Source organism: Coffea arabica, chromosome 3c, assembly GCF_036785885.1.
Source record: "Coffea arabica cultivar ET-39 chromosome 3c, Coffea Arabica ET-39 HiFi, whole genome shotgun sequence".
Classification (NCBI taxonomy): Eukaryota; Viridiplantae; Streptophyta; class Magnoliopsida; order Gentianales; family Rubiaceae; genus Coffea; species Coffea arabica.
The window spans coordinates 26,134,787-26,206,875 of record NC_092314.1 but is presented as its reverse complement, the minus strand read 5'-3'; the positions used below and the strand labels follow the sequence as shown (position 1 = coordinate 26,206,875).

At 37.1% G+C, this 72,089-nt stretch overlaps 3 protein-coding genes and 2 long non-coding RNA genes across 6 annotated transcripts; 3 read left to right on the top strand and 2 right to left on the bottom strand.

The window, feature by feature from the left end:
• Nucleotides 1-29,100: 29,100 nt before the first annotated feature.
• Nucleotides 29,101-31,431, top strand: LOC113734996 (uncharacterized). Of its 2 annotated transcripts, none has more exons than XM_072082526.1 (5): nucleotides 29,101-29,351; nucleotides 29,456-29,538; nucleotides 29,627-29,669; nucleotides 30,130-30,536; nucleotides 30,624-31,431. In XM_072082526.1, the coding sequence occupies exons 4-5, from the start codon at nucleotides 30,231-30,233 to the stop codon at nucleotides 31,317-31,319; spliced, it is 1,002 nt and encodes a 333-aa protein (XP_071938627.1). In that variant the 5' UTR covers nucleotides 29,101-29,351; nucleotides 29,456-29,538; nucleotides 29,627-29,669; nucleotides 30,130-30,230; the 3' UTR covers nucleotides 31,320-31,431. The 2 variants fall into 2 exon arrangements, with proteins under 2 accessions (XP_071938627.1, XP_071938626.1); XM_072082525.1 differs by having other exon boundaries at nucleotides 30,096-30,536.
• Nucleotides 31,432-32,586: 1,155 nt separating this feature from the next.
• On the bottom strand, nucleotides 32,587-34,532 carry LOC140038095 (uncharacterized). The gene is made up of 3 exons (XR_011841904.1): nucleotides 34,174-34,532; nucleotides 33,446-33,502; nucleotides 32,587-32,808 (listed from the first exon to the last, which is right to left on the bottom strand). It is a non-coding gene; the product is annotated as an uncharacterized lncRNA (long non-coding RNA).
• Nucleotides 34,533-35,792: 1,260 nt separating this feature from the next.
• Nucleotides 35,793-47,066, top strand: LOC113705486 (endonuclease III homolog 1, chloroplastic-like). The gene is made up of 10 exons (XM_027227348.2): nucleotides 35,793-36,088; nucleotides 36,209-36,336; nucleotides 38,429-38,492; nucleotides 40,638-40,756; nucleotides 43,493-43,559; nucleotides 43,911-44,002; nucleotides 44,231-44,368; nucleotides 44,566-44,670; nucleotides 45,742-45,825; nucleotides 46,660-47,066. Exons 1-10 carry the CDS (start codon nucleotides 35,941-35,943, stop codon nucleotides 46,792-46,794), a joined length of 1,080 nt encoding a protein of 359 aa, XP_027083149.2. The 5' UTR covers nucleotides 35,793-35,940; the 3' UTR covers nucleotides 46,795-47,066.
• A 2,873-nt stretch (nucleotides 47,067-49,939) lies between these two features.
• Nucleotides 49,940-51,325, bottom strand: LOC113705447 (uncharacterized). Its single transcript, XM_027227298.2, has 2 exons — nucleotides 50,998-51,325; nucleotides 49,940-50,880 (listed from the first exon to the last, which is right to left on the bottom strand). Exons 1-2 carry the CDS (start codon nucleotides 51,323-51,325, stop codon nucleotides 49,940-49,942), a joined length of 1,269 nt encoding a protein of 422 aa, XP_027083099.2.
• Nucleotides 51,326-52,545: 1,220 nt separating this feature from the next.
• Nucleotides 52,546-56,441, top strand: LOC140038094 (uncharacterized). The gene is made up of 2 exons (XR_011841903.1): nucleotides 52,546-52,992; nucleotides 56,156-56,441. It is a non-coding gene; the product is annotated as an uncharacterized lncRNA (long non-coding RNA).
• The last annotated feature ends 15,648 nt before the right edge of the window (nucleotides 56,442-72,089 follow it).

The following is a 72,089-nucleotide window of genomic DNA, read 5'->3' as shown; positions in this document are numbered from 1 at the left end:
GAAGTTGGAATTGAAACATTGGAGTTAAGAGAGTCATTGAAGTTGGACTTAGTTAATAAAGTTAGAATAAAAATTGACGAGTCACGAGAGGGATCTATAAGCTATAGGTCATCTGGTGCATAAGTGTGAGAACCCGTAAATCCCTAATAATTTTCTTAGGGTTTTTCCTATTTAAAGGCATAATTTTTGCATTTTCTGACTTAGGAAAATTCTCCTGGTAAATTTTATGAGTAATTATAGTTTTTAGATGATTTTTCAAGTATTGAAGAGTTTTTGAGAAATTAAGAGTATATAATGGACGTGGGACCCACTAGTGCGAAAAGTTCGGAAAAATTCGGCCAATTAGGTTAAATTCCGGATACTGTGTGAAATTTATCGGGTGTTAAGAGATAAGAAGATGAGGTGATTTGATTGATGTGAGAAGGAACCAAGTGATAAAGATGCATTTATGAAGTGCCAAGTGTCACTATATCCTTGGTTGGACACTATTCACCCTTTTTGACTTTTTACCATTGAGTTAAATATCTCCAAAAAAATCACTAAAATTCACTCTTTTCTTCTCCTCCATGGCCGGTTCTCTCTTGAGCAAAGAAGAAAGAAACTCTTCAACATTTTAGCTTCCATTTAGCTCAATCTTCCAAAACCAATCACATAAACTAGTTTCTACTCCATAAAATCCCTCCCTTTGGTGCTAGTAAGTGTTTTTGTGGAAGTGTTCAAGGAAGCTAAGGTGTTCTACAACTCCTTTTCTCTTGTTTACTAGGTAAGTGGTGCTTGAACTTCCTCCTACACCTAATGATGCTTAATTTGTGCCTAGTGGTGGCTAAAGTGCCGAAATTTGTGGTTTATTTCTTGGTTTGAGATGAATTGGTGAAGTTTTTATTTTATTGATGAATTTTCTGGTTTAATGTGATCATGATGTTGTGGTTATTTATGATGGTTGGTAATGAGGGGTAATGACTCTAGTGACCCCACCTGCCCCTAAGGCGTACCAGAGGGTTCGGCGGGCCTCCTGCCCAGCTCTCGCCGGGACTCAGTCATTCGCTACAGTCCTCAATTAAAAATTGAAATCAATCACAAGAATAAATAGGGCATTGATCCAAACTTAAAGCGGAACTTATATACATTGCCAACCCAAAAGAGAATATAAACATCAAATATACAAGGGTTCTCAATCCTTCATACGTCCAGCCCGTGCCAAGCACTAGGCGAGAACCACTACAAAAGAAACAAAAGAAACAAAACTAGATTGGCTAGTCTATCTCAAGCTCACGTCCTCGCTCGCCTTCCCCTGTAAGGAAAACAAAACTAAAGGAATGAGCTAAAAGCCCAGTGAGGTTCCGAACACATAATCAGATAATCAATCCAATACATTAAACATGGAGTATCAATAATTCAAGAAACATTTACAATGGAAAGCGATAGTAACACATTCATTAAAAGGATACGGCTCACAAGGAGCAATTCGTTATTTCGTTCATTCGTTCTCCTGACATTTCCCCTTGTTCCTCCAATCATTTGAAAATGCATTTTTCGTTTATCAATAAACCCTCGTTCGTTCGTTCGTTCATTCATTCATTCATTCACCCCCGTCCTGGCCGTTGGCCAGTCTCCACCAACCTACAGGGTAATACTCGAGTATACCAAACGTTCACCCAAGTCCCTAATCGCCCGACCGAGTCCGCTTCTGGCTCGAGACGACCGGTAACAAGGGGCAATGGCCAGTTCAGCCCAAAAGGCTTACATTCATGCGCAAGTAACATTTCAATCATTAAATCCTTGAAAATTGCACAGTTATTTAGGTCGAGTGCGATAAAGTACACACTCGCCTAGAAAGCTCGTTTTGGAAATCATTAAAAGCACTTAACACATTAGCAAATGATAACAACAAGCCATAGAATCAAATAAGGAACACTCACCTAGAAATGCAAAATATCGTGCAAAATATCCTTCCGGATATTACCCTTAATCACCAATGAAACCTAAGGTTGAACAAGAGAACATTATTATAGTTTATCGAGCAAAACATTTAAGGGAAACAAAGAAACCCGACTAATTAGGAGTAAAACGTGTAAAGATGACTTTCAAGTAAGAAGAGGGTTGTTTGAACCCAAGGATGAAAAATCATGTTTTAAAATGGAAAACCGGTCATGGTATTGGCCAAACAAAAGTATACAAGTTCAAATAGAAACCTAGCCCTCGGGCGAAAATTTGGGCAGCACGCCCTTTGTGTTTACCTAATTTTCCAGCCATTTTGGCTTCATTATTTTTCCTCAACCACAACCCAACATCACACATAAGCAATTCAAGTCAAGAGCCATTCCATAGGCTCACAATATCATAAGAATAAGAAATACAGTAATAACAAGTGCAGAATTTCAATTTAGCAAAAGACAGATTTGACGTATGAAAGAGGAAATAACTTATCCGAGGCTACGCTTATCGGATTAAGACGCAACCTATGCCGTTTCGAAGCTAAGACTCAGGGCTACAATGTTCATGAAGGTCACTTAGTCCAGTTCCTAATGTAACTTAGTCAAATTCTCAAATTACTAAACCAGAAACCAATTCGTCGGCTGTTTAAATGCAGAACACTGTAATGGACATATCTCAGAGTACACAAGTCCGAATCAGGTGTTCTTAGAGGCATTTGAAAGCTAATTCAGAATACTACAACTTTCATGTTTTGGAAAAAAGCTAAATCAGAATGGATCCTAGTCGAAAAACGTGATAAACTGAACTTAACTGATCTCACGGACTGCTTAGGAAATACTTAAAACAGTAAGGGTATTTTGGACTTTTCACGTCCTACGTTGCTCCGATTGAGCTGAAATTTTGTAGGCACCTATAAAATACCATTCTCTACAACTTTCCTTCTTTGACCTAAGGCCAATTCGGCCTCTAACATAGGGATTCAAATTCGGACAGAATGGAAGCAAGAATTTCCAGAAATCTGGAATTTTTGGTATTTAATGGAACCTTCTCACTTTTCTTGTTCTAATCACTACCAAAGTCCCTTTTATAACCTTATTCACAACATATATGCATCATACATCAAATTTAGGCAGAATACTATGAAACCCTTACTTGCTTATTCATCCCAAATTCATCACACCCACTTGCAAAATCATGAAATTAAGCCACAACTTAAGCAAAAGAAACATCTTAAAGCAAGATTTGAAGCAACCAAGATCATGATTAGATGTTTATACCTCAAAAGCTAGGCTTGGAGGAGTGATAGAGCACTCCCTTTGAAATTTCTTGGTTTCCTCAAGCTTCCCAACTCACAAGCTACCCTTTAATCGGTTTGGATTTGGAACTTCTTACTTAATTGAAGCAAATCAAGAAGATGGAATTGTTTTCCTTTGGTGTTTTTCTCTCTTGTTTCTCTCGGCCAGTACCGAAAATTCATCCGGCGGAAAAATCGAAAAACCCTAATTTTGCTCAAGTCATGAAACCGAAGCGGAAAACCCTATTTTCTAGGTTCATCTGCACTTATAGTTGAACAATTAGATAGTAGAGCTTTAATAAATAATAATTTTCAAATAAAAGGCATTTTTGAGGAAAAAATGTAGAAAATTTGCGGGTCCTCACACCCTCTCCCCCTTAAAAGAATTTCGACCTCGAAATTCCAACTCGCACTAATCATATCAAAAATAGTTCTCAAAAGTTGATCACGTACTAAGAATCATTTCAATCTCACCACAAGGATCTTTTGGGTTACAATATTTTCCAGACTCAGCTAAGATGACCCCGTCCGGTCTCTCACGTCACTTCCTAGTCACTAGATGTCCGTAGATTTCTTATATTCATTTTAGTCGGACAAAGCCTGTTCATGTTCCAAAATACAAGTCTCAAGTACCTAGTAGCTAGCATCGCCTCAACTCTGAAGTACTCGGGCACGAGAATCCAAAGTAGGATAATTCACAACTCGAGCCGGCCGGTCCCAAGAGTAAATCACCACATTCGAGATTCCTACCCAACATACATATCAAATTTCCTCCAATTATTAAGATAAAGGTTATACAACTTATAACATTCATGATTCACAACTTACATTTCTAGAAGGGCACTTAAGTCTTTACTCAATCACATAGTAAGGACCATAACACCACTTGGCCCTATCTTGCTCCTTTGTAGAGACCACGTGAAGTGACTCTAAATTACATCGCTATAAGCAATCATTTAACTTTCAAGCCGGTCCCACAGTTCGGTATCCTAAACATCAGCCTAGGATAAACTACAAAGATCTGAAGCCTAAGCTCTGATACCACCTGTGACGACCCCACCTCCCCCTAAGGCGTACCAGAGGGTTCGGCGGGCCGCCTGCCCAGCTCTCGCCGGGACTCAGTCATTCGCTACAGTCCTCAATTAAAAATTGAAATCAATCACAAGAATAAATAGGGCATTGATCCAAACTTAAAGCGGAACTTATATACATTGCCAACCCAAAAGAGAATATAAACATCAAATATATAAGGGTTCTCAATCCTTCATACGTCCAGCCCGTGCCAAGCACTAGGCGAGAACCACTACAAAAGAAACAAAAGAAACAAAACTAGATTGGCTAGTCTATCTCAAGCTCACGTCCTCGCTCGCCTTCCCCTGTAAGGAAAACAAAACTAAAGGAATGAGCTAAAAGCCCAGTGAGGTTCCGAACACATAATCAGATAATCAATCCAATACATTAAACATGGAGTATCAATAATTCAAGAAACATTTACAATGGAAAGCGATAGTAACACATTCATTAAAAGGATACGGCTCACAAGGAGCAATTCGTTATTTCGTTCATTCGTTCTCCTGACATTTCCCCTTGTTCCTCCAATCATTTGAAAATGCATTTTTCGTTTATCAATAAACCCTCGTTCGTTCGTTCGTTCATTCATTCATTCATTCACCCCCGTCCTGGCCGTTGGCCAGTCTCCACCAACCTACAGGGTAATACTCGAGTATACCAAACGTTCACCCAAGTCCCTAATCGCCCGACCGAGTCCGCTTCTGGCTCGAGACGACCGGTAACAAGGGGCAATGGCCAGTTCAGCCCAAAAGGCTTACATTCATGCGCAAGTAACATTTCAATCATTAAATCCTTGAAAATTGCACAGTTATTTAGGTCGAGTGCGATAAAGTACACACTCGCCTAGAAAGCTCGTTTTGGAAATCATTAAAAGCACTTAACACATTAGCAAATGATAACAACAAGCCATAGAATCAAATAAGGAACACTCACCTAGAAATGCAAAATATCGTGCAAAATATCCTTCCGGATATTACCCTTAATCACCAATGAAACCTAAGGTTGAACAAGAGAACATTATTATAGTTTATCGAGCAAAACATTTAAGGGAAACAAAGAAACCCGACTAATTAGGAGTAAAACGTGTAAAGATGACTTTCAAGTAAGAAGAGGGTTGTTTGAACCCAAGGATGAAAAATCATGTTTTAAAATGGAAAACCGGTCATGGTATTGGCCAAACAAAAGTATACAAGTTCAAATAGAAACCTAGCCCTCGGGCGAAAATTTGGGCAGCACGCCCTTTGTGTTTACCTAATTTTCCAGCCATTTTGGCTTCATTATTTTTCCTCAACCACAACCCAACATCACACATAAGCAATTCAAGTCAAGAGCCATTCCATAGGCTCACAATATCATAAGAATAAGAAATACAGTAATAACAAGTGCAGAATTTCAATTTAGCAAAAGACAGATTTGACGTATGAAAGAGGAAATAACTTATCCGAGGCTACGCTTATCGGATTAAGACGCAACCTATGCCGTTTCGAAGCTAAGACTCAGGGCTACAATGTTCATGAAGGTCACTTAGTCCAGTTCCTAATGTAACTTAGTCAAATTCTCAAATTACTAAACCAGAAACCAATTCGTCGGCTGTTTAAATGCAGAACACTGTAATGGACATATCTCAGAGTACACAAGTCCGAATCAGGTGTTCTTAGAGGCATTTGAAAGCTAATTCAGAATACTACAACTTTCATGTTTTGGAAAAAAGCTAAATCAGAATGGATCCTAGTCGAAAAACGTGATAAACTGAACTTAACTGATCTCACGGACTGCTTAGGAAATACTTAAAACAGTAAGGGTATTTTGGACTTTTCACGTCCTACGTTGCTCCGATTGAGCTGAAATTTTGTAGGCACCTATAAAATACCATTCTCTACAACTTTCCTTCTTTGACCTAAGGCCAATTCGGCCTCTAACATAGGGATTCAAATTCGGACAGAATGGAAGCAAGAATTTCCAGAAATCTGGAATTTTTGGTATTTAATGGAACCTTCTCACTTTTCTTGTTCTAATCACTACCAAAGTCCCTTTTATAACCTTATTCACAACATATATGCATCATACATCAAATTTAGGCAGAATACTATGAAACCCTTACTTGCTTATTCATCCCAAATTCATCACACCCACTTGCAAAATCATGAAATTAAGCCACAACTTAAGCAAAAGAAACATCTTAAAGCAAGATTTGAAGCAACCAAGATCATGATTAGATGTTTATACCTCAAAAGCTAGGCTTGGAGGAGTGATAGAGCACTCCCTTTGAAATTTCTTGGTTTCCTCAAGCTTCCCAACTCACAAGCTACCCTTTAATCGGTTTGGATTTGGAACTTCTTACTTAATTGAAGCAAATCAAGAAGATGGAATTGTTTTCCTTTGGTGTTTTTCTCTCTTGTTTCTCTCGGCCAGTACCGAAAATTCATCCGGCGGAAAAATCGAAAAACCCTAATTTTGCTCAAGTCATGAAACCGAAGCGGAAAACCCTATTTTCTAGGTTCATCTGCACTTATAGTTGAACAATTAGATAGTAGAGCTTTAATAAATAATAATTTTCAAATAAAAGGCATTTTTGAGGAAAAAATGTAGAAAATTTGCGGGTCCTCACACCCTCTCCCCCTTAAAAGAATTTCGACCTCGAAATTCCAACTCGCACTAATCATATCAAAAATAGTTCTCAAAAGTTGATCACGTACTAAGAATCATTTCAATCTCACCACAAGGATCTTTTGGGTTACAATATTTTCCAGACTCAGCTAAGATGACCCCGTCCGGTCTCTCACGTCACTTCCTAGTCACTAGATGTCCGTAGATTTCTTATATTCATTTTAGTCGGACAAAGCCTGTTCATGTTCCAAAATACAAGTCTCAAGTACCTAGTAGCTAGCATCGCCTCAACTCTGAAGTACTCGGGCACGAGAATCCAAAGTAGGATAATTCACAACTCGAGCCGGCCGGTCCCAAGAGTAAATCACCACATTCGAGATTCCTACCCAACATACATATCAAATTTCCTCCAATTATTAAGATAAAGGTTATACAACTTATAACATTCATGATTCACAACTTACATTTCTAGAAGGGCACTTAAGTCTTTACTCAATCACATAGTAAGGACCATAACACCACTTGGCCCTATCTTGCTCCTTTGTAGAGACCACGTGAAGTGACTCTAAATTACATCGCTATAAGCAATCATTTAACTTTCAAGCCGGTCCCACAGTTCGGTATCCTAAACATCAGCCTAGGATAAACTACAAAGATCTGAAGCCTAAGCTCTGATACCACCTGTGACGACCCCACCTCCCCCTAAGGCGTACCAGAGGGTTCGGCGGGCCGCCTGCCCAGCTCTCGCCGGGACTCAGTCATTCGCTACAGTCCTCAATTAAAAATTGAAATCAATCACAAGAATAAATAGGGCATTGATCCAAACTTAAAGCGGAACTTATATACATTGCCAACCCAAAAGAGAATATAAACATCAAATATATAAGGGTTCTCAATCCTTCATACGTCCAGCCCGTGCCAAGCACTAGGCGAGAACCACTACAAAAGAAACAAAAGAAACAAAACTAGATTGGCTAGTCTATCTCAAGCTCACGTCCTCGCTCGCCTTCCCCTGTAAGGAAAACAAAACTAAAGGAATGAGCTAAAAGCCCAGTGAGGTTCCGAACACATAATCAGATAATCAATCCAATACATTAAACATGGAGTATCAATAATTCAAGAAACATTTACAATGGAAAGCGATAGTAACACATTCATTAAAAGGATACGGCTCACAAGGAGCAATTCGTTATTTCGTTCATTCGTTCTCCTGACATTTCCCCTTGTTCCTCCAATCATTTGAAAATGCATTTTTCGTTTATCAATAAACCCTCGTTCGTTCGTTCGTTCATTCATTCATTCATTCACCCCCGTCCTGGCCGTTGGCCAGTCTCCACCAACCTACAGGGTAATACTCGAGTATACCAAACGTTCACCCAAGTCCCTAATCGCCCGACCGAGTCCGCTTCTGGCTCGAGACGACCGGTAACAAGGGGCAATGGCCAGTTCAGCCCAAAAGGCTTACATTCATGCGCAAGTAACATTTCAATCATTAAATCCTTGAAAATTGCACAGTTATTTAGGTCGAGTGCGATAAAGTACACACTCGCCTAGAAAGCTCGTTTTGGAAATCATTAAAAGCACTTAACACATTAGCAAATGATAACAACAAGCCATAGAATCAAATAAGGAACACTCACCTAGAAATGCAAAATATCGTGCAAAATATCCTTCCGGATATTACCCTTAATCACCAATGAAACCTAAGGTTGAACAAGAGAACATTATTATAGTTTATCGAGCAAAACATTTAAGGGAAACAAAGAAACCCGACTAATTAGGAGTAAAACGTGTAAAGATGACTTTCAAGTAAGAAGAGGGTTGTTTGAACCCAAGGATGAAAAATCATGTTTTAAAATGGAAAACCGGTCATGGTATTGGCCAAACAAAAGTATACAAGTTCAAATAGAAACCTAGCCCTCGGGCGAAAATTTGGGCAGCACGCCCTTTGTGTTTACCTAATTTTCCAGCCATTTTGGCTTCATTATTTTTCCTCAACCACAACCCAACATCACACATAAGCAATTCAAGTCAAGAGCCATTCCATAGGCTCACAATATCATAAGAATAAGAAATACAGTAATAACAAGTGCAGAATTTCAATTTAGCAAAAGACAGATTTGACGTATGAAAGAGGAAATAACTTATCCGAGGCTACGCTTATCGGATTAAGACGCAACCTATGCCGTTTCGAAGCTAAGACTCAGGGCTACAATGTTCATGAAGGTCACTTAGTCCAGTTCCTAATGTAACTTAGTCAAATTCTCAAATTACTAAACCAGAAACCAATTCGTCGGCTGTTTAAATGCAGAACACTGTAATGGACATATCTCAGAGTACACAAGTCCGAATCAGGTGTTCTTAGAGGCATTTGAAAGCTAATTCAGAATACTACAACTTTCATGTTTTGGAAAAAAGCTAAATCAGAATGGATCCTAGTCGAAAAACGTGATAAACTGAACTTAACTGATCTCACGGACTGCTTAGGAAATACTTAAAACAGTAAGGGTATTTTGGACTTTTCACGTCCTACGTTGCTCCGATTGAGCTGAAATTTTGTAGGCACCTATAAAATACCATTCTCTACAACTTTCCTTCTTTGACCTAAGGCCAATTCGGCCTCTAACATAGGGATTCAAATTCGGACAGAATGGAAGCAAGAATTTCCAGAAATCTGGAATTTTTGGTATTTAATGGAACCTTCTCACTTTTCTTGTTCTAATCACTACCAAAGTCCCTTTTATAACCTTATTCACAACATATATGCATCATACATCAAATTTAGGCAGAATACTATGAAACCCTTACTTGCTTATTCATCCCAAATTCATCACACCCACTTGCAAAATCATGAAATTAAGCCACAACTTAAGCAAAAGAAACATCTTAAAGCAAGATTTGAAGCAACCAAGATCATGATTAGATGTTTATACCTCAAAAGCTAGGCTTGGAGGAGTGATAGAGCACTCCCTTTGAAATTTCTTGGTTTCCTCAAGCTTCCCAACTCACAAGCTACCCTTTAATCGGTTTGGATTTGGAACTTCTTACTTAATTGAAGCAAATCAAGAAGATGGAATTGTTTTCCTTTGGTGTTTTTCTCTCTTGTTTCTCTCGGCCAGTACCGAAAATTCATCCGGCGGAAAAATCGAAAAACCCTAATTTTGCTCAAGTCATGAAACCGAAGCGGAAAACCCTATTTTCTAGGTTCATCTGCACTTATAGTTGAACAATTAGATAGTAGAGCTTTAATAAATAATAATTTTCAAATAAAAGGCATTTTTGAGGAAAAAATGTAGAAAATTTGCGGGTCCTCACACCCTCTCCCCCTTAAAAGAATTTCGACCTCGAAATTCCAACTCGCACTAATCATATCAAAAATAGTTCTCAAAAGTTGATCACGTACTAAGAATCATTTCAATCTCACCACAAGGATCTTTTGGGTTACAATATTTTCCAGACTCAGCTAAGATGACCCCGTCCGGTCTCTCACGTCACTTCCTAGTCACTAGATGTCCGTAGATTTCTTATATTCATTTTAGTCGGACAAAGCCTGTTCATGTTCCAAAATACAAGTCTCAAGTACCTAGTAGCTAGCATCGCCTCAACTCTGAAGTACTCGGGCACGAGAATCCAAAGTAGGATAATTCACAACTCGAGCCGGCCGGTCCCAAGAGTAAATCACCACATTCGAGATTCCTACCCAACATACATATCAAATTTCCTCCAATTATTAAGATAAAGGTTATACAACTTATAACATTCATGATTCACAACTTACATTTCTAGAAGGGCACTTAAGTCTTTACTCAATCACATAGTAAGGACCATAACACCACTTGGCCCTATCTTGCTCCTTTGTAGAGACCACGTGAAGTGACTCTAAATTACATCGCTATAAGCAATCATTTAACTTTCAAGCCGGTCCCACAGTTCGGTATCCTAAACATCAGCCTAGGATAAACTACAAAGATCTGAAGCCTAAGCTCTGATACCACCTGTGACGACCCCACCTCCCCCTAAGGCGTACCAGAGGGTTCGGCGGGCCGCCTGCCCAGCTCTCGCCGGGACTCAGTCATTCGCTACAGTCCTCAATTAAAAATTGAAATCAATCACAAGAATAAATAGGGCATTGATCCAAACTTAAAGCGGAACTTATATACATTGCCAACCCAAAAGAGAATATAAACATCAAATATATAAGGGTTCTCAATCCTTCATACGTCCAGCCCGTGCCAAGCACTAGGCGAGAACCACTACAAAAGAAACAAAAGAAACAAAACTAGATTGGCTAGTCTATCTCAAGCTCACGTCCTCGCTCGCCTTCCCCTGTAAGGAAAACAAAACTAAAGGAATGAGCTAAAAGCCCAGTGAGGTTCCGAACACATAATCAGATAATCAATCCAATACATTAAACATGGAGTATCAATAATTCAAGAAACATTTACAATGGAAAGCGATAGTAACACATTCATTAAAAGGATACGGCTCACAAGGAGCAATTCGTTATTTCGTTCATTCGTTCTCCTGACATTTCCCCTTGTTCCTCCAATCATTTGAAAATGCATTTTTCGTTTATCAATAAACCCTCGTTCGTTCGTTCGTTCATTCATTCATTCATTCACCCCCGTCCTGGCCGTTGGCCAGTCTCCACCAACCTACAGGGTAATACTCGAGTATACCAAACGTTCACCCAAGTCCCTAATCGCCCGACCGAGTCCGCTTCTGGCTCGAGACGACCGGTAACAAGGGGCAATGGCCAGTTCAGCCCAAAAGGCTTACATTCATGCGCAAGTAACATTTCAATCATTAAATCCTTGAAAATTGCACAGTTATTTAGGTCGAGTGCGATAAAGTACACACTCGCCTAGAAAGCTCGTTTTGGAAATCATTAAAAGCACTTAACACATTAGCAAATGATAACAACAAGCCATAGAATCAAATAAGGAACACTCACCTAGAAATGCAAAATATCGTGCAAAATATCCTTCCGGATATTACCCTTAATCACCAATGAAACCTAAGGTTGAACAAGAGAACATTATTATAGTTTATCGAGCAAAACATTTAAGGGAAACAAAGAAACCCGACTAATTAGGAGTAAAACGTGTAAAGATGACTTTCAAGTAAGAAGAGGGTTGTTTGAACCCAAGGATGAAAAATCATGTTTTAAAATGGAAAACCGGTCATGGTATTGGCCAAACAAAAGTATACAAGTTCAAATAGAAACCTAGCCCTCGGGCGAAAATTTGGGCAGCACGCCCTTTGTGTTTACCTAATTTTCCAGCCATTTTGGCTTCATTATTTTTCCTCAACCACAACCCAACATCACACATAAGCAATTCAAGTCAAGAGCCATTCCATAGGCTCACAATATCATAAGAATAAGAAATACAGTAATAACAAGTGCAGAATTTCAATTTAGCAAAAGACAGATTTGACGTATGAAAGAGGAAATAACTTATCCGAGGCTACGCTTATCGGATTAAGACGCAACCTATGCCGTTTCGAAGCTAAGACTCAGGGCTACAATGTTCATGAAGGTCACTTAGTCCAGTTCCTAATGTAACTTAGTCAAATTCTCAAATTACTAAACCAGAAACCAATTCGTCGGCTGTTTAAATGCAGAACACTGTAATGGACATATCTCAGAGTACACAAGTCCGAATCAGGTGTTCTTAGAGGCATTTGAAAGCTAATTCAGAATACTACAACTTTCATGTTTTGGAAAAAAGCTAAATCAGAATGGATCCTAGTCGAAAAACGTGATAAACTGAACTTAACTGATCTCACGGACTGCTTAGGAAATACTTAAAACAGTAAGGGTATTTTGGACTTTTCACGTCCTACGTTGCTCCGATTGAGCTGAAATTTTGTAGGCACCTATAAAATACCATTCTCTACAACTTTCCTTCTTTGACCTAAGGCCAATTCGGCCTCTAACATAGGGATTCAAATTCGGACAGAATGGAAGCAAGAATTTCCAGAAATCTGGAATTTTTGGTATTTAATGGAACCTTCTCACTTTTCTTGTTCTAATCACTACCAAAGTCCCTTTTATAACCTTATTCACAACATATATGCATCATACATCAAATTTAGGCAGAATACTATGAAACCCTTACTTGCTTATTCATCCCAAATTCATCACACCCACTTGCAAAATCATGAAATTAAGCCACAACTTAAGCAAAAGAAACATCTTAAAGCAAGATTTGAAGCAACCAAGATCATGATTAGATGTTTATACCTCAAAAGCTAGGCTTGGAGGAGTGATAGAGCACTCCCTTTGAAATTTCTTGGTTTCCTCAAGCTTCCCAACTCACAAGCTACCCTTTAATCGGTTTGGATTTGGAACTTCTTACTTAATTGAAGCAAATCAAGAAGATGGAATTGTTTTCCTTTGGTGTTTTTCTCTCTTGTTTCTCTCGGCCAGTACCGAAAATTCATCCGGCGGAAAAATCGAAAAACCCTAATTTTGCTCAAGTCATGAAACCGAAGCGGAAAACCCTATTTTCTAGGTTCATCTGCACTTATAGTTGAACAATTAGATAGTAGAGCTTTAATAAATAATAATTTTCAAATAAAAGGCATTTTTGAGGAAAAAATGTAGAAAATTTGCGGGTCCTCACACCCTCTCCCCCTTAAAAGAATTTCGACCTCGAAATTCCAACTCGCACTAATCATATCAAAAATAGTTCTCAAAAGTTGATCACGTACTAAGAATCATTTCAATCTCACCACAAGGATCTTTTGGGTTACAATATTTTCCAGACTCAGCTAAGATGACCCCGTCCGGTCTCTCACGTCACTTCCTAGTCACTAGATGTCCGTAGATTTCTTATATTCATTTTAGTCGGACAAAGCCTGTTCATGTTCCAAAATACAAGTCTCAAGTACCTAGTAGCTAGCATCGCCTCAACTCTGAAGTACTCGGGCACGAGAATCCAAAGTAGGATAATTCACAACTCGAGCCGGCCGGTCCCAAGAGTAAATCACCACATTCGAGATTCCTACCCAACATACATATCAAATTTCCTCCAATTATTAAGATAAAGGTTATACAACTTATAACATTCATGATTCACAACTTACATTTCTAGAAGGGCACTTAAGTCTTTACTCAATCACATAGTAAGGACCATAACACCACTTGGCCCTATCTTGCTCCTTTGTAGAGACCACGTGAAGTGACTCTAAATTACATCGCTATAAGCAATCATTTAACTTTCAAGCCGGTCCCACAGTTCGGTATCCTAAACATCAGCCTAGGATAAACTACAAAGATCTGAAGCCTAAGCTCTGATACCACCTGTGACGACCCCACCTCCCCCTAAGGCGTACCAGAGGGTTCGGCGGGCCGCCTGCCCAGCTCTCGCCGGGACTCAGTCATTCGCTACAGTCCTCAATTAAAAATTGAAATCAATCACAAGAATAAATAGGGCATTGATCCAAACTTAAAGCGGAACTTATATACATTGCCAACCCAAAAGAGAATATAAACATCAAATATATAAGGGTTCTCAATCCTTCATACGTCCAGCCCGTGCCAAGCACTAGGCGAGAACCACTACAAAAGAAACAAAAGAAACAAAACTAGATTGGCTAGTCTATCTCAAGCTCACGTCCTCGCTCGCCTTCCCCTGTAAGGAAAACAAAACTAAAGGAATGAGCTAAAAGCCCAGTGAGGTTCCGAACACATAATCAGATAATCAATCCAATACATTAAACATGGAGTATCAATAATTCAAGAAACATTTACAATGGAAAGCGATAGTAACACATTCATTAAAAGGATACGGCTCACAAGGAGCAATTCGTTATTTCGTTCATTCGTTCTCCTGACATTTCCCCTTGTTCCTCCAATCATTTGAAAATGCATTTTTCGTTTATCAATAAACCCTCGTTCGTTCGTTCGTTCATTCATTCATTCATTCACCCCCGTCCTGGCCGTTGGCCAGTCTCCACCAACCTACAGGGTAATACTCGAGTATACCAAACGTTCACCCAAGTCCCTAATCGCCCGACCGAGTCCGCTTCTGGCTCGAGACGACCGGTAACAAGGGGCAATGGCCAGTTCAGCCCAAAAGGCTTACATTCATGCGCAAGTAACATTTCAATCATTAAATCCTTGAAAATTGCACAGTTATTTAGGTCGAGTGCGATAAAGTACACACTCGCCTAGAAAGCTCGTTTTGGAAATCATTAAAAGCACTTAACACATTAGCAAATGATAACAACAAGCCATAGAATCAAATAAGGAACACTCACCTAGAAATGCAAAATATCGTGCAAAATATCCTTCCGGATATTACCCTTAATCACCAATGAAACCTAAGGTTGAACAAGAGAACATTATTATAGTTTATCGAGCAAAACATTTAAGGGAAACAAAGAAACCCGACTAATTAGGAGTAAAACGTGTAAAGATGACTTTCAAGTAAGAAGAGGGTTGTTTGAACCCAAGGATGAAAAATCATGTTTTAAAATGGAAAACCGGTCATGGTATTGGCCAAACAAAAGTATACAAGTTCAAATAGAAACCTAGCCCTCGGGCGAAAATTTGGGCAGCACGCCCTTTGTGTTTACCTAATTTTCCAGCCATTTTGGCTTCATTATTTTTCCTCAACCACAACCCAACATCACACATAAGCAATTCAAGTCAAGAGCCATTCCATAGGCTCACAATATCATAAGAATAAGAAATACAGTAATAACAAGTGCAGAATTTCAATTTAGCAAAAGACAGATTTGACGTATGAAAGAGGAAATAACTTATCCGAGGCTACGCTTATCGGATTAAGACGCAACCTATGCCGTTTCGAAGCTAAGACTCAGGGCTACAATGTTCATGAAGGTCACTTAGTCCAGTTCCTAATGTAACTTAGTCAAATTCTCAAATTACTAAACCAGAAACCAATTCGTCGGCTGTTTAAATGCAGAACACTGTAATGGACATATCTCAGAGTACACAAGTCCGAATCAGGTGTTCTTAGAGGCATTTGAAAGCTAATTCAGAATACTACAACTTTCATGTTTTGGAAAAAAGCTAAATCAGAATGGATCCTAGTCGAAAAACGTGATAAACTGAACTTAACTGATCTCACGGACTGCTTAGGAAATACTTAAAACAGTAAGGGTATTTTGGACTTTTCACGTCCTACGTTGCTCCGATTGAGCTGAAATTTTGTAGGCACCTATAAAATACCATTCTCTACAACTTTCCTTCTTTGACCTAAGGCCAATTCGGCCTCTAACATAGGGATTCAAATTCGGACAGAATGGAAGCAAGAATTTCCAGAAATCTGGAATTTTTGGTATTTAATGGAACCTTCTCACTTTTCTTGTTCTAATCACTACCAAAGTCCCTTTTATAACCTTATTCACAACATATATGCATCATACATCAAATTTAGGCAGAATACTATGAAACCCTTACTTGCTTATTCATCCCAAATTCATCACACCCACTTGCAAAATCATGAAATTAAGCCACAACTTAAGCAAAAGAAACATCTTAAAGCAAGATTTGAAGCAACCAAGATCATGATTAGATGTTTATACCTCAAAAGCTAGGCTTGGAGGAGTGATAGAGCACTCCCTTTGAAATTTCTTGGTTTCCTCAAGCTTCCCAACTCACAAGCTACCCTTTAATCGGTTTGGATTTGGAACTTCTTACTTAATTGAAGCAAATCAAGAAGATGGAATTGTTTTCCTTTGGTGTTTTTCTCTCTTGTTTCTCTCGGCCAGTACCGAAAATTCATCCGGCGGAAAAATCGAAAAACCCTAATTTTGCTCAAGTCATGAAACCGAAGCGGAAAACCCTATTTTCTAGGTTCATCTGCACTTATAGTTGAACAATTAGATAGTAGAGCTTTAATAAATAATAATTTTCAAATAAAAGGCATTTTTGAGGAAAAAATGTAGAAAATTTGCGGGTCCTCACACCCTCTCCCCCTTAAAAGAATTTCGACCTCGAAATTCCAACTCGCACTAATCATATCAAAAATAGTTCTCAAAAGTTGATCACGTACTAAGAATCATTTCAATCTCACCACAAGGATCTTTTGGGTTACAATATTTTCCAGACTCAGCTAAGATGACCCCGTCCGGTCTCTCACGTCACTTCCTAGTCACTAGATGTCCGTAGATTTCTTATATTCATTTTAGTCGGACAAAGCCTGTTCATGTTCCAAAATACAAGTCTCAAGTACCTAGTAGCTAGCATCGCCTCAACTCTGAAGTACTCGGGCACGAGAATCCAAAGTAGGATAATTCACAACTCGAGCCGGCCGGTCCCAAGAGTAAATCACCACATTCGAGATTCCTACCCAACATACATATCAAATTTCCTCCAATTATTAAGATAAAGGTTATACAACTTATAACATTCATGATTCACAACTTACATTTCTAGAAGGGCACTTAAGTCTTTACTCAATCACATAGTAAGGACCATAACACCACTTGGCCCTATCTTGCTCCTTTGTAGAGACCACGTGAAGTGACTCTAAATTACATCGCTATAAGCAATCATTTAACTTTCAAGCCGGTCCCACAGTTCGGTATCCTAAACATCAGCCTAGGATAAACTACAAAGATCTGAAGCCTAAGCTCTGATACCACCTGTGACGACCCCACCTCCCCCTAAGGCGTACCAGAGGGTTCGGCGGGCCGCCTGCCCAGCTCTCGCCGGGACTCAGTCATTCGCTACAGTCCTCAATTAAAAATTGAAATCAATCACAAGAATAAATAGGGCATTGATCCAAACTTAAAGCGGAACTTATATACATTGCCAACCCAAAAGAGAATATAAACATCAAATATATAAGGGTTCTCAATCCTTCATACGTCCAGCCCGTGCCAAGCACTAGGCGAGAACCACTACAAAAGAAACAAAAGAAACAAAACTAGATTGGCTAGTCTATCTCAAGCTCACGTCCTCGCTCGCCTTCCCCTGTAAGGAAAACAAAACTAAAGGAATGAGCTAAAAGCCCAGTGAGGTTCCGAACACATAATCAGATAATCAATCCAATACATTAAACATGGAGTATCAATAATTCAAGAAACATTTACAATGGAAAGCGATAGTAACACATTCATTAAAAGGATACGGCTCACAAGGAGCAATTCGTTATTTCGTTCATTCGTTCTCCTGACATTTCCCCTTGTTCCTCCAATCATTTGAAAATGCATTTTTCGTTTATCAATAAACCCTCGTTCGTTCGTTCGTTCATTCATTCATTCATTCACCCCCGTCCTGGCCGTTGGCCAGTCTCCACCAACCTACAGGGTAATACTCGAGTATACCAAACGTTCACCCAAGTCCCTAATCGCCCGACCGAGTCCGCTTCTGGCTCGAGACGACCGGTAACAAGGGGCAATGGCCAGTTCAGCCCAAAAGGCTTACATTCATGCGCAAGTAACATTTCAATCATTAAATCCTTGAAAATTGCACAGTTATTTAGGTCGAGTGCGATAAAGTACACACTCGCCTAGAAAGCTCGTTTTGGAAATCATTAAAAGCACTTAACACATTAGCAAATGATAACAACAAGCCATAGAATCAAATAAGGAACACTCACCTAGAAATGCAAAATATCGTGCAAAATATCCTTCCGGATATTACCCTTAATTACCAATGAAACCTAAGGTTGAACAAGAGAACATTATTATAGTTTATCGAGCAAAACATTTAAGGGAAACAAAGAAACCCGACTAATTAGGAGTAAAACGTGTAAAGATGACTTTCAAGTAAGAAGAGGGTTGTTTGAACCCAAGGATGAAAAATCATGTTTTAAAATGGAAAACCGGTCATGGTATTGGCCAAACAAAAGTATACAAGTTCAAATAGAAACCTAGCCCTCGGGCGAAAATTTGGGCAGCACGCCCTTTGTGTTTACCTAATTTTCCAGCCATTTTGGCTTCATTATTTTTCCTCAACCACAACCCAACATCACACATAAGCAATTCAAGTCAAGAGCCATTCCATAGGCTCACAATATCATAAGAATAAGAAATACAGTAATAACAAGTGCAGAATTTCAATTTAGCAAAAGACAGATTTGACGTATGAAAGAGGAAATAACTTATCCGAGGCTACGCTTATCGGATTAAGACGCAACCTATGCCGTTTCGAAGCTAAGACTCAGGGCTACAATGTTCATGAAGGTCACTTAGTCCAGTTCCTAATGTAACTTAGTCAAATTCTCAAATTACTAAACCAGAAACCAATTCGTCGGCTGTTTAAATGCAGAACACTGTAATGGACATATCTCAGAGTACACAAGTCCGAATCAGGTGTTCTTAGAGGCATTTGAAAGCTAATTCAGAATACTACAACTTTCATGTTTTGGAAAAAAGCTAAATCAGAATGGATCCTAGTCGAAAAACGTGATAAACTGAACTTAACTGATCTCACGGACTGCTTAGGAAATACTTAAAACAGTAAGGGTATTTTGGACTTTTCACGTCCTACGTTGCTCCGATTGAGCTGAAATTTTGTAGGCACCTATAAAATACCATTCTCTACAACTTTCCTTCTTTGACCTAAGGCCAATTCGGCCTCTAACATAGGGATTCAAATTCGGACAGAATGGAAGCAAGAATTTCCAGAAATCTGGAATTTTTGGTATTTAATGGAACCTTCTCACTTTTCTTGTTCTAATCACTACCAAAGTCCCTTTTATAACCTTATTCACAACATATATGCATCATACATCAAATTTAGGCAGAATACTATGAAACCCTTACTTGCTTATTCATCCCAAATTCATCACACCCACTTGCAAAATCATGAAATTAAGCCACAACTTAAGCAAAAGAAACATCTTAAAGCAAGATTTGAAGCAACCAAGATCATGATTAGATGTTTATACCTCAAAAGCTAGGCTTGGAGGAGTGATAGAGCACTCCCTTTGAAATTTCTTGGTTTCCTCAAGCTTCCCAACTCACAAGCTACCCTTTAATCGGTTTGGATTTGGAACTTCTTACTTAATTGAAGCAAATCAAGAAGATGGAATTGTTTTCCTTTGGTGTTTTTCTCTCTTGTTTCTCTCGGCCAGTACCGAAAATTCATCCGGCGGAAAAATCGAAAAACCCTAATTTTGCTCAAGTCATGAAACCGAAGCGGAAAACCCTATTTTCTAGGTTCATCTGCACTTATAGTTGAACAATTAGATAGTAGAGCTTTAATAAATAATAATTTTCAAATAAAAGGCATTTTTGAGGAAAAAATGTAGAAAATTTGCGGGTCCTCACAGAATTGGCCTTTTCTTAAAACATGAAAGTTGTAGGTATTGATATGTTTGAGGTGCCTGTAAAATTTCAGGTCATTTGGAGTAGTGTAGAGTGAGATATGTCGATTTTACTGTTGCTGTTCTGGGTTGATAAGAATGTGCGAACTGCGCTTGTAATCGTCTGTTTTGACTGGAATTGCTTTGGATTTGGATGTTGGTGTCTTCTGATGAAATGTAGCTGGATGTCTTGGGTACCGCATGCCTTTGGAATCAATGCATTTGGACCTGTATAGACTGAGTTGGACTAATTACAACATAGTGTGATTTGTAAACCTGCAATTATGGTTCTGGTTTGGTATTCTGCATTTTTGACCTAGTTGTGCTAGGATTTGGACTGAGTGGCCTTCTACATTGTTGTAGCCCTGTCTTTTAGCTTCGAGATGGTGGGTCTTACACCCTCATCCGATAAGTGTAGCGCATTTTGTGCCTTTACCGCATAAGGAGGCCAAAACTGTTTTGTTGTTAGGGCTAATATAGTTACATTTCCTGATTTTCTGGTTTGCTATCATGCTTATATATGCATATGAAACCCTATTGGGGTTGTGATTGGCATGGCTTTATGACTCATTGTCGAGTCTCATGGTATTTGTTTACGTGTTCTAGGGCGTGACGTTAGTGCACGACGTACTTCGGACGGCGGTGCATGAAACCTCACCTACGTGAGTGGTGAGTATACTACTCACTTGGATGTTTATAATGTGGCTTTACTATATGTGATTGTGATGCCTTGAAGGCTTGTTTGGCTATTGGAAATGATTAGGGTGAGGGTGTACTTGACCGCCCTCATTCCTTTTATTCCTGTGAATGACTGTTTACCGTTTCACTGTATTACTGTACTTGCTATATGAGTTATTGGATTCCATTCATGGGATATTGTTTGGGTGTCGGTTGGACGAGTATCCAACGGCCCTACTGTATTACTGAGCTCGACCCCGTTGGTAGTCACTTGAATCGAGCCAGCGAGGGCTTGGTCGTGAAAATTGACTAGCCACGGGGACTGAAATGGGAATCTTGTGGTAATGAGACCCTTGGTTCCGGTGTACTCGAGTATCACCTAAAGTTACTGCTTGGAGTGCGGGCCCGGTTGGGGTATGTTGGGTGGAAGGAATGGAAGTAAAGTGAGGTCTACGGTTTGGTACTTTTAACATTGACGGAGGGTCAATGAGGTTGGATCAAGAATATAAGCGAGGAAATGGGCTCTTGAGAGCCGTCCGTATCCTTTTACCGTTTTGTTTCATTCCTTAATTGTGTACTTTAATTGAAAGGACATGCTATATGCTCTTTGTTGCTTATGTGGTAGTAACTCACTGGGCTTAAACTCATTCCGTTCCATTTGTTTTCCTTACAGGAAAATGATCACTTTTGGAAAGGTTGTACTAGCAAGTTGAGCTCATGTAAATGTATCTTTTGAATAGCTCTTTGAATGAAACCCTAATGTGTATTGGGTTCGTTTTCTTTTGATTGGCAAACCAAACATGTATATTCATGATGAATGGTTTTTGTGGCATGCCATTTGGTTGTAAATGTTGAATTTCAATGTATGTATATGTTGGATTGATGTATGGTTGAACTCCGGATTCTGACATGTCCGGCATTATTCATCATCGGCGCGTTTTCATTTTTTTTCTATTTTATTTTATTTTGTGATTTTGACTTGTTTGCGCGCGTGGGTATGTTCCGGAACGTATTAGATCGACGTAAACTGACCCGTTAGTCCTGGCGAGAGTTGGGTAGGCAGTCCGCTAACCCCTTTGGTTCGCCTTAAGGGAAGGTGGGGCTGTCACAATAAGACTCAGGAATTGATTAAGGAGCTTCATTTTTGTAAAGTGTCTCATGTTTGTAGGTGTGACAGCCCCACTTCACCCTGAGGCGAACCAAAGGGTTCGGCGGACCGCCTGCCCAGTTCTCGCTGGGACTCAGTCATACCTCTATCAAAACTGGAATAAAACTACAAGAATCAAAACGAAATGGAAGGGTTGCCGCCATGCAGGATCCAACCAAATACAAGTAAACTTTGTTTGCCATGAAAGAATGTACATTCCCGAATACATATGTTACATAAACATGAGAAAACACTTTAAAATATACATATTAGTAAGTTTACAAATCCAAAAGGAAACATTGTATTAAGATACATTTAAGGTTTCCAAATTGTCGAGGAGCTATACCAAACGAACAAAAGAATTTCTAACTAGCTCAACTCATTCCTCAAAACATTGAAGTTCCAAAAGATGGTTCCCTGTAAGGAAAACAAGGATAACGGAACGGGGTGAGCTAAAAACTCAATGAGGTACCAACAGTATAAATAGTAGAATCAGTAGAATTTATGAGAAAGTACTTTGGAGGCACATATTCACATCAAATACGAGAAATGAATGAACATCACAATGTAAAAGATACAGGTGGCTCTCAGGAGCCAAATCCCCGTTGCTATACTTGATCCAGCCTTGTTGACCCTCTGTCAACATTCAAATAAAGGAATCAGTCCAGTAGAATATCACTTTAACGCCAAAGTCCCGTTCACCAAACATACCCCCTTATCGGGCCCGAACGCCAAATAGGAACAGGAATGGTAATACTCGAGTATACCGGAATCAAGAGTCTCAATACCTAAAGATTTCCCAGGAACAGGTACCCATGGATTGTCAATTATCTCGACCAAGCCCTTGCTGGATCGATTTAATTAACTCCCCATGAAGTTGAGCTCAAGTTTAACAGGAAGATCGTTGGACACACTTCCAAATGATCTCATAACAAGTGCAAGTAACAAGTTCAAGTACATAACAAGTACAAGTAATAGATTCCAGTTCGTTTAGTACAGGCAAGAGAACGAGTGTGATAAAGTACACTCTCGTCTCATACAAGATAAACAGTCAGGAAAGACATTCTAAATTATCAATTTGCAAGTACAGAAAACCAGTTTAACGATAATTCAGGGGAGTGGTACACTCACCAGTTAAAGCAATGATACGTCAAAAGTTTCAACCAAGGTAGGGCTCTAATCGCCAAGAAACCCTAGAATAACCAAGGTAAACAATTATGGTTCCCACAGTCACAAATCCAGTAAATGGAATGCATAAATGAGGCTCGACTACATGTCGTACGCCTTTCCAGATTAAGTACTAGTACAAAAGAATAAAATATGACTTTTGAGCAAAAAGGATAACAGTTGGTCCTAGGGTTACAAACAACTTCCAAAACCCATCATTTTTACCAAGAGCAACTCAATTTGAAAGAATCGCGTAGCCCTAAAATTTTGGGCAGCATGCCCTCTGTATTTACCTATTGTCCAGCCATTTATGGCTTCATTGTTTTTCTCAATCAATCCCAAAATCACACACAAAATAATTTCATTTCAATAGCCGTTCAATAGGCTCAAAGTGGTACAAGTACAAATTCAAGTTAGGACAATGTCCGGAAATGAAGTTTAGGTTGGAAAACAAAGACAGATTTGACGTTGTTTAGCGAAACGAACACAACTGAAGCTACACTTATCGGATTGAGGTGCAACTTATACCGTTTCGAAGCTAAGATAGAGAGCTATAACTTTGATGAAAACTACTTAGTCCAGTTCTCACCCTAACCAAATTTATCAAAACAACTCCAGATTTTCCAGTTCGAAGCTCACTATGGAATTCAACTAGCAGTCCTGATTCATTCACTCATATCTCAGCACACACAACTCCAATTCAGGTAATTCCAAAGCCATTTGAAAGCTAAGATACAAGGCTATAATTCTTAAGAAAACATAAACAACCAATTCGGTAATATTCCTGGTCAAACTAACCACTTACAGAGGCTGATTTTCATTTTTGATAGAAACAGGACAGCAGGGGCAATTTTGTCATTTCACAAGATACCCTGCTCCGATTGAGCTGAAATTTTGCAGGAAATTATAAAACATCATTATCTACAATTTTTATGTTTTAGCCTAAGGCTGATTTGGCCTCCATCCTATCCAAACAGTACCGGGCAGAACAGGAACAATTGAAACCCTAATCTGAAATTTTCTGCGCAAGCTGAAATTTTCCGCAAATAACCGCAATTGATGCACAAGGGATCCATTTAACACACTTTAGAGCCATCAATCCAAGGCCAACCATAATCATCATATGAAAACAGAAAAATCCCAAAAAAAATCAGAAATTTAACTAACTTCACTTTAATCCATGAAATCTTCCATAAAATCACCTAGTTAGCTACCATAAGTCACCAATTGACCATTATTAGGAACAAAGAGTGAGTTCCAAGCAAAATACCTTAACCCCTCAAGAAAGGTAGTAGTTTAGGGGCTTTTCTTCTAAAACAACTCCACCAAGACCTTTGTTCTTCCTTAGATAACACTCTTATGAAAGGGTTTGCGATTCTATTGGTTGAAACTCCAAATTTTAGCAAGAAATGGAAGGACAAATTGAAGGCTCTCTCTTGGTTTTTCTCCTTACAAGGGCCGGCCACCAAGCATAAGAAATGAAGATGATTTTGGTCAATTTTGAGGTTTAGTAAAGGTGATGAAAATTAGTCAAAGTCCAACTTGCAATAGGGTCATGACACTTGGCACCTTCTTAAGTTATTCTTATCCCTTTGTCTACCAAACTTAACCTAGATAACTATCCTCTAATTATCTCCTCACACCTTGTAAAATAATCCCGGTATACAAAACATAACCTAATTGGTCGAATTTATCGCACTTAACGCCACTAGCGGGTCCCACGTCCAATATACACTCTTTATTTTTTAGGAACTAATTTATACTAGAAAAAATGATTGGAAAAACTATATTCACTTATAAAAGTCTCTGGAAAATTTTTATAATCAAATAAAGTAAGAAAAATGCATGCGAAAAAATAAATAAATAAAGAAAATTTCCTTTTTCTTTTCCTTCAGGCGTCACAGTATGACTGAAAATCTTCTGGCCTATTTACTTGCTAAAAATACTTTTGGAGTTGATTGTAAGATGATATGATGGAACAGTTTTGCTTCCCATATTGTTAAAGCTACTGTAAATGATTTGATGAAGGAATAAACATTTGGTTTTTCTCAAAGAAAAAAAAAAGACTTTACACATGCAATAACACAGAGAGCTTTTCCCTATTAAGGAACCAATAAAAGAGACACAAAATTATATTTACAAAATTCTTGTTTTACAATAACTACAATACAAAGAAAGCCATAAACAATAGATTTGCTAGGAATTGATGTCAAAGAAGTAAGAGTTACTAGCTCAACAAAACAATGATCATATATGTCGAGTAAGTAAACCCAATCCATTCAAGGGCCCCAAGGCTTTGCCCCACTTAGAAATGCACATTTGACATCTTCAAACACTTCAGAAGGATCTATTCTTTATATTGACTTTCGTCAATAGAGAATACAAGGAGTCCTCAAGTTCCATGGCACCTCCTGAATGGTTAATGTATCAAAAATTAATTCAGCTATGATCCACTAGACATCTCTTGGTTAGGAGAAATAAAAAACTCATCTAATTTCCTCATATACTACATCTGGTTGAAGTTGTATTTGATGGCTAACAAAATTTTTGGAATGAACATCATTGATCTTCCTAAAAATTATATAAAACTCACAAGTTTCTATAGCTTCTAATGACCATTCAAACACCATAACTTTGATGCAATAGGTAGATATCAACCTATTTAGTCAAATAATCATAACTAAACTGACTAGGGCAAAATTAACACATGCTAGCTTGAATTGCAACGGGAATAAGAACACCAACACATAGGTATCACTTTAACCTTAATTTAATGTCATTAATCTTTATCTTTGCCTAACTTGAATTTGGAGGCCCCTTGGAAGCCCCAATCATAGCTTGAATTGCTCTCTTTGTGCTGCACTTGCGCCACAAGAGTCTAAAATTTTCCTGAATTTTGCACCACAATTTGAGTCATGCCTTTTCTTTACGACACTTTAGCCTTGTGCAGCATGAATAATGTTGTGAAAAGGCCATTTTATTGTAGTCATCTCCTTCCTTTCATTTCGGCACCGTTTGGATTGAAGGAAAGAAAAGGAAGGAGAGGAATCTAGTGGAAAGAAAAAGAGAGTAGAAAAAATCTAAATCTATCCATCTTGTTTGGATTACGGAAGGAAAGAAAAAGAAATTATCACGTGTTAATTATTTTTTTATCCATAAGTTAGAAGTTCAATTTATAAATACATGATGGGTGTCTTAGGAAATTTTAAAATTTTCATTAATCTTTAAGTTATTTTTCCCTCGTTTCTTGCTCACTTTTGGAAGGAAAGCAGGTTGACAAAAGATAACTAAATCTTATCCCTCCCTTTCCCTCCCAATCTTTTCCTTTCCCTTTCTCAAAAACCAATTCAAATATCAAAAACCTTATCCCTCCATTTCCTTTTCTTTCCTTTCTTTTCCATTCCCTCAAAACAAACAATGCCTTAAAGTTCTAGGCTTACATCTCTTCTATTGTTTAGAAATGATCAAATCATTTAAATCACATCAATTAGGTAAAAGTTAAATTTATTTAAATGCCTATAAGATAATCTCTGAATCTTTGATATTACATCACTTTTATCAGAAATTCGGTGATTTAGAACGAAATTAGGACATCCAGACTAATTACTTTCAGTGTTTCCTTAATTTGGATACTTCTTTATTATAATAATGTAAATATCTAAAGTCCTACTACACTAATTCTTTTCCAATCATTGGCAAATCAAACAATGTTTTCCATTGTTAAACAATAAGACCAAGGGTCAATTGTGTTTCATTCCCAAATTAACTATGTTTCTATCTATTCTACACACACTACTGCTTGGCTATTACATAACCACACATTACTCTTTGGCTATTAGATCATAACATTAAAAAATTGCACCAACATAATTTGTAATACTTTTTTTTCCAACACTGATTTAAACTTGAGGAGAATTTTTTAGCGATCGAACAATAAGGAAACTTAATCCTAAAATGAGCTTTAACTAATACAAATTTGGGTTTCATGACTAACTCTATTACCTCTCTCATCCTTCATAATCCATCCAAGATTGACAGTTGTATGCAAAAATGTGAAAAATAACATGCATTTTTTTATGCCATTATGCTTAAAATCAACAAAAATAGAGTACACTTCAACCTTCTCTATACCCAAAAGCATACCTTTTTTGTGAGAAAAAAAAGTATTCTCCATTCACAACTTCAAGCATCACCGACGGCTCAATTGGCAAGCTAGATTTGGTGCAAAATTTCACTCCCTTCAACTTCACTGGCTTCGTACCTTTTCTTATTGCCCTCGCTCTAAAGAATTTTTTCAAAACTTGAATTTTGCTTGACGATTAAGGGTTTCTTTTTATCTATTATGGTGGCTTTTAATTTCCTTTCGAAATACTTGATGGAACAGCATTTGGCCATTTCCCTAATTTTTAGTTTCCTTTTTTCCGCACAAAAGGTGTTGTCCTTTTAAAGCCCTTTGTGGCTTAATTTGAACCATCCAATATTTAGATTTAATCGAGGCCATTAAAATGGTCTAAAATGCCTAAAATATCCTCTAAATATCCATTCTAATCCATTTTTTTTAAAATACCCCAATAGGGAGGAGGGGGCCACCCCTCATATTTATTATCATAAAAGTAAAACCTTCAAAGAACTCTGTGACAAAACACTAAGCTAGAGATGAAAAGAAATAAGGAGTACTTACTCCCTTACATGAATCCAACGCATATAGGGAAATGTCTGACAATCTAAACTAATAATTGACCTAACGAGATGTGGCAACTGTCGAAACTCTATCCAGAGGTTGTCTTGCCCTAACAGCAAAGAAACCAAAGCATCAGCTGCTACATTCCTTTCCCGATATACATGTTGTAGCTGGCCAGATAACTGACCAAGGATCCACCTTACCTCCCGCACCACATTACACAATGGCGACTTTGCAAGTGCATTGGTTGTGACCGGTTCTACTAGAGTAGCTAAATCCACCTCTACCCTCAACCGATGAACCTCCCTTTGAAAACAAAGCCGCAACCCATGCAGAAGCGATAGACCCTCTACCATAAGCACATCACACTCCCCAAATTCCTTATAGTACGCAAAGATCATTTTCCCTTCAGCATCTCGCACTAGACCCCCACCAAAAGCTTGTCTACTGCTTACACACGTATATGAATTCAATTTATATTATCTTACCGACGGAGCCTCCCAGGCCAACAAAACATGCTGAATCCTAGATGTCCTTCTACCCCCAAATCGAGCCCAAGCGCAATCCTGATCTCCCCTAAAATGTTCTTTCATAAATAACCTCACAGCCACCATTAAATCTAGATGGGCATTAATTTGGAAGATAACCCTGAAATTTAGTCTCGTTTCTTGATCTCCAAATATACCAGCATATAAGAGACGGAACTACCATTCTAATATGTTATCTCACTCCTTTAGAGATAAACGAAACCCATACAAATAACATCGACAATAGCAAAAGCTCTCTCTCAATTGCACACCCAAACGTGCATGCGTAGGAATTGGACATTGTGCAAGGGGATGATCCATTGATTCCTAGCTCACCCCCACATCCTACGTGTGACAGCCCCACCTTCCCCGGTAGACTTCCAATCTAGCTCGCGCCAGAACTCATTTATACGATCGAATAAAATACGAGTAAATTCCCAAAAAGTGTGACTTTTTAAACTAACTTCCCAAAGGGTGGTGATTTTTTAGTATCTTCCCAAAGGATGAAAAACGCATCCAGGAAATGCGTTTTTATAAATAAAATCGCAATTGTCAAATGCGTTATTTCAATTTTCATCAATTTATTTTAATATAAAAAAATTGGTTAAATAACGCATTATTAGAATGCCTTATTTTAAAAAGTCTCATAGGATGAATGCGTTTTTGGTCCTTAAAACCCATTTCTGAAATACGTTTATTAATAAAAAAACGCATTTGCTAAATGAGTTGTTTAGCATATCTAAGAAGCCTGTTCTACTCCCCGGTACTTCATAAGGGGTCTAAAAACTAATTTCCCCTCAATCCCTCTCTTTTTCTACCCTAACTTCTTCAGGCGCCAAACAAAACGCACCACCCATTCAATTTTTTCTTACATCTTATCCCACATTCGCAGCCAACGTAAGAGCAAGGGTGGTGATTGGGAGACTGCTGAGCTAATTAGGCATATTATCAGGTAATACTTAAAATCCCAAATTTAGGGTTTATGTAATGGATGCATTTAATTATTTTAAAGAGCAAAAAGCAAACCTGAGATGATTCTTTGGGGTTTATTGACAGAGGAAGATACCCTACAAAGGGCGAGAGTATTAGACAAAGAGATTCTGGAATTTTCTCAAATTCTACAGATCATCTACTCTCAGGTTTCTTTCTTTCTTTCTTTTTCCCTCTCAAGTAAGTGCTGAAATTTTTTTTTTCCCTCAAACTTAAAGTAAGTTTATTTTTTTGCAGATTCAAAGGATAAATTGTTGCCAGAGTATTCATTCTCTTCAAAGTGAGTGCTGAATTTCTTTTTCTTTTTTTTTCATACACTATTTTTGGTTGAAATGGACATGGGAACGATTTCCTACCTTATGTCCAGATAGGCCAGTGCCTAAAATGGAGTTGCCAGCTGAGAGTCCTTATGGTGCAAGGTTAGTTTGTATCTGCCTATTAGTGTTAGGATATATTAGGTATATAATTTAGATACATTACCGTAACAATGACGGTGTATTGTTGATTATTCTGTAGGTGGAATGTCGATTTTAACCTTTCTAGAGTAGCAATGCATGTATTAGTTGTATATCGAGATCAACTAGATAGCTTGAGAGATGATCATGTAAGTATTTATTTCATGCATATTTCATGTATCATGGTAAATTGCAAGTTACAACCAAATTTTTTTAGTTTATTTTGTAATTTTCCATTTTGTTATTCATAGTTTGTATGGCAACCATATCCTCAACACATTTTAGAGACATTGCCTCAGTGTTGTTTGGCTAGTTCTGAATTGTGGCGTAGTCGAACTGCACTTATTTGTTGGGATATAGTAGAGCTACACCTACCAGATAGGTGTATGCGACAATTTGGATTTGTTCAGCATATTCCGGCACCATGTGACACGGATTGGAGTTTGCATCAAGTGGATCGTCGAGGTAGACGAAATACAGATTGGACCCTTAAACACTACCGCCACATCCAAATGTGGATGGATCGAGCTTCAAGTATACAAGAAGGTGAACTCGAGGAGGTTCCTGGTGAGGCTAGCTTAGAGTATATGACTTGGTATAAGCAGCGTACAAGATTGCTTATTGGCAACCCATCATTGAGACCACTATTACCAGCTGGTTATCAGGGTATTGCACCAGCTAATGAGATGATGGTAACCATTATTTAGATATTTTTAATTGACTACTTTGTTTAAAGTTTTGTATTGGCAGCATTAGAATTTATTTTGATAACATTTCAGGTAGATACATTGCATCGTGTCTATTATAGATCACTTGAAGCATTACCACATGCTGAGGCCATCTCTGTTCCTGCTCTCACTGATATTCGGGATATGTGCCAATCAACTATGCGTGCCATTGGATGTGAGATGAGATTGAAACTCCTACCATTGAATCCAATAATGCCGCTCTCAATGGATGAAGAGTTGCAACATGTAGTTCCACGGGCACGTGTTCGAAGAGCCACACAAGAAGGTTCACAAAGAATCCATAGAGGGGGACGAAGGCGAAAACACGTCCAAACTGATCAAAACAGTGTACAAAATCAGATTTTAAGTCAGGATGAGTTTGTAGGAGATCATATGTTGAATCAAGAGACTAGAGACGTGGGAAATGAGGAAACAGCTAATGAGTTCAATCAGACATGTGATCGGACTTCTGAAATCAATCTCGATCAAGGTCAAGGGGATGAACATACAGAAGCTGATACAACACATGCACAAGCTGGTGAACATGATCTGACGCATGTGCAAAGTGATAAGCATGATCAGACACATCTGGAGTTTGATTTGCAACATCAAACACAAGAACATGTTGATCGAAATAAGCGTGACACTTGTAAAGGTCGTGGTAAAAATCAGCATCTACCCTTGCGGCCACCATCTAAAAGAGTCAGAAGGCAAAAGTTGTGTTACTCTGGAGGCATTCTCAAATGATTTATTGTACTTGTCTTGTTATAAGAATTCTTATTGTATAAGAGAATTTGGATTGAAAACCAAGTAAATTTAGTATATGAAATTAGATGTGATATTATATCATCTTATGACATATTTGAATATGCAAGTGTTTGCTTAACAGGTGATATAAATTAAGCACTGCCCTCCCTTAGAAGGAAATTGGAGCTCATTGCTAACAAAAGATTGTGAAAATTTACCTTTATACCCTAATTATTTGGAGAAACCTAATGGCCAAATTTTGCAAAAGAAACTTGTTTCTTGTCAACAAATTAAGTAACTGATTAAACTAATTAAATTACCTACGAGTGTTACTTTCGCGCAATTAATTTACGTTAAATATAAAACCTACAAGTTTTTCATAAAGAACTGGTATGTCATGGGCAATTTAATTTTGTTTTAACTTTCAAATATTTAATTTATGTTAAATACAAAACATACTAGTTTTCCTTTCATAAAAATATTAGTATAACACTTTTTAAATTTTACTTACAAACATTTATATATTTAACATAAATTATATGATTCAGAGTAAAATGCCTGCCCCCATAGCTAGTACTTTATTCAACTAATCGAAGAAACCCATAAAGAGTTGGTAAAAAGTGGGTAATTTCTTTTTTTTACTTTCACGTATTTAATTTATATTAAATACAAAACCTACTAGTTTTCCTTTCGTAATAATATTATTATAATACTTTTTGAATTTTACTACCAACATTTGAGATACAAAATTAGTGTATACATATGTAAAATCCAAAGTTCAAAACCTTTAAGCCTTTTGCAAACCTGAAATGAAATCTCTACCAACTAAATTAATAACAACTATGAAATAACAATTTTTTTGGATCTTGACTTCCATTAGTGAGCTAAATTAATAATAACTTCGATAATATTTAAAACAAAAACCTTACATAATCGAAGTCCAGAATGAAGAAATGAAAAAAAGTGGTACATATTGTAAACAAACAACGCATTCATCTAATGCGTTTTATTATAAAATAACGCATTTCCGAAATGCGTTTTATGGTGAGATCAAAAAACGCATTCTAATAATGCGTTATTTGACCAATTTTTTCATATTAAAATAAATTGATGAAAAATAAAATAACGCATTTGACAATTGCATTTTTATTTATAAAAACGCATTCCCTGGATGCGTTTTTCATCCTTTGGGAAGATACTAAAAAAACACCACCCTTTGGGAAGTTAGTTTAAAAAGTCACACTTTTTGGGAATTTACTCAATAAAATACTTCCAAAGTATTTAAATAACAATTCCACAGCTTATAACGTAACTAAGTTCAACTTACAACCCGACTAATAAAAATACGATCCAATGTATTTAAGATACAATCAAAGTTCATCTTACAAGCTTCCAAAATATCGAATTCAAATTTAACAACCCAAAACAAGATACAAAAGAAATAGGGTCACACCCTAATTGATAGCGGCTTCACTCGGGTTCTCAATTCCTGTTAAGGAAAACAAATTTGAAGAAATGAGCTAAAGCCCAGTGAGTTCCAAAAGACATACAGTCACATCGAGCAGTTCAAATTACACTTCAAGTTCACAATTCAAAGCGAGTAAATAAAGCGATTAACAATATCAAGGGGGTAGGATGCGGTTGACTTTCAGGAGCCAATTTCCACAAATCTTGATCTTATTTCACGTAGTCGACACTCCGTTGACTTTCAAGTTTTATCACGATGTAGAACTCCACTTACTTCATTCTCCTTCCAACAACTCCCTTATCGGGCCCGAAATCCAAAACATTTAAAATGGGTATTGCTCGAGCATACCATAGTTTTCACTTCAAAAGGGACAAATCTAAACTCCAAGTCTAGTGAATGTAAAATACTCTCCTATGGCTCATCAAATCTCCTCAACCAAGTCTCATGACTGGCTCGAATCAATAGACTTACCTATAGGATTCATGAATTCCCAAGAATTAACATGCACACTCAATCACTGATCGTCGATGGGATAACAACCCAGGCGATATCACAACATTTCAACAATTCAAAACATTATTCATCTCAGTCACAACATCAAATTCACATCTATGTCACATTTGCAAATTCAAGATAGATAACATGCATGGAAACTCACCAATATATCAAAACTTCGAATCCAAGTTGGGATCGGTATCACAGTCTTCAATCACTCCTATAATCACGTAAAGAAAGATAATAAGTTATACCTCAACAATTCGCAAAACTAAACCAAATTCACTTGAACTCGAATGAAGTTCGAATTATAAAAATAATATGTATCTAGAATAGTTTTATAAAAAAAAAAAAATTCGACGCATGAAAACACAAAATCAAGGGCAAAATAGTCTAGAGTTCACCATTGCTGCCCGAATAGTTTTTAGCCCAAAAATAGTGAAATAAAATGACTTTTAACCGTAAAATTCCTAGATTTCAACTCCAATTCAACATATGATCATAGTTTAACATAATACCAAGTCACTTGACTGAAATTTAGTCAAAAAGAACACAAAATGTTGAAAATGAAGGTTGAAAATTAACCCTCTTCATTCGGCTAGCTTATCCTAATTTCTCAAGAATTTCGCCAATAAAACAACCATTTAACCAACAAAAACTCACTCAAATCCTAAGGGATTCATCAATCATTAGCCCTTGGTTATCAATGAAAAATTTCCAAGTAAATCCAATCAACAAATCAAGAGCTATGCTAGTATTTTAACCACTAGAACATCTAGTGGTATATATTCAAGAAATTTACTAGATCTACCATAGATCTTACTTAAATTAAGTGAATCTAACATTTTCATGGCTAGAAATTAAAGATTAAGGGTGATTTTCGGTTCTTACCTCAAGATCTAATTAGATCTAGTGTGATTCAATCTCAAAATTTCCTTCCAAGTTTCAACCCTTCAAGTTTCCTCAAGAAAGGCCAAAGATCTTCTAGGTTGCTTGGTGATTTCTTCCACAAATTTACAAGAAGCAAGATGGATGGTGTCCTTTCTCTCTTGGCTGCTCTCTCTCTCTCCCGAACTTTCTCTCTCTCTCTCTCTCTCGGCTCAACAAAAAGAAGAGAAGAAGATGAAGAAAAAAAAATTTGTTGGTTGATAGTTTTTCAAGTGATTTTCAAGAGCAAGATGGAGGAGGGAATGGAGAGCTCTCAAGTCTCTCTCTCTCTCTCTCTCTCTCTCTCTCTCTCTCTATTTTTGGATAGCTCAAGGAGGAAGAAAGAAAATGAATTCTCAAGTCTAGTTTCTTCCTTTAAAGTGTAGTAGGTGAACCACCTCACCTACTCGCTTATTTGTCGAGTTCTCGTGCGACATTTTATCTTACCACCTCACCTAGTCACTTATTTGTCACGTTCTCATGTGACATTTTATCCTTAACTTGATTTCCCTCAACCAACATTATCCTATCGTTTTTTTTATTTTTTTAAAGTCTCTACATGCTCTAGACTTCATCTTAAGACTAATTTCCATGTCACCACTCCAAAGTTTCACACTTAATGTTGGCCAAACGATAACTGGGTCATTAACAATAAAAAAAATTCAACTAAGTTGTAAAATGACATTTTAATAGATTATCTTATCATTTTTTTTTATTTTTTAAAAGTCTCTACATGCTCTAGACTTCATCTTAAGACTAATTTCCACGTCACCACTCCAAAGTTTCACACTTAATGCTGGCCAAACGATAACTGGGTCATTAATAATAAAAATAAAATTCAACTAAGTTGTAAAATGACATTTTAATAGATGAGAATACCAAAATTTGACAAAATCACATAATATAAATATTTCATTATTATTATTTACCTTTTAAAAATAGTAAGAATTTTAGAGCCCTCACACTACACATTTTGAAGGCAACAATACTCCTTTCCATTGTAATTCACTATCAGTGGACATGAAACCTCTTTTCACCCTCTAAATAAAGAACGACACCTTTACCGGCGTGAGGGAGCTCCAAGTCAAGGAGTCAATCATGGACACATTGCATCTTTGCTGCATCATCCCCCATGTAGAGGAGATGGAGAAATCTCCTGAGGTAATGGATCTGTTCTAGTCCATTAAAAAATCGTTTAAATACAAATATTGACAAAAGTTTAGATTTGGCGAGAAAAGAAACGAAAGTTTAATGTGATCCTTAAAATGGTGTGAAATACCTAAAACATCCTCTAAATATTTGTTCTAGTCCATTAAAATAACCTCTAAATACAACTATTGGCTGAATTGCTACTAATGTTTGGGAGCTTAGATTTGGTGGGAAAAGAAAAATAAAGTGAGAGAAAATAACTCAAATGTGGACGAAAAATGAAAGAAAGTTGTAACAAGCTTTATAAAATTTTATTAAAATGCCACTTTTATTCCTAAATATCTATTAAACAAAATATTATTCATATGTATCCAATATTATTTCATTTCTTTTCTAAACTTCGGAACAATATCATCAAAATTAAATCTCTTCCTTCCTCTTTTCTTTTCTCTTGTAACTTAAACTCTCTTTTTTTCTTTTCCATCCTAAACTCCCAAACCAGCTGTAGAGGATGCCAGTTAAACCCCAGACAAATTAATGGAACATAAACAAGTAAATAATTGTTAGATTTTATCCTACTAAATGTCATTCCTCTTCTCCCAAAACGCAATATTGCTTTCCCTTACCGCGCGAATCGTCTCCTTCAGCAACAGAACAATCCGAAAGATGTCCCAAACCCGATTTTCATCCAAAACCCAGATTCCAACTTCAAACCATAAGAAAAACCCAGGTCACTATGACCCATTTTCGTTTAGTTCTTGTTTTCTCTTTGTATTTCTTATTTGGCTATTTTTTTTTTAAAAAATTTGTTTGTGCTGTCGGATGCATCTTTTATATTCATGACTGTCAGGTGATGAAAGCTGCAATGGAGGTTCTGCTGCAAATATTCGAGTCTTTGTTAGGAAAAAGAGAGCAAAAAAGAGTCTAGAAATTAGTCCAAAGGAGGAGGTTAAGGCTGAAGAACCTCGGCAGCAGCAGGTAAGACTGAGTTTTATTTTTATTTTTGATGCTTTTTTTTAATTACTGTCTTTGTATTTTTTTAACATTTTCATATATATAAAAAATTTTTATTCTATTCTTTAATATTCACAGCTCATTGTTGTGTATCTTACAGCATTTCATAGTTATAGTCGTATAGGATTCTTTGAATGTTTTTTTTTTTTTGGCTGTGATAGCAGCTTGTCTGGACATCAATAACAAATGTAATAATGAAAAACAATTCTCTTGTTTTGTAGTGAAAATTAAGTTGATGGTTGTTCATTACTCTTTTGAAATGGAATAAGAATCCCTGAATCCCCAAGTTGATTGCATGTGAGAGGATTTGTGAAAATTGCACAGCTCCATCGCCTAAGTGATACACAGCATTCAAAATATGGTTATATTAATTGCCACTGCACTGATTTCAGTGTGAAATATAAATTTCTTTGGGTATATTGAGCTGTACATGTGTTACACAAATCAGTGGAGGTGCCCTTTACAATAAGAATCTAAAATTGCTGACTTATTTGCAGTAATTTTATTTTGTCAAAACGGCATTGTATTATATCATTAACTTGATAATATGAGTGTTAGTTACAAAAAGGAACAACTGTCCTATAGTCTTTCTGTGCAAGATCTTTGATCCACATTGGGAAACTAGTGTCCCACTTTACATCATTAACTACCTTAGATGCAAATTTTGCTAGCCTATGACAAACTTCATTTCCTGATCTATGAACAAAAGAGAAATTGCATTGGTCAGACAGCTCTCTCAATTCCTGTATAACTTCCGGTGTCATCTCAATATTGCTGTCTTTGTTGTTGCCTGATCGGATTCTCTCTATTAGGCCTTTGCAGTCAGATTGGACTTCAAGTTTACTCCAGCCTGCTTCCTTTCCCATCAGCAATGCACTACGTATTGCTAAAGCTTCTACATTGAGGGGTTCTCCGTTTTTTTGTTCCTGTAGTGCCCAGGCCTTCACTAGGTCTCCTCTGCAGTCTCTAGTCACTATTCCTTTTCCTGTTCTGTTCATTTGAAAACAAATAGCAGCATCAGCATTGATTTTGATGATCCCTTGCTCAGGAGGATTCCAGTTCCTGCTCGGATGATGTTGAGTTGTTTCAGCAATGCATTCTCGTCTTCCTTCTTCCTCAGCTTCCTTGAACTCCTACCATTCCTGTTGAGCCTTTTGTACACAAATCAGTTCTTCCCTTGCTTGTTGCCCATGTGTTACTCTATTTCTATCTTTCCATATCTGCCAAAGGGTGTTAATTGTCAGGTCAACATGATCTTTTCCATCAGGTCTTTCCTTAGCCTGCAGTAATCCTTCCCACCATCTCCAAAAGTTGAATTGGAGATCATTTAGTCCTTCCCAGTTTATTGGAGCTAGCTTCCAGATTCTTTTTGCATATTCACATTCAAAGAACATGTGCTCCAACGTTTCTACGCCTTCTCCACATCTGTAGCAGTACTTTTCCCTTTTCCCAGTCCTCCTGTTAAGCACTTTGTTAACAGGTAGACAGTTCTTCAAGCACTTCCACATGAAATGCTTCAGTTTATGTTTCACTCTAGAGCTCCATAGCTGTTTCCTCATACTTTCGTTTCTTCCTTGGCGGCTAGTTTGCAGTAATTTGTGCAATGTAATTTTTTTAAGAATTTTCTTCTAGCAGGGGAGTTGTGGGAATTAAGAAGCTGAGTGGAGGAGCAGGGGGGGTTTGCTGGACCTCTAAGTCCTGAGGCCTCAACCTTTCTACAATGTAAATTTGTTTATTAGTGTTGTAAATAGCAATTTTGTTCTAAAGGAGCCAAAGTTGTGGGCGAGTTTTGGTTGTGTTTTGAAAAAATAATGGTTTTAGATTTTGTGAATTATGTAACATGCAGCCATCTCTATAAGGAACAAAAATTTTGTGCTTGTTTCCTAAAAAATGATTTAAAAGTTGCCTTCTAAGGAAATATGTGGAATCATGCTTGTTGAGTTGTCTTGTACGTTTTGAATATTTCTGCATTTAAAGGATCCTAAAGTGGTTAACTACACTTCATTGATGCAATATCTTGTTAAAGTCCAATTGTAACTTAGTAGGATTGTTGCAGCTTTGCAGTCTACCTGACATTGAAGATTTTGCATATGGAAAGAAATGTGGCTATTCCTACTCAAGTTAGTTCTTTCTTTAGCTCTTTAACATTGCATTTATCGACAGAACTGATGTTTCTATACATTTAGAGGAAAGAGCTATTATTGGTGAAGTCTTCAGCATATGCAGTTTCATAAATTCAAATTACAATAAGTTGAGTACTTTTGTTATCACATATGCAAGACAAACAGTACACTGACATCTTTATGGTTTTGTATATAGCTGTCAAACAAACCCATTAAACTAAATTTACCCATACCCGCTGTTGGAACGTGGGCCGCTGTACTCTATTGCCACGTGGCCGAAGGCCACTGGCTGCCCGGGGGAGCCGGGCCCCGCACTGGCGCACTTTAAAATTGTTTTTCCCCAAACCTCCTCTCTTCCCCAACCCATTTTTTTTTTTCAAAATTTTCATTTTGTCATGATGATAACTACTTTTGTTTCATTATTATTATTATTTGTTGGTTTTATCTTATCATTTTATTTTCTCTTAGTTTGTTAACTTGCTCATTTTTCACCATTACCAATTTATGATAAGTTTTAGCCTCTTTTCTTATTTTTCAAAATGAAATTTTAAATTTACACATGAAAAAATGCTAGAAGTTTAAAATTTTTGGATTAAGTTTTTATGTTAACTTTTATAGTACTTAGTTCAAATTTTTATATTCTTATTGTTTAATTATTAAATAGTATGTAATTTTGTGACATAGATTATATATGGGAAAAAATTGATAATTAGTTTATTGAGCATTATAAATAAATATTTAAAACTAATGATGGGTGCAAAGGATGGTATAAATTGATAATTTAGTTTGCAAAAATAAATTTAAATGAATTTACAACAAGTTAAAATAAATGGGTTATAAATGGGTTGACTCGCTTATACCCATTATTCATTTTACCCAACCCAAACCCGTCCAAATCACGCATTTTGACACCTCTAGTTTTGTACGTTGAACATCTCTTATATTTCATAAATTGCTAAATTTCCATGTGTTTTTTTTATAGCTTTCACACACCAGAATCATTTATAACATGTCATGTATTCCTTCCCAGTTGTGTGCATTACAGGCTTGTAATGTATGTAGAGCAGCTTTTAGTTCTAGCGATGAACCAGAAGATTGGAAATACACACACGTACATGGAAATACACATGCACAGATATCATTGAGCTTTTGTTATTGTTGGTTAAGAGCTGGGGGGAGGGGGTGGTGGTCAGTGGGGGAGCGGGAGGGAGGGAGAGAGTCAAGTTTCCTGGTTATTTCAAAATTAATGCCATGTTCCTAGAGTTGGTTTATCTTTTCAATATTTTCCCTATTTATGTCTAAGGTTAATATCAGGTTTATTGAGTAGCTATATTTATTCAATATTTGAGGTTAAGTTGATCAATTGAGTCATGATCATGGTGCATATTGTTTTCTTTCTTTTTTTCACTATGAACATAATTGGTTCTCTAATTGATGATTGTGGAGACCTTTGATGCTGTTTAACATAAAATGCTCTATTTGCATTTTCTCAGCTTAGCATAAAAAAGATTTGGCTAGCTATATAATGGTAGGTAATATTACATTTATTCCCATGAGATTCATCATAATTAGTTATGTGTCCTCTGTAGTTCCGAAAATTATTTGGACATCTCTTGGCAGGTTTTCTACTGGAAACAAAATTACGAACATGGATTTTCACCTTATATTATATGGCTTATTGTAATAATAGGATTTCATGTAAAATTGTCGTTGACAATGTAGACTTGTGTACATGATATAAAAGCTTAGGGTCAGTAGGATACAAACTTGTGGGGAGGTCAGCCTAATTTTAGACATTAGTTTGCTTACTATTAATTTTAGACATTAATTTATTTACTGGAATTACGATACACTTCAGTGGAGTTTGCTTTCCTGATATTGATGATGCCTTAGTGTATAGTCAGAAAGTAAATCTATCAATTGTATTATCCCTTTTCATCAATGAATAGATTATTTTTTGTCTCCTAGAAAGTTTTTTATAGCTTTCCTAATCCTTTAGGGATACTTTGTCAGTGGAGTCTTCTTTTCTTGTGTTATATGATGGAGAGTAGAGATGGATTGCAGATTGTCTATATTTTGTATCTAATTTTGTTGATTTAACATTTAAAGTGAGCCTGAGATTTTGCAGTTTATTTATTTCAGCTCAAGCTCCTGAAAATTGGGAAACAGTTCTTGAAGGAATTCGCAGAATGAGATCTTCAGAAGATGCACCAGTTGATTCCATGGGTTGTGAGAAAGCTGGAAATTCTCTTCCTCCTAAGGTAATTTTCTATTAAAAAATAGGGAAAATAAATCCTTTACATTAAGGAATAGAGTGTTGGAAATGGGATATTGGAGACTGTTAATATTTAGGTTTAAGTCTCTCCTTTCATATCTTGCTCATGTTATTAGTAGTCCTGATGGAATTCCCTGTTTATCTAATGTATTTTTGTTGGCCATCTATACTGTTTTCAATAATTATTCTGAATGTGAATACTGATGCTTGTGAATGTTCAGTCTATGATTCTCTCTCTTATAAATGTACATGGTTCAATTTTCAATTTCATATATCCTGTAATTTGTGAATGTTTTTCTATGTTGTTTTTTTTTTTTCTGTGACATGATTGATCCCATGGTAGCATTAATCTGTCATTGGTTCTTTTTTTTTTTTTTTTCGGGGGAAGGGGAGGAGGGGGGATGAGGGAACAAAGAGTTTGAAAAGTCTGATCCCTGTCTCCCCCTCTCTCTCTCTTTCTCTCTCTCATAATTCATTTATGTAGAAATTGAACTTTATATTTGGGAAACTATGTGTTCTTTCTCTGATGGAAGCTAGGACATTGAAAAGCTGCCTTGTCCCTTTAGTTCATCTTCAGATATGGACCCAGAGATTACTGGAATTTTCCTAGCCTGAGATTGTAGTTGCCAACTGAAAGGGAGACTACTAGACAAAATTCACTTGCCCCAGAACCAGCTTTTGACCTTGCTTGAACTTTCTCGGAGGGAAAAAGAATTTATTTACTACTCTAGCCTAAAGGAGTACATGTGTTTATACATGTATCAGTGCATATATTTTCTCACACTTGCAGAGCCCATACAAAAAGCCATTGTTGTGGCAACAATTTCATATCTAATGTGTTCAAAAGTGCCAGCTCAAGTAGTTAGATGAAAGGCCTGGGCTTAGTTCTAGCAGCTTTATCACAATCTGGAGTCCAAGTACGATCAAGTGCCAAATTTATGTTCTGTAGCACTCAGGAAGATATTTAACTAATTTTTCCATTTGTATGAAATTCATGGAAGTTAATTCAATACAAATTCCATAAAAAGCGATTGGAAGCAGTGATTATTTGACCTGCATTGTGGTTCTATTCCTCAGGAATTGTGAGGCATATTATAGCAAAATTTCTAGTGCAGTCTTTCCCTTCTATTTTCCTTTTGACATTATCAGCTTAAAATGTTTTATACTTAGATGTTACATGTTACACTTCCTGGTATGAAGAAGTGAAAATACGTTTGATTCCAGTTTTTGGCTATTGGTGGTAAGGGCTAAATTTTTGTTTCTTCCTTTCGGTATGAAAGGTTGAATAGGAATGTGAGAAAGGGAAATTGTATTACAATATTCCCATTATCTGGTTAGGATCAGGAATGAAATTCATTTAATGTAATCAAGTGTAATTTGAGAATGAAATGAGGATCATATTATACGGAGAGTGAATTGTCTACACATTTTTATAGTTTGTCTTTATTAAATTTGCATTATAGTAGAGCTAAGTTCTGTGCTTGCAAAAGGCACAGTTGCAGCTTCATCTAGTGTACTGGGTAATCGGTCTATGGACAAAACCTGAAGCAAAGGGGTTTTGGAGTCTGAATCTTGGGATGGTGGGGAATAATATATAGTACAAGAAATAATGTCTTCTTTGGCTATGTAAGGATCTTATGAACTCCTCAATGAGCCTAGCAATTTAAAGTTTCAAGCAACTGATAAACATAAACCTATGCTTTCATAAAGCTAAATTCCATTTTGTTAGTTACCAATCCCCTCACAACTTGTCATTGGTCAAAATGTGGATCTTCTTCATCTTGTTGTCATATAAAAGAACAAGTAATAATGTGAATTATGATAATATTAATATTAGCCATTAGGCTATAGTATATCCCACTTTGTGGAGATGATACTTGTGTTTCTGCATACTTGATGATGTAATTATACAACAGCTTTTAAGTTCTGATTGAAGAAAATGGTTTACATTTTCAGCCAAAAGAAGATGAGCAACAAAACATTATAGATCCTGAACATGTCTGTCTTTTGCTTTGTCAGTCTGGTTTAATATGTATATTAGTTTAAAAAGGAGGAATTAAACTATGTGAAATTTTCTCATGGGTACTTATTATTTTTGAAAAGGATGCAAGAATTTGCTGGTAATTTTTAACAATCTGGAAGTACACAACTATGATCTCCAAGATGGACCTGGGTGAGGACAAAGAAAAGCCAAAAGACTACCGTCACAGTTAGCAAAATCTAGGTTGAACTGTCTTTTTTGTTGTTATCTTTAAAATGTTTTAACATAACTCTCTCATAATTGTTTCGACATAGTAGTTGCTTATATTTATGAAGAAAGTAGTTCTTTATTTGTTTAAATTATTTGTTCAGCATGTTGTGCTCATGGCTTCGAAAAGATCAAAATACGAATAGCATTTGTAGTAATTACTTTGATGCAAATTCTGGGAGGACATAGTTGCATTGGAGCTATCAGCCCTTAACAGACAGAGGTCTTTCTCTGTTTTTACTTGATTTACCTTAGCTTTTCCTGTATTTCACAAGAACCACTAATTTTGGTCTCAAGTACTTTATGGTAAGGGATTATAGTTATTTTCATCTGTCATTGTGCTGACAAGTTCGCTAATGCTTTCCCTTATATAAGTAGAGAATTTTGAACATAAACTGATATATGCAGATGACATATCTTTGCATGGTGCCTGGAGATGATTGTTTTGTTCTCTTTTTGTTTTCTTTTCACCAGGAACGAAGATTTGCAGTTTTGGTATCTTCACTCTTATCAAGTCAAACCAAAGATCACGTTACCCATGGCAAGTTTAAATGTTTGCGTTTGTATATCCTCTTTAAAAATTGGAAAAAAGTATTTATTCACGGATGGACTATTGAACCAAATGAATGTGCATTTCCCAATAAATAGACTAACTTGTAAGTGATGATCTCAAAAGTGAAGTTACAATTATGGGGCATTGAAGAATTCTTTTTAGCATTGCATACAAAAAATGAAAATAAAGCATTTATTTGTGTGGCTTAGCCTGTTAGAATTCCTTGCTGTTATATTTGGCTGCATTCATTGATTGTTTATAGTATTGTGTTAGAAAGTAATTTTTTTCGTACCCTTCCAGTTTCACATTTTTCATTTGTACTGTCTGATGGTTGTGCAGGTGCTGTTCAGCGGCTCTTACAGAATGGGCTGCTTAATCCAGATGCCTTAGACAACACTGAAGAAGCTACAATTAAGAACTTGATTTACCCAGTATGTCTGTATATTGCAAGGCCTTAAGTTCCCTGTTTTATATTGATGACTTGAAATGTTAGTTATTTCATGTCACTGACTAAAGCAAATGCCAGACAAAGTGGATCTGATATAGTGGTACTTGATTCAAATAAAGCATGTAATAATTTAAACTATTCTCCTTTAACCCAACATTTTGTTTGTTAATCTATTAACATGTGCACTTATTTCAACTTCTTTCCTTATCAGGTTGGTTTTTACACAAGAAAGGCTTCCAACTTAAAGAAGATAGCGAAAATTTGTCAATTGAAGTATGATGGGGACATTCCAAGCACATTGGAGGACTTGCTTCAACTCCCAGGGATTGGTCCTAAGATGGCTCATCTGGTAAGAGTATAACTTAGTTAACACATCAGCTTAATTACTTCTGAAGCTATCTATATCTGCTTTTCGTTTTCAGTTATGAATGTTGGTTGGGGGATTGTTCTAGGTGTCTGTGTGGATACTCATGTGCATCGAATCTGTTTAGTTAACTCATCAGCTTAATTACTTCTGAAGCTATCTATATCTGCTTTTGGTTTTAGGTTATGAATGTTGGTTGGGAGATTGTTCTAGGTATCTGTGTGGATACTCATGTGCATCGAATCTGTAATCGTCTTGGTTGGGTATCACGCCCTGGCACAAAGCAGGTAAATTAGTATGCTTTTTGGCATGTGCATTATAAAAGATATATTCTACTCTATAGATGGAATTCTAGGATTTGGTTTATGTCATCTACTTCATTTTACTAACACGCTGAGAAACTGAGATCTATGTCTGAATTAATAAATTATGCTTTTCACCCACAATGGATGTCATACAATTCTGCAAGTTCACAGTAAGAGACTTTAGCATTTTGCTGGTTGTATGACGGCATTTATAATCATGAATTGGATTACTTCTGTGTATGAAATAGGCTTCAGATTTAGTATACTTAATGCTGTTGTTCTTTTTGGTTCAAAATTACATACATAGGTCTTATAGTCAAATCAATAGTTACAAAATCTATATATTTCTGCCATTTTGAAAGCACCTAATGAGCTTTCATTAACTGGTTGCGAAGATAGGATTCCGGCATTAGGATGGATTTGACAATCACTTTTTTTTTCACCTTTCAAAAACATACCTTTTTATCTTTTCTGATAACTTAATATTTTTCCATCCACATTAACCTAGATATTCGGTATTTCAGTCAAGTGACTTGCTTATAGCATGAATACATTCTGTTCAAATTGTAGCTTTAACATTGTTCCAGTTGCAATATAGACTGTATGATTGGTTGGTTCACGGGCAATAGAAATATTTCATAGCAGCTGTACCTATCTTTTCTGCCCTGCAATATTTCGTTCAACAAAAAAATGTAACTGAAAGTGAACTAGAGTTAAGCAGAAGAACCCAGAAACGCTTTACATGGCTCACCTAGTTTCATTCCCTCCTGACACTAGAAATGGGTAGAATACTGTTTATCAGAGATTCAGAAAAAGGAACAGGACTAAGTTTCAGGTAAATCCTTGTGCCAACTAATAACTTTACTTCTGGATAATGGAAAATGAGCTAGAAATAAGCATAAGAAAACAGATTATCTTTACTAACTGACCTGTTTCCATCCCCTCCTCACATTATGGAATGGGTAAAGAACTATTTATAAGAGATTCTGAAAGAAAGAACAGAATTACATATCAAGTGAGTCTTTCTACTAACTGATAAGTTTTACTTGTCAGAAAACTTCTTCGCCTGAGGAGACAAGGGAGTCCTTGCAACTGTGGCTTCCAAAAGAAGAATGGGTTGCAATTAATCCACTTCTGGTATGTTGAACCCCCTCCTTTCATATAAATGGAATACATATTAGGCAAAAATGGATTGAGGTCATCTCTTAATTCTAAAATGCAGAATTAGTAGAGAATAATGATGCAGTTTCTTTCCTGCTTTGCGCGAAATTTCCTTGTCTCAGACATCATGTTTCATAGATGCATGTAATTGATAGTTATCTATCTTAATTATGCTTCGTCTTCATTGGTATTTTCCTTGTGGTGATGTCCTGTTTCTGTTTAAGCATTGAAAAGGCACTTTTGATTCCATAATGGATAGTGGCCTACCTAATGTGCTGGCCTTGAAGTTTGTATTGTTGGATAACTGAGATATGGTTTACCATGCTCAACTGTGTGGTTTTTTGGCAGTACCTTAGCATAATATAGATGCCTAATCTGTAGGAAAAGTGAAACTCTCTGTTTCAACAATGTAAAGTCTCATATTGTAGAAGAGTGTCCAAATTGTCAGATAAAGCTTATAATAAAATTGAAACAAGGGAATTCATTAAACAACCTAATAGTCCTAGGGTTTCTCTGAACTAAAGCAGTTATAACCACTATGTATGGCAATTGTTGCTGTCTACTTGATTTCACCATTAAGATTACACTTCAGTTCCTTGTCATGAATCTCCTTGTTTATCGTTTGCACTATTGCTGCAACATTGAAAAATCCAATGCTTTTGAACCTTTTTTCAAACACTTCTTTTTAAACGCTATTGTTTTAGGGATTCGAAGTCTTTACTTTTTGAATTTTAGTGCAGTTTTTTTTTTTTTTTTTTCTATTTTTTTGACCATGTTGTTTCATCTATCTACTGGAAATACCAAATGCAGGTTGGCTTCGGACAGACAATATGTACTCCTTTGAGACCTCATTGTGGGACATGCACAGTCAGCAATTTCTGCCCATCTGCATTTAAAGAGATCTCAAGCCCATCGTCCACACCCAAGAAACCTCGTTCAAATTGATTTGAAAAGTAGGGGGCAAGTTTAAAATTGTCATTCTAGTGAAGATTTATAATTTTTCTTCCAAAGCACTAGATGGCTAGAACTCCACTTTCTGCAGCATGGTCCTGCTTTTCCAATTGTGCAGAAGATACGCTCTACGTATTGCCTGTCCGGTTAGAAGAAACCAAGTGGTCCGTCATTGAAGTAGTAGGTAGTGAAGTATTGAATCTTTTTGATTTCTTGGGAAAACCTTTTTGACGTTTGTATGTATCTCCGAACATTTATAGTCCAAATAGTGAAAAGTTCAAGATTGAGTTAAATCCTCTTCCCTGAGCTAAATTTGGTGATATTTGACAGGGGAACAGGGACTTGTAAATGAAGACAAAAACTAGGACTGTTCTTTTGTTAATAAGTTTGCTGTTTACATTTGAACTTGACCTTTAAAGTCTTACTTTAGATTTTCTGTTACACTTTCGATATTTCATTTTTTTTTAGGGAAAACTGCACAAATCGTCCATCACATATCATTGATGTGAAAATTTAGTCATTCAAAATGAAATGATTATTTTTAGTCTCTAACAAATTAAAAATGATAACTTTGGTCCTTAATCACTTTTTCGTTCGAAATTTAGCTGGAACTAGTCACCAGCAGGTCACGTGACTAATTTTTAAAGGGTAAATATAGCATATCAGTGTAATGTTGACCAAAAATATAAGGGACTAAATGTCCTATATCTGAATTAACCATTTTACAAAATTGGTCAATCACTTTTTTATATTAAAATATTCCAAAAATACCTTGAAAAAACACATGGATTGTGCAACAAAAAAAATTGGTTTTGGGACGAATATCTAATTCCATTCACCTCTTTATTTTAAATAAACCCTTCCTATAATTTTCACAAATCCTAGATATCTAAGAAAGGCACTAAATGGAATTTCCAACTCAAAACTAGAACCTCATTATCTACTAAAAAATTGCATCATAGAGAAAGCAGATTTGCACAAAAAATATCCTCCAACAAGTAATTTATGAATTACTTGCCAAAAAAAAAAAACTCTAACAAGAACAAGTAATTCATGTTCTATACAGTTAGAAATCAAATTATTGTTTTAAGTTTGACTATATTTTTCTCCAATATTCAATTACAAAATAAAAAATAAGCGAAAATGAAGCAAAACAACAGTAACCTTGGCAAGATTCCCCAGACAAATGTTACATGAAATTTCAACTTCAATAATATGTCTTCTGTCTCCAATGCTGCCATTAATCTTCGGGCAAGATCATCATTTTCCATGGTCAAACCAAACAGCACCACTAATACTCTTGAACTCTTGTTGAACTGTTCTTCATGGTCAAACCAAGCATCATTTCCATGGTATCAAACCAGGTAGCCCACATCCAGAGTCCAGCAGCACCAGACTACCGGAAATGATGGAGAACTGAAGTGTCATATCTTCCCAAGCCAAGCTGAGGGCCCCATTGGTTCCAGCTGCTATGGTGCTTGTTAGAATTGAAAGAGATGGTCGCTGGGATGAAGGTGAAAGGAGAATCATCAACGGTGGTGGGCTCATCAAAGGGATTAGAGATGAGGAAAAAAAAAAGGAGATTGCTTGCTTCTGGTCCATGAGCGAAGAGGATCTCTGTGCATAAATCAGGGTCTTTACGGCCTTGAAAATAAGCCAATTCATCTGCCATATCCCTCCTCCTTGTTGGTCTATAATTTTTTTGAAGAAATTGAAGGGGGAAAATTTGGGGAAATTAGGGTTTTGAAAAGAAAGGGATTGATAGTCTCTTATATTTGCAGTCAACGCTATACTAATATACCATATTTGTTAATTAAAAATTGGTTACGTGATTTGTTCATCACTAGTTCCAGCTAAATTTTGAACGAAAAAGTGATCAAGGATCAAAGCTAATCATTTTTAATTTGTTAGGAATTAAAGTGATCATTTTTATTCTGAGGAACTAAATTTTCATATATGTGATGGATAATTTGTGCAGTTTTTTTCTTTTTTTACCCCACATATATTGACCGCACATGGACTTTCATTTTAGTACTTCAAAATATTTGATGAATTATGAAAGAATCGAAGAAGTGAAGAACCGTACAGAAGCTCCAAAGGCAAAATCCTTTCCCACCGATATTTAATCTTTCCCTTTTTTTCTCAAGCTCCTTCTATTTGGTAGTTACCTTTGTGAATTACACTACTTAAGTACTTGTGACATGATTCACAATAAAGGTTTGAGAAGAAGTGGCATGATTCTTTTTTAATAGCTCAAAGATTAAGAAAATTTTCTTTCAAGGGTGGGAAGAAGTCAGATGGACGTACCAGAGAGGCACGATCCATTGGACAACAAAATGTTTGATGTTACACTACTTATGACATGATACACAAGAAAATTTTGATAAACATTGGCGGGGCACTTTCCTTAATAACACAAAGACTAAGAAAATCTTCTTGCAAGGATGGGAAGAAATCAGTTGGACATACCAAGGAGGCACATTCAATTGGCTAAAAGAGTAGCATAATATTTCGAAACAAACAAGGAGCTTTCCGGCAATATCAGAAATTTTGGGGCACTAAAAAGGTTATCAGGCTACAAACGATCAATGACAGCAGAATGATACTTGTTTAAACCCATAGTCTCTACACTAGAGTACAAAAAGAGACACCTTCACCTTTACTAAACGAAAATAGAAATTTTCCTCGCTTCCAAAAAATTTGCAATTTTCCTAAGGCCCCAACCATTTCTGCCACTTCTTACTGTATGTTTCATCATCAGCTCCACGAAGGAGCAACACTGCTACAGCAACCGCGGAACTTGGTTTTTGAAAGGGAAGATCGATGTTTGTATACCACCTTTATATGATATTTACATACTCTCACTATTTTAAATTGGGTTGAAGTGAAACAAAATTTAAGATAGCGAGGACGTATGGATATGGTGAGCTTTGCAATATTAGCTCTACGATATTCATGTGTGACGAAAGTTCAGAATTAGTGACTTCTTATCAAACTAGGCCCTAAAAGAGGTGTTTAAATTTTGAAAAGCAACTCTTTGAAAATTTTGGCAACCAAATCAATTTTGAATATTTGAACATCCAGTCTAAATTTTATTCCCTTATCGGTTGCCTAAAGGAGTAGAAATTCACAAAACTTTCTACAACAATATTTCTTTGAATGATTCATCAAAGAAAGGAGAATCTTTGTCGAACCCAAACTCAATCCCTTCATGGCCATCAAACTCATCGAGACCTAACAGTTTTTCGATTGAAAGTTCTTGAACTACTTCGAAGTCTTCCTCCATTGACTTAAAATGCTCATCAAGATCAACTATTTCTTCTACTGTCAAATATTCCTCATGTTTAAATTCCATAATATCATCTTTCGAGAAAGATCTAATTGATTTTGTGGTAAGATTGGGGGCATTGTTGATCAACTTGACATGATTATCTCCTTTTCCATGTTTCTTTTCCAGAATCTTTGTTGATTGCAGTGTTGAGTTCAAAGAAAGCTTGCGCCTTCCCCTGATGTCCGTTTCAGAATTCTGAAGTAAAAACTTGGACATGATTTTTGGTGGTGACATGATAAGGAAATCCCGTGAAAAGTTCAAATTGGAAGCAAATTTATGAGCAAATGGCCAGAAAATTGGCTCATCAATTTCAGTATTTGTGGATTCAGCTGGTGCAAAATTTTTGCCATATGAAACAAAATCTGATGATTGGGAAGTATCAGAACTCCAGCTGCTCCTGTAAGATGGACTAGGAAAATCAATCTGGAGAAAGTTCAACGCATCGTCAGATATCCACTCTAAATTTTCACCATCCTCAAGATCAAGAAAGGATTCCAATAGCCCTTCATCAAAATCCCAAATTTCAGGCACTTCGAAGTCATCATTGCTAAAATATACGAAATGATTGCAAACATTGCTATCTTGGTATGATTGGGCAGATAATTTGTCTGCCTCTAATGAGTTCATCAACCAAGTAGTGATTTCTTCGTCAAAAATTTCCTCTTCAGATGATGATGTTAGAATAGATGATGCTTCTTCCAATGGAGTTACGCTAGATCCATCAAAGAAAGAAGTTGCTCTACCAAAAACTGGACTTGATGAATTGTTACAGAAAATCAAAACAGATACTAGCCAGTCATCAAGAGATAACTCCAATAAATTTGCAAAGATTTTGTCATCAAAACAGCATGAAGGAGAAGTATTACCTGATGATAACCACCTGCAAGAATCATCCCCCTCATCACCATGATTACTAGGCCACTCTTCACTTGCAAGCTGACCGTGAAAATCACTCTCTTCTTCATCTTCTTCGTCGGACATTTTCCAAGGAGCAGATGGAATCGTTGTTCTGGACTTAATAATAGGGCCCACAGGTCGAATTTTCAACCTGATCAATGATGCATGTCTGCGTTGCACCACAGATTTCTGATCCTCTACAGGGTAAAGATGGGGATTTTTCGTCTTATTAGTAGCTATAGAGGAAGAGGAAGCAGAATTTGTAGAGCCTTTTCTGCTTCTCTTTGTGAAGATCATCCTGCTAACGTTTTGGAAAAGTTTGATGTTTCATTGGATTGTCAGCCATAACCGGTTGGTTGAAAAGCGTTCAAAAATGTTGAAACAGAAAAGGATGTAGAAGACTAAGTGACTATTACGATGGCCTGGCAATATTATTTTAACTGCTGATGTCAAGAATGAACAAAGAACCGAAAGAACAAAAGTTTTTCACATTTTTTGATTTGCATTTCTGTTGATCCTTTCGCTACAGTTGACTACTTCAATTCAAAACCATTGAATTGGCCGTCATCACGACTCACATGACCATTTCAGATAAGAACTTTCCAGTCAGTTAATTTAATAAGACGTAAAATACTATATGTTTTACTTACAGAACAAGTGTCGTCAAGGCAAGTTTCACTTTATACTTTCTCAATATTTTAGGCTTAATTGCAAGTTGCCCGGTGCAATGTTGGCTGCAAATTGGCTCACGTAGTGAAAGAAGAAGAGTTAATCTTATATACACTATCATCATTAGATACATATCTAAAATTTAGATTTTAAATTTAAATTTAAATTATTTTTTATATATCTAATAGTGATAATGTATATACTATCATTGCATATGTGAGAATCCGAAAATTATATTTATATTGATATTCTAAAAAATTATATATATATATATATTTGTATTCTAATCCAATTGCCTTGAATCTTTGGTTAATCTAACGGTTGAATCACGATTTTACTCCTATTGCCTCATTCAATTTATTGCATGTTGGTTTTCTTGGGGTGATATACCAATTCGTCCAACTAGCGAGGTAGGTGCGATAAATTTTGTGAACTAGAGGGAGATTTGTACAAAAGGGGATATTGTGCTACAAGATGTTTTCGAAACGTATTTGTTTTGAAATTTTCTACTTTGAATGAATTATATTTCTTAGTAATTGGAAAATGATTTATATATGATTTTATACCTTCTTGTTTCCGTCCAATAATTTTGAAAACATTTGCAAGGGTTTAATTGAAATAGTCAAACTTATTTGGTTGTGCAAACTCTATTTGAGTGGAAATGAAGGGTTAATCTTCGCCAATTACTTTTAGAATTATTGGATTTTTGACTTTGATCAAGACTAGTTTTAGTCTTCACCTTGGAAGCAAAATAGACCAAGACATTTCATTCCTTTTCTTACCTCTTGGCCGACAATGGAGTGGAAAAATCAGCCATAATCTTCTTATCTTGACCAAGAGCTCCCTAGACCAGTCTTCAACCGAGAGAAAGTGAGGGATAATTTGCTCATTGCATGACTAGCCACAATTTTTGACCAAGTCAAAACAGCTTCCATTCCTTCTTATTTTCATCCAGCTTAACCGAAAGCTAATTTCCCCTTTCTTCACTTCATGTTGGAGCCGAGAGAGAGGAGAGTTGAGAAAAACAAAATTCATCCTCTCCTTCTTATCATCAGCCAAGAGTTAAGGCTGATTTAGCCATGGTAATTCCACAAAATCTCCCTATTTCGTCAAGCCTAAACCATGAGTGAGAAAGAGACAAGAAAGCCATATTGGGAGGTGAAGAAAACGGAGGAAACCTGGACCGAAGGAGAAGGAAGTGGACAGCCTGCATTTTTTTTTTCCAGCTTGCTTGAACCATGGAGGAATCAAGAAGGTGAGCCAACTTCTAGCTTGATTTGTGGCAGAAAAATAAGGTAATATGGCTGAACCATGTGAATACATGTTTGATTTGAAGTTTGATAGAGGTAGAAACTAGTGGAAGTAGCTTGTTTGTAGCTGGAAAGTTTCCAGGTTGAATCGAACTAGTCAAGGCTGCCATCTCTTTTAGCTTTTGGTTTATTTTGCTGGATGTTTGCTAGGGAATCAGTTATTCTTTTGATAGCTGAATATTGGCAGAAATATTTCATGTATGCAATAGTTTTGGCTGCTGGAATTTTTAGGAGGGCGCCGAGAGAGTTGAGCTATCAATTTTCAACCATTATTTGCACTTTTTGTTAAGTTTTGCTAGGAAATGCTTGATTAATACCATACCTTATATTTTAAACATGTGATTGTGTGACTTCTGGATGAAGCTAAGTAAGAAAGGTGTTGTTTTGATGAGAAAAAAAAAGTGAAGACAGCTCGAGGAAAATTGGAGGAACCTTGCTCCATCCTTGTCACAGCTTGCTGTCTCGTCTGTTTGAGGAGTTTCCACTAGGAAGTCACACTCTAACTGTTATATTTCTTGTTTTGTATGATATATAGCTTGTTGGTTTTGATCTTGGTTGCAAATTGCTGGTTTAGAGGTGAGATTTGCAGAGATAAAGTTGAAATAACTCTTGTGAAAGCTGGAAATTCGGGTAACAGTTACCTCTGGACAGTTTTAGTAAACGCATCATAACTTAGTGTAGAAAAATCGAAATTGAGTGCCGTCAATTGTGTTTGAAACTATACTCATAGATCTTTCCAACGGTATAAAATTGGAGCTGTGGTTCATTTTACATATGACCAGAAAATCAGCAAAGTTGACTGAAAAATCGGTCGTGAACAAGTAAATATTGGGATGTTGTGGTAACTTGTGACTCAATTTGGATTAACTTATGAACTAAATATCCTTGAGATGTCTTCTAAAAATAGTTAGTATTTCAAGTCTAGTTTTAAATGAGAAAATTTGTATGAGTTTTTGACATTTATAACTTAAGTTATGATTTTTCCAAAGAAAGAATGCTTGCTGGAATTTCAGCTTTGATTGCAAAATTTTTCAAGATGATGTTAAGCTCAATTTGCTCAAAACACCCTAGAAGACTTTTAAACTACAAGTATGTGTTGGAAATGAACCAAAACCATGGACCTTAAGTGATTTAAACTCCATTTATTTCACTGTTTTCATGGCTGGAATTCTCCTTGAGGCTGACCGAAAGAGAGAGTGATTTTATTTAGCTTTATTCTTGGTTTTGTGTGGTGAAATCAACTTGTTAATGTCCTAAACACGTGATTAAACAATAACTTTGGTATGAGTAGTGAATTGGAGTAGAAAATGAAAGGTTTTGGGAGGTGAAAACTTCACTTTTACATGTTTCATGTCCCAAGCAATAAATTTCCCGTTTTAGTTAAGGAAAATGAAAATGAGTGTTAAAACGCTAATATCATGTTTACTATATATTTTAGCCATGTCATGTAATTTTTCCAGCTTGCATATGTTCCATTAGTTTGCTTATGGAAATTTAAGCTTGTGGAGTTGAACTTTTGCTTGACGGCCAGCCTTGGTATGGAGACATGTGAGCTGAATACTTGTCTATTTTTGGGGGCTTTATGGTCTGAAACTAGTAGCTTGTATAGCCTATCATTTGTGGTCTTGGTTTGGATGGTTTGGCCATGAAATTTTGTATTGAATTTGGAGAGGAAATATAGGATAAAACAGGGGTTATGCTGTCCAAAATTTTGGGGCAGCTTACTACCTTGATTTTGGACTGATTTGGTGATGTACTTGCCTAATATGCTTAGTGAAACTTTAAGCTTTGCTTATGTATTGCATTTTGGTTGAAATGGAAGGGTTTCATTGCGATTTTCTTCCAAATTGCTGGCTGAAATTGTGCTTGTTTGTCGATGGAGAGTGCAGCCTATTACATTGTTGTTTTTCTAACCTTTTAGTAATTGGTTTTGGCCAAAACTTGTTCCAAACCTTGGAGGAGCCTTTTGTGCGTGAATTTGAATGAAAACTATGAAGATTGGGAGGTGAAAACCTCATGATTGTACTTGTTTCATGGCTGCGAAAAATTCTGATTTGGAGGGCAGTTTTGCACCTTGCTACCTTTTAGCCTCAACGTCTTTAGTTTGAAAGTCTTTTGGACACAACCTCGCTGACTTGACTTGAGAAAACCTTGTTTCTTTCATTGGTTCGCCGCAAGAAAATTTCCCGCCATGAAGCGAATAAGGAACTTGTTGGTTATTCATGTTTCTTGAGTCCAAAATGCTCTTATACGCTTCAAAACCCTACTTGAGTTTTTGCCCTAGAGTATACTTAAATTTTCCTTGATTTGCATTCAAAATATGGCTGTGTGTGTTGGGTTTTGAAAAAAAAAATTAAATTAACTTGGAGAGGTATACGACTCATAGTCGAGTCTAAATTATGAATTCTGTTCACTTGGTTATTCTTAGGGCTTGTCTGATCAAGGGGGCAATCCAGGAGGAAACTTTCGACGCTATTTGTGCTTGAACTAGTGAGTGTTCCAACTGCAAGTTCCATGCTACTTGTTGCGAAAATATGACTTGTTATTACATAGGTGAGTGTGTACTTTATCACACTCGATCTAAGTTGACTGAATTCCTGTTTTACTACTATAAGTGAATTGTTTACAAGTGAACTGAGATTCATGCACATAAGTTGAATGTAACGGCCTAAATCCTAAACCCCATAGGCTAGTTAATCGAGTCGAGCCGGCAAGGGTCTAGTCGATTAGATAACGAACCCTGGGTCTACTGTTTTGTCGAATGGAGTGTTATCTTCTCGACTAATTGGTATACTTAAGTATTACCACCACTGTTTATGTTTGGAGCTCGGGCCTGGTAGGGGATTGATTGGTGGATGGAGGTTGGAGTTAAGTGGTGATCTACTGGACTTGTTATGATTCCCTGGTTGACGGAGTGTCAATAGATTCTGAACAAGTTGTCACGGAACTTGTTCCCAAGAACAGACTGTATCCTTTTATATGCATGTGTTATCGGATGTACATGGTTAAATGAGTTCTCTGGATGTTACGTTCTTTATGGAAAATGTGATCATGCTATCATGTGAATGCTAAAATGCCTAATTGCTTGTTGTTCTCTTGGAACCTCACTGAGCTTTTAGCTCATCCATTCATTTGTTTTCCTTAACAGGGTACGTGGATGACAAGGACAAGAATAGTGCTAGTTGTAATAGGAAATCTTAATCTTTTATTTGGATGGCACTGTATTATGGTATTAGTTTACAAGTTCTTATCTTTTGATCTGTATTTTGGTTTGTATATTCGGATGATTGGTAGCATGTAGATGTTATGTTGAAGAGTTTTAGTGTTATTGATTTGCTATCCAAAGAATAAGGAATACAAAAGTTGTAGTCCTTATTTTAAATAATTGCAATCCTATTTATACTTAGAGAAGTGATTGAACTACTTGCATTTCATTTCGCTTTGTCGTATACATAAGTGTGGAGTTTTTTGTGAAGTTGGATGGCCTGTAATATCTATTGGGGAGTTTCGTTCTTACTTTGGAGTTAATGTTATTTCTGGAATTAAGGTTAGTAAGTGAGTCCTGGCGAGAGCTAGGCAGGCGGTCCGCTAACCTCTGGGGTTCGTCCTTGAGGGAAGTGGGGTCGTCACAGGTGGTATCCGAGCTGCCTCGCGTGGTCTCTGCGTTGGGTAGGCTTGGGCCAAGTTGTGTTATGGTCCTGATCTCGTGAATAAACGTAAAGGACTAAGTGCTCTTTTTTAGCATAAGTTGTAAATTATGAATGTTATAGGTGTCAAGCCTTTATCATGGTATTTGGAGACAATCGATATATATGTCAGGTAGGAATCTGAAATGTAGATGATTTAATCTTGGGACTGGCCAGCTCGACTTGTGAATTATTTTAATTTGGATTCTTGTACCCGAATACTAAAGAGATAAGAGCATTAGGACGAGAGTCGATATCTCGATCGAATTTGAGTTAGGTTTGATGACAAAAGTTAAGGCACGAAGGATATTAATAGTTTGGACCTGGGGATGTATTGAAACTATTGGTGAGGCTTAGGATCCTTATCATTCAGTGTACATAACTAGTTGTTCTTCTTCGAGTTTTGATTAAGTGTAGTTCTTGAAGGATTCCTTGGGTTAGTGTCTAATAAGGGTATTTTCTTAGTTGTGTTAAGTAACTATAGTAGCCGATATGCGAGATACGAGAGTTCAATGATGAAGGACCAATGGTGTATTTAGGTCATGATTACAGGAATTGTTTTTGGACTAGGAAGAGTAGATTGGCTAATTACTACGTGATGTTTGCTACTTTGGATTGGCTTTACTAATGATAGATTTGAATTTGTCCATGTATTTGACAAGTTTTGTACTTTCGACTAATTTGAGAGGCTGATGATATATGATTAATGTGAGAAAGGATGAACATTAGGTGTTGCTCATTGGATTTTGATTTGTAGATAGTAGTATAATGAGGGGAACTGTATATATTGCTAGAGCATGGGTTGACGCTAGATGATGAATCGAGTGGCATATTTTTATGGTTTAGGTTGTGCAACACAGATAAGGTACACTCAAGTACATGAGATGACTAGATGTGAGCCATGTTAATTTGGTAGTAATTCTTAGTTTGATCCAACTTGTGTCCTAGTGCAGACTAGTTTTCATGAATAAATTGGTGCCCTTGCACCAACAGAAAAAAAAAACTTAGAGATTACATGGCTTGAAAAGAGATTGTATGGTTAGAGTGGTAATTTATAATTTGATGGTCATTTATATGGTTAAGTGAATCAATGAAATGAAGAATTTGGAAGTTATACATGAGGAAACAGGGATTTTTCGAAGGGAGGTAGAGCTCCCAAAAGAAATCAATTGAAACACGAAGATGTGGAAATAGCTGAACAAGTACATGGAAATGAAAAGGGAAGATGAAAAGATATTAATGGGGTGGTAATAGCAATTTGAAAGGGGTGCGCTCGAACAAGACCCTCTTGGCAAGAAAGTTCAATATGGTAAAGGAAGTTTCATGATACAAAAAGGAAATGCAAAGAAATGGGTGGAGTCAAATTGGCAATTAAGAAGGACGAAAAGAAAGAAGAGGTATATATCTTCTACTTGTGACTTGTGAATGCTGTAACTAAGACTAGAACGTGTTAGCGGATAACTGGAGTATATTATAGAAGTGGCAAGCTTAAACACCAAGTGAGGAACTATTCAAACAAATTAGTTAGGCTATAGTGATTCTACTATATTAGCTGCAGTGAACAACTAGTTGTGTCCTTGAAGGTGTATCGTGAATGCTTTACGTAATAGGATATATCTACTTGATGAACACGGGACTTGATACTTGATGTTTTTCCCTAGTGATAGTCGATGTTTGTCTTTGATTGGAGTTACATCTTGATATCCGATTATATGTGTTGTGCATTACTATTTTGAGTTTAAGTGAGGATTCTTTCTTTGTGGTCCGTAATGAAGGAAATTCAATTAGAAAGGGGTAATACACGTATAGGGATATAATTGTAGACATGATCAGAGATTTACATAACAGACTAGTTGCTAGTGCATAGTGTATGAAGCCAACATTTAGTAAACGTAGCAAACAAGTTTCGTAGCTATGGTTCCTTTTCATCGAGTTCAAATTTTATATCCTTGTAAATATTCTAAGCCATCTTAGCCCTCCCTTAGAGCAATAGTTTAGCCATTACGTTCATACGACTATCCCTCAAGTAAACTTTTGTAGAAGCATCTAGGGTAGTAGGAAGCCACTTTGGAGTTGAGGAAAAACCCTGTAGAATCAAGCTTTGTATGAGCAAAGGTTTGAATTTCGAGGACGAAATTCTTTTAAGGGGGGAAGATTGTGAGAACCGGAAAATTATATTTATATTGATATTCTAAAAAATTATATATATATATATTTGTATTCTAATCTAATTGCCTTGAATCTTTGGTTAATCTAACGGTTGAATCGTGATTTTACTCCTATTGCCTCATTCAATTTATTGCACGTTGGTTTTCTTGGGGTGATATACCAATTTGTCCAACTAGCGAGGTAGGTGCGATAAATTTTGTGAACTAGAGGGAGATTTGTACAAAAGGGGTTATTGTGCTACAAGGTGTTTTCGAAACGTATTTGTTTTGAAATTTTCTACTTTGAATGAATTATATTTCTTAGTAATTGGAAAATGATTTATATATGATTTTATACCTTCTTGTTTCCGTCCAATAATTTTGAAAACATTTGCAAGGGTTTAATTGAAGTTGTCAAACTTATTTGGTTGTGCAAACTCTATTTGAGTGGAAATGAAGGGTTAATCTTAGCTAATTACTTTTAGAATTATTGGATTTTTGACTTTGATCAAGACTAGTTTTAGTCTTCACCTTGGAAGCAAAATAGACCAAGACATTTCATTCCTTTTCTTACCTCTTGGCCGACAATGGAGTGGAAAAATCAGCCATAATCTTCTTATCTTGACCAAGAGCTCCCTAGACCAGTCTTCAACCGAGAGAAAGTGAGGGATAATTTGCTCATTGCATGACTAGCCACAATTTTTGACCAAGTCAAAACAGCTTCCATTCCTTCTTATTTTCATCCAGCTTAACCGAAAGCCAATTTCCCCTTTCTTCACTTCATGTTGGAGCCGAGAGAGAGAAGAGAGTTGAGAAAAACAAAATTCATCCTCTCCTTCTTATCATCAGCCAAGAGTTAAGGCTGATTTAGCCATGGTAATTCCACAAAATCTCCCTATTTCGTCAAGCCTAAACCATGAGTGAGAAAGAGACAAGAAAGCCATATTGGGAGGTGAAGAAAACGGAGGAAACCTGGACCGAAGGAGAAGGAAGTGGACAGCCTGCATTTTTTTTTCCAGCTTGCTTGAACCATGGAGGAATCAAGAAGGTGAGCCAACTTCTAGCTTGATTTGTGGCAGAAAAATAAGGTAATATGGCTGAACCATGTGAATACATGTTTGATTTGAAGTTTGATAGAGGTAGAAACTAGTGGAAGTAGCTTGTTTGTAGCTGGAAAGTTTCCAGGTTGAATCGAACTAGTCAAGGCTGCCATCTCTTTTAGCTTTTGGTTTATTTTGCTGGATGTTTGCTAGGGAATCAGTTATTCTTTTGATAGCTGAATATTGGCAGAAATATTTCATGTATGCAATAGTTTTGGCTGCTGGAATTTTTAGGAGGGAGCCGAGAGAGTTGAGCTATCAATTTTCAACCCTTATTTGCACTTTTTGTTAAGTTTTGCTAGGAAATGCTTGATTAATACCATACCTTATATTATAAACATGTGATTGTGTGACTTCTGGATATACTAGACTTGAAATACTAACAATTTTTAGAAGACATATCAAGGATATTTGGTTCAGAAGTTAATCCAAATTGAGTCACAAGTTACCACAACATCCCAATATTTACTTGTTCACGACCGATTTTTCAGTCAACTTTGCTGATTTTCTGGTGCATATATAAAACGAACCACAGCTCCAATTTTATACCATTGGAAAGATCTATGAGTATAGTTTCAAACACAATTGACAGCACTCAATTTCGATTTTTCTACACTAAGTTATGATCCGTTTACTAAAACTGTCCAGAGGTAACTGTTACCCGAATTTCCAGCTTTCACAAGAGTTATTTCAACTTTATCTCTGCAAATCTCACCTCTAAACCAGCAATTTGCAACCAAGATCAAAACCAACAAGCTATATATCATACAAAACAAGAAATATAACAGTTAGAGTGTGACTTCCTAGTGGAAACTCCTCAAACGGACGAGACAGCAAGCTGTGACAAGGATGGAGCAAGGTTCCTCCAATTTTCCTCGAGCTGTCTTCACTTTTTTTTTTTCTCATCAAAACAACACCTTTCTTACTTAGCTTCATCCAGAAGTCACACAATCACATGTTTATAATATAAGGTATGGTATTAATCAAGCATTTCCTAGCAAAACTTAACAAAAATTGCAAATAAGGGTTGAAAATTGATAGCTCAACTCTCTCGGCTCCCTCCTAAAAATTCCAGCAGCCAAAACTATTGCATACATGAAATATTTCTGCCAATATTCAGCTATCAAAAGAATAACTGATTCCCTAGCAAACATCCAGCAAAATAAACCAAAAGCTAAAAGAGATGGCAGCCTTGACTAGTTCGATTCAACCTAGAAACTTTCCAGCTACAAACAAGCTACTTCCACTAGTTTCTACCTCTATTAAACTTCAAATCAAACATGTATTCACATGGTTCAGTCATATTACCTTATTTTTCTGCCACAAATCAAGCTAGAAGTTGGCTCACCTTCTTGATTCCTCCATGGTTCAAGCAAGCTGGAAAAAAAATGCAGGCTGTCCACTTCCTTCTCCTTCGGTCCAGGTTTCCTCCGTTTTCTTCACCTCCCAATATGGCTTTCTTGTCCCTTTCTCACTCATGGTTTAGGCTTGACGAAATAGGGAGATTTTGTGGAATTACCATGGCTAAATCAGCCTTAACTCTTGGCTGATGATAAGAAGGAGAGGATGAATTTTGTTTTTCTCAACTCTCTTCTCTCTCTCGGCTCCAACATGAAGTGAAGAAAGGGGAAATTGGCTTTCGGTTAAGCTGGATGAAAATAAGAAGGAATGGAAGCTGTTTTGACTTGGTCAAAAATTGTGGCTAGTCATGCAATGAGCAAATTATCCCTCACTTTCTCTCGGTTGAAGACTGGTCTAGGGAGCTCTTGGTCAAGATAAGAAGATTATGGCTGATTTTTCCACTCCATTGTCGGCCAAGAGGTAAGAAAAGGAATGAAATGTCTTGGTCTATTTTGCTTCCAAGGTGAAGACTAAAACTAGTCTTGATCAAAGTCAAAAATCCAATAATTCTAAAAGTAATTAGCTAAGATTAACCCTTCATTTCCACTCAAATAGAGTTTGCACAACCAAATAAGTTTGACTACTTCAATTAAACCCTTGCAAATGTTTTCAAAATTATTGGACGGAAACAAGAAGGTATAAAATCATATATAAATCATTTTCCAATTACTAAGAAATATAATTCATTCAAAGTAGAAAATTTCAAAACAAATACGTTTCGAAAACACCTTGTAGCACAATAACCCGTTTTGTACAAATCTCCCTCTAGTTCACAAAATTTATCGCACCTACCTCGCTAGTTCGACGAATTGGTATATCACCCCAAGAAAACCAACGTGCAATAAATTGAATGAGGCAATAGGAGTAAAATCACGATTCAACCGTTAGATTAACCAAAGATTCAAGGCAATTAGATTAGAATACAAATATAAATATAAATATAAATATATATAATTTTTGAGAATATCAATGTAAATATAATTTTCGGGTTCTCACATAAACAAAATAATTTGTATGAGTTTTTGACATTTATAACTTAAGTTATGATTTTTCCAAAGAAAGAATGCTTGCTGGAATTTCAGCTTTGATCGCTAAATTTTTCAAGATGATGTTAAGCTCAATTTGCTCAAAACACCCTAGAAGACTTTTAAACTACAAGTATGTGTTGGAAATGAACCAAAACCATGGACCTTAAGTGGTTTAAACTCCATTTATTTCACTGTTTTCATGGCTGGAATTCTCCTTGAGGCTGACCGAAAGAGAGAGTGATTTTATTTAGCTTTATTCTTGGTTTTGTGTGGTGAAATCAACTTGTTAATGTCCTAAACACGTGATTAAACAATAACTTTGGTATGAGTAGTGAATTGGAGTAGAAAATGAAAGGTTTTGGGAGGTGAAAACTTCACTTTTACATGTTTCATGTCCCAAGCAATAAATTTCCCATTTTAGTTAAGGAAAATGAAAATGAGTGTTAAAACGCTAATATCATGTTTACTATATATTTTAGCCATGTCATGTAACTTTTCCAGCTTGCATATGTTCCATTAGTTTGCTTATGGAAATTTAAGCTTGTGGAGTTGAACTTTTGCTTGACGGCCAGCCTTGGTATGGAGACATGTGAGCTGAATACTTGTCTATTTTTGGGGGCTTTATGGTCTGAAACTAGTAGCTTGTATAGCCTATCATTTGTGGTCTTGATTTGGATGGTTTGGCCATGAAATTTTGTATTGAATTTGGAGAGGAAATATAGGATAAAACATGGGTTATGCTGTCCAAATTTTTGGGGCAGCTTACTACCTTGATTTTGGACTGATTTGGTGATGTACTTGCCTAATATGCTTAGTGAAACTTTAAGCTTTGCTTATGTATTGCATTTTGGTTGAAATGGAAGGGTTTCATTGCGATTTTCTTCCAAATTGCTGGCTGAAATTGTGCTTGTTTGTCGATGGAGAGTGCAGCCTATTACATTGTTGTTTTTCTAACCTTTTAGTAATTGGTTTTGGCCAAAACTTGTTCCAAACTTTGGAGGAGCCTTTTGTGCGTGAATTTGAATGAAAACTATGAAGATTGGGAGGTGAAAACCTCATGATTGTACTTGTTTCATGGCTGCTAAAAATTCTGATTTGGAGGGCAGTTTTGCACCTTGCTACCTTTTAGCCTCAACGTCTTTAGTTTGAAAGTCTTTTGGACACAACCTCGCTGACTTGACTTGAGAAAACCTTGTTTCTTTCATTGGTTCGCCGCTGGAAAATTTCCCGCCATGAAGCGAATAAGGAACTTGTTGGTTATTCATGTTTCTTGAGTCCAAAATGCTCTTATACGCTTCAAAACCCTACTTGAGTTTTTGCCCTAGAGTATACTTAAATTTTCCTTGATTTGCATTCAAAATATGGCTGTGTATGTTGGGTTTTGAAAAAAAAAATTAAATTAACTTGGAGAGGTATACGACTCATAGTCAAGTCTAAATTATGAATTCTGTTCACTTGGTTATTCTTAGGGCTTGTCTGATCAAGGGGGCAATCCAGGAGGAAACTTTCGACGCTATTTGTGCTTGAACTAGTGAGTGTTCCAACTGCAAGTTCCATGCTACTTGTTGCGAAAATATGACTTGTTATTACATAGGTGAGTGTGTACTTTATCACACTCGATCTAAGTTGACTGAATTCCTGTTTTACTACTATAAGTGAATTGTTTACAAGTGAACTGAGATTCATGCACATAAGTTGAATGTAACGGCCTAAATCCTAAACCCCATAGGCTAGTTAATCGAGTCGAGCCGGCAAGGGTCTAGTCGATTAGATAACGAACCCTGGGTCTACTGTTTTGTCGAATGGAGTGTTATCTTCTCGACTAATTGGTATACTTAAGTATTACCACCACTGTTTATGTTTGGAGCTCGGGCCTGGTAGGGGATTGATTGGTGGATGGAGGTTGAAGTTAAGTGGTGATCTACTGGACTTGTTATGATTCCCTGGTTGACGGAGTGTCAATAGATTCTGAACAAGTTGTCACGGAACTTGTTCCCAAGAACAGACTGTATCCTTTTATATGCATGTGTTATCGGATGTACATGGTTAAATGAGTTCTCTGGATGTTACGTTCTTTATGGAAAATGTGATCATGCTATCATGTGAATGCTAAAATGCCTAATTGCTTGTTGTTCTCTTGGAACCTCACTGAGCTTTTAGCTCATCCATTCATTTGTTTTCCTTAACAGGGTACGTGGATGACAAGGACAAGAATAGTGCTAGTTGTAATAGGAAATCTTAATCTTTTATTTGGATGGCACTGTATTATGGTATTAGTTTACAAGTTCTTATCTTTTGATCTGTATTTTGGTTTGTATATTCGGATGATTGGTAGCATGTAGATGTTATGTTGAAGAGTTTTAGTGTTATTGATTTGCTATCCAAAGAATAAGGAATACAAAAGTTGTAGTCCTTATTTTAAATAATTGCAATCCTATTTATACTTAGAGAAGTGATTGAACTACTTGCATTTCATTTCGCTTTGTCGTATACATAAGTGTGGAGTTTTTTGTGAAGTTGGATGGCCTGTAATATCTATTGGGGAGTTTCGTTCTTACTTTGGAGTTAATGTTATTTCTGGAATTAAGGTTAGTAAGTGAGTCCTGGCGAGAGCTAGGCAGGCGGTCTGCTAACCTCTGGGGTTCGTCCTTGAGGGAAGTGGGGTCGTCACAGCATATAAAATTAATCTATAAAATATATATATATATATAGGAAGTAGGATAGCACAAACCCGAGACTTCTCACTTACACTTTCTGTGACAGCCCCACCTTCCCCTAAGGCGTACCAAAGGAGTTAGCGGACTGCCTGCCCAGCTCTCGCCAGGACTACTACAATGTCAAATCCTAACTCAAGTCGTTCGGGAAACTATTAGCGCGCTTAGCCAACCCAACAATCGTAAAACGGAAAACAAAAGTCAAAACGTAGGATGAATAGTGACTGTCACGTCACCATCTGCCACGACCCAATCGAATACAGGTAATCCAACAATCACCGAAAAGAATATATACAAGCCAAATATAATACATTGGACCAGAGCACACTCACTATTACAAACCACATTCGTATGTTTACAAGCCAAAAGAAAGTATTAAATCCAAGTACAATTAAGGTTCCAACTATTGAGGAGCTATACAAAATCTCTTGACTAGCTCTACTCAACTCATTCTTCAAAAGCAAAAGTCCAAAAGATAATTCCCTGTAAGGAAAACAAAATTAACGGAGTGAGCTTTCGCCCAATGAGGTACTATCCCGTACATATACCAAGAGCACTTAAACACAAGAAATATTCAATCCAAATACACATGTCAAGTAAGCGATAGTAACCACACCCAAGTATAAGGAATAAAAGGATACGGGTGGCTCTCAGGAGCCCTTCTCTGCTTTGCCATACTTGATCTCATTTCATTGACCCTCCGTCAATGTATATCAGGTAATCAGGACCGTAGACTCCTCTTTACTCCAATTATCCGTCCACCTCACTTTCCCCTTACCGGGCCCGAACACCAAACAGTACAGAATTGGTATTACTCGAGTATACCGGAATCAAGGGTCTCATACCCAAAGATTCCCAAATACAGTCCCCATGGCTTGTCAAATGTCCCCGACCAAGTCTTTACTGGCTCGAGTCCATTGACTTCCAATGAGGTAGAGCTCAGAGTGAACAGTAAAGGTTCAGAGATACAGTAAACAATGGTATCCAATCGACACCAAATCAAGTACATTCAAGAGTATTCAAGTGATATAATAAACAGTCAAGAGGCCAGAGAGTACGAGAGTGGTAAAGTACACCCCCGCCTCACCTAGTCCAAACAATCATCACAACTAGTCCAAATCACAGAATTCAAGTACAAGAAAGCCACAGAATAACAAATATGTGAGTAGTACACTCACCAAGTCAAACAAAGAAATTTCACAAATTTTTGCCCGACGTGAGCCTCGGATCACCGGCACGCCCTATAATAATAAAAAAAGTACAATTAAGACCCAAACACAAATCGAATACCTTTTAATAGGAACTATCAAGGCAAGACCCAAATATAGCTTGGAAATGAAAATACATAACATTTAGGGCTAAAAGTAGAAACAAACCCTATGACCGTTCATTTCTATCAAATCTCAACCCAACTCACAAGAACCTAATATCCTAGACACTTGGACAGCATTTCCCCTAAAATTTCAGTTTTTCCATCCTACAAAACAACCATTAAAAGCCATCCAACACAACCACAATCACCCAAACAATTCATAAGGCATTCAATATACTTCATTAGGGTCACAATACCCCTCAATAATAGCCAATTAGAAGCTCAACAATCAACCATTGCAAAGCCCCAATTGAAACCCTAAATCTGAAATTTTCCGCACAAGCGGAAATTTTCCGCAATTAACTACAATTAACGCACAAGAGAGCTATAAAACACCATTTAGAACCACCAAATCAAACCCAATCATATCCATCATATGAAAACAGAAAAATTCCAAGAAAAATCAGAAAATTAGGAAACTTCACTCCAATCCACCAAATCTTCCGTACAATCACGTATATAGCTACTATAAGGCACCACTTGGCCAAAATTAGAAACAAAAGATGAGTTTCAAGCAAGATACCTTAGATCTTCAAGAAAGGTTGAAGCTTAGAGAGTTTTCTTCCAAAACAACACCACCAAGGTCTTCAAACACTCCTAGCAAGATGATTTTATGGACTAATTCAAGAAGTAATCGGTTGATTTTCAAGATTGAAGCAAGATTAGAAGATGGAAGGTTGAAGAATTTTTTCCTTAGCTTGCTAGAGAGGTTCGGCCAAGACAAGGCTGAAATGAAGATGATTTAGTCAATTTTTTGGTCTTTTATTAAAGTTAAAGAAAGTTAGGCAAAGTTAGGCAAGTTTAGTCCAACAACAATTTGACACTTGGCGCATTATTTTGCTAGAGCTATCTTCTTGTCCCTCATGGCTAAACCATCTAGGCAACCTCCAATTATCTCCTAACACCTAGTAATAAAATCCCTTTTATGCAAAATTTAACCGAATTGGCCGAATTTCTCTCACTAAATGCACTAGTGGGTCCCACGTCCAATATACATTCCAAATTTCTCACGAACTACCTTATACTAGAAAAATGATTTAAAAACTATATTTACTGATAAAATGTTGATAAAAGTAATAGAATAAAGAAAATACAAGAAAACGGTGCACAGGAATAAAATAATAAATAAATAAATTTTTTTTCTGGGTTCTCACATCCTCTCCCCCTTAAGGAATTTCGCCCTCGAAATTGCTCACCTGGGTTACTAAACAGCTCAGGGTATTTCTTTTGCATCTCTTCCTCCAATTCCCAAGTTGCCTCTTCTATACCATGATTTTTCCACATAACCTTCACTAATGGAATTTGCTTATTCCTCAATTCCTTAATCTTTCGATCGAGTACTTGTACAGGTCTCTCTTCGTAAGTGAGTGCCTTATCTAACTCAATCTCCTCTGGTCGCACAATGTGGGTTGGGTCAGGATAGTACTTTTTCAGCATCGACACATGGAAGACGTCATGAATACGAGATAAACTTGGCGGCAACTCGAGTCGGTACGCTACTTTCCCAACTCGTTGGAGAATTTTGTATGGCCCCACAAACCGTGGTTGAAGTTTCTTTCCTCTACCCGCAGTGACGCTTCGTAGTGGCGTGATCTTAAGGAAAACACGGTCTCCAACTTTGAACTCCAAATCTTTCCTTCGGTTATCGGCGTAGCTCTTTTGTCGGCTTTGAGCTGTTTGGAGTCTTTGACGAATCAATTTAACCTTTTCTTGCGCATCCTCCATCCAGGGAATGGTTGTTGGATCTAGAACTTTCTTTTCCCCTACTTCATCCCAATAGATGGGTGAACGACACTTTCGTCCGTAGAGAGCTTCATATGGTGCCATTTGAATGGACGAATGGAAACTATTATTGTAGGCAAACTCTACCAAAGTCATATGTTGGCCCCAATTACCCCCAAAATCCAGAATACATGTCCGTAACATATCCTCGAGGGTTTGAATTGTTCGCTCTGACTGTCCATCCGTCTGGGGGTGATAGGTGGTACTAAGGTTGATTTTGGTTCCTAAGTGCTCTTGAAACTTTTGCCAAAATCTCGATACAAAACGAGGATCTTGGTCGGAAACTATACTCACTGGAACCCCATGCAATCTCACAATTTCATTCAGGTACAACCGAGCCAGTTTATCCATGGAATCTTTCACATTCACAGGTAAGAAATGGGCTGATTTGGTCAACCGATCAACGATCACCCAAACGGCATCATGTCCTTTTTGCGTTCTTGGCAGTCCCGAAACAAAGTCCATCGTGATATTTTCCCACTTCCATTCAGGTATCTCAAGAGGTTGTAACAGTCCAGAAGGTTTTTGGTGTTTAGCCTTAACTTGCTGGCAAATCAGATAGGTTTGGATATATTGAGCAATCTCCCTCTTCATTTTATCCCACCAGTACAACTGTCGCAAATCTTGGTACATCTTATTACTACCAGGATGGATAGTGTATTTTGATCGATGGGTTTCCTCCAAAATTTCTCTTTTCAGGTTTTCATCATTGGCCACCACTACTCGGTTCCTATACCTCAAAATCCCTTCAGGACCCAAATTGAAATTAGGTAATGCTTCATTTTCTACTTTTTCCTTCCACTTTTGTACCATCGGGTCCTTTTCCTGGGCTTCTTTAATTCGATCAAGAATAGCAGATGTTACCCGAATATTTCCAAAAGTTATTTTCTTGCATCCCACTCTAGGGTTCCACTCACTAGCTGCTCCTAACATCTCCCATTCCTTGACCATCAACCCGGCTACTTGAGCCTTCCGACTTAGGGCGTCCGCTACTATGTTAGCCTTACCGGGATGATAGTTGATCGTGCAGTCATAATCCTCTAAGAGTTCCATCCACCGGCGTTGCCTCATATTCAACTCTTTTTGGGAGAACAAGTACTTAAGACTCTTATGGTCTGAATAAACCTCAAAGGTAACCCCGTAAAGATAGTGTCTCCACTTTTTCAGAGCAAAGACCACAGCAGCTAACTCCAAGTCATGGGTAGGGTAGTTTTGTTCATGGGTTTTTAGTTTCCTAGAGGCAAAGGCAATCACATTCTTATTTTGCATTAACACACACCCCAAACCTTCCTTCGAAGCATCGGTATAAATAGTGAAACTGTCCTTCCCACTAGGCAAGGCCAAAACAGGAGCTCTGGTTAACCTTCGCTTCAATTTCTGAAAACTGGTTTCACACCTAGTATCCCACACAAAACAACCGTTTTTCTTCGTTAGGTCGGTTAAAGGACCGGCCAATTTGGAAAAGTCTTTAATAAAGCATCTATAGTACCCAACCAACCCTAAGAAACTGCGAATTTCAGTGGGATTTTCTGGCCTCTTCCATTCAGCCACCGCCTCTACTTTCGCGGGGTCTACTGTAATACCTTCTTTTGAAATCACATGTCCTAAGAAAGAGATTTCCTCCAGCCAAAATTCACACTTACTAAATTTGGCGTATAGCTGATGATCTCTCAGGGTTTGTAACACTAACTTCAAATGTTGCTCATGTTCCTCACGGGTTTTAGAATAGACCAAAATGTCGTCAATAAACATGACAACAAATCGGTCCAGGTAGGGTTTGAAAATACGATGCATCAAATCCATAAAGGCGGCAGGGGCATTGGTCAACCCGAAAGGCATGACCGCAAACTCAAAATGCCCATATCTAGAATTGAAAGCAGTTTTGGGTACATCTTCTTGCTTAATTAGCAACTGGTAGTAACCCTGTCGGAGATCTAACTTTGAAAAGACCACTGCGCCTTGTAGCTGGTCGAACAGTTCATCGATGTGGGGAAGTGGGTATTTGTTCTTAATGGTCATGTTGTTTAGTCCCCGATAGTCAATACACAGTCTTAAAGTTCCATCATTCTTTTTAACAAATAGTACCGGAGCCCCCCAAGGAGATCCACTCTCACGAATAAACCCACGCTCCAACAGGTCTTGCAACTGCAACTTCAGCTCCTTGAGTTCAGCAGGTGCCATTCGGTAGGGGGTCTTAGAGATAGGTGACGCTCCTGGCAATAGGTCAATCTTAAACTCTATCTCTCTCTCCGGAGGTAAAGTTACTAATTCATCAGGAAACACATCCGGATATTCACTTACAATAGGCACATCTTCAACCCTCAGCTTATCAGTGGGAGTATTTATAAGAAAAGCTAGAAACCCTTGGGCCCCTCTGTACAGAAATTTTCTAGCCCGAATACCCGAAATCAATGCAGATGAGGCTAAACTACCTCTTACATCTAGCCTTAAGGTCGCCTCCCCCGGTATACGAAATTCCACTACTTTTCTCTTACAATCAAGCTGTGCATCGTACTTAGCTAGCCAGTCCATACCCAATATAACGTCATACCCCTTTATAGCTAAACTTATAAGATTCCCCAAAAGCTTCCTCTCTCCTACCCAAATTTCACAATTTGAATACATCAAACCAGTAATCAAACGTTGGTCCCCCGTAGGAGTACTAACTTCTAAGTCATAAGGCAAGCTAACGGGTTTTATATCAATACCGCACATAAAATCGGGGTTAACAAAGGAATGGGTAGCACCAGGGTCTATCAAAATTCTAGCTAGACGATGGAAAACAGGGATCGTACCTTCTACAACCCCAGAGGAATCAGGGACTTGTTGTTGCTCAAGGGAGTAAACCCGAGCTGGCACCTTTGGCTTTGTCTCTTCTACCTTGGACTGTCCCGAGTTGGCCTTTGACGATTGGGTGTGTCGCGCCCCATTTTTTGAATAAATAAAATAAATGGTTTAAAAAATGTATTTTTTGATTCAATTTGTGATTGGAAAATGAATTGTGATTTAAAAGAAAAATGGGTCTAAATGGGGGTTTGAGAATGCGACGATTTGACCCAAAATTATAGTTTAAAAAGGGTTTTTGAAATAAAAATTGGAGTCGCCACTTGGTAATGAGTTAAGGTGTACCAAGTCACCAAAAAATGAATTTTTAAAGAAAAAATAGGAAAAAGTAGTAAGAAACCCCTTTTAAACGACTCCTAGTCCACGTAAACCAAAGAAAAAGGTTCGGGAGTCACATTTGACAAAGGGGAAGGCAAGGATAAAATCCAAGGCACCCCTTTGACCTAGCCAAGGCTAGTTGCATGATTTAATCAAAGATTTTCTTGTTTTAACCAAAGAGTTTATTACATTTGGATGCACTACATGAATGCAAACCCTAGACCTAGGGGTATTGGGGGAAATTTCTCTTCAAAGGTTGAGTGGTGCCAATCACATTAATTGTGAAGCCCAATAACGATCCTTTGAAGAAGTCACGAATAATGCGAGTGAGATGCAAATGAATGGAATGCATGTATGCGATGTGAGGACGTGAGTTTGAAAAAGTAATAAAAGACAATAAATATGTAAATAAAAATGTGCACGTGAGGGGGCAAGGTACGGTATGTGAAATGATAATATGAAGTGCATGTGTGCAAGTGATGATAAAAGTGTTCGTGTGCAAGTGAAGAAACATAAAGGTGCACGTGTGCAAAATGGGAGGAAAAATGAAAGTGTGATGAGGGTATAAAATGGTAGAGTGGATTTAAAAAATGCATGAGCCTAGGGAATTCATGCATATTGGGTACGGGGAGACCTAAATCGTGATTCAATTTGCCCTTTTATAGAGGGAATACAAGCGTGCTAAGGCTT

Bases quoted from the DNA above. Each gene is read 5' to 3' on its own strand.
- LOC113734996 (XM_072082526.1), top strand. From the start codon at position 30,231: ATGCGACAATTTGGATTTGTTCAGCATATTCCGGCACCATGTGACACG. The intron at 30,537-30,623 runs GTAACCATTATT...ATAACATTTCAG, and splicing joins CACCAGCTAATGAGATGATG to GTAGATACATTGCATCGTGT.
- LOC113705486 (XM_027227348.2), top strand. From the start codon at position 35,941: ATGTCATTCCTCTTCTCCCAAAACGCAATATTGCTTTCCCTTACCGCG. The intron at 36,089-36,208 runs GTCACTATGACC...CATGACTGTCAG, and splicing joins AAACCATAAGAAAAACCCAG to GTGATGAAAGCTGCAATGGA. The intron at 40,757-43,492 runs GTAATTTTCTAT...TCTTTTCACCAG, and splicing joins GAAATTCTCTTCCTCCTAAG to GAACGAAGATTTGCAGTTTT.
- LOC113705447 (XM_027227298.2), bottom strand. From the start codon at position 51,325: ATGATCTTCACAAAGAGAAGCAGAAAAGGCTCTACAAATTCTGCTTCC. The intron at 50,881-50,997 runs GTAATACTTCTC...CATCAAGTCCAG, and splicing joins TTGCAGGTGGTTATCATCAG to TTTTTGGTAGAGCAACTTCT.